This window comes from Nipponia nippon, unplaced genomic scaffold, assembly GCF_047370975.1.
Source record: "Nipponia nippon isolate SJK-2023a ecotype South Korea unplaced genomic scaffold, ASM4737097v1 scaffold_3, whole genome shotgun sequence".
NCBI lineage: Eukaryota > Metazoa > Chordata > Aves > Pelecaniformes > Threskiornithidae > Nipponia > Nipponia nippon.
This window is the reverse complement of record NW_028262347.1, coordinates 62,347,308-62,418,877: the sequence shown is the minus strand read 5'-3', so window position 1 is coordinate 62,418,877 and position 71,570 is coordinate 62,347,308. Positions and strand designations below refer to the sequence as shown.

Below are 71,570 nucleotides of genomic sequence, written 5' to 3'. Positions count from 1 at the left end.
TTCAATACCGTACATTTGACACATACCATAAGCTCCCCATAAGACGAAAGCAATCCTGCCCCGTAAGCTTTGATCGATCCGTTTTGCTTGCAGAGACCAAACTCCACAGTGAACCAATAAAGCTGGTGATAAGAACAATTTGTGTAAAACAGCCTCATCAGGCAGTTTCTCATTTTCCCTTTAATTTTCTTTTATCCTTATTCCTTAATGTCTTTATATCTTCAAATTTTATAGTTGTATATTTTAAGAAAATTATTTTTTCTCTCAACATATATAGCACACACAAATTATAACATATATTTTTTCAAAACTTGCCATCCTTCCCATTCTCACTCCAAAAAAAAAAAAAAGAAAAAAATTTGCTAATGATAATTACATGGGTAAGTAAAGTCATAAAGTCCTATCTCCTTCTTTCTTTGGAAGATGTTACAAATTACCCTGCAACCTCTTAGCCCTGAGCTTCATTATAGTCGGTGGAAGCTGACAGATTTCAACCCATAGTCCCCAGAAGAACAAGTAGACCCCCATAGAGGGTTCAAGATCCTAGGAAAGGTACTTGAAAGGACAGTTTCCCTCCTCCTTTTTCTGTGTGACAGCATTCAGAAGAATTGAAGAATGACTTATCCCTTAGCAGCAATGTACCCTTTAAGATTATGCCAATTACATCTTTATCATGCTTCAGTAGAAAATAAAGATACACCTCACTAGGCTTTTCTTGCAATAAAGCATGCTTAGGACCTTTCTTCCTTTACCTGATGGACAGTAGTGGGATAAAAGCAACTCTTGGCTCTGCCGACCTGTTAGCCCTTCCCTTATTATAGTGTCTAAGGAAATGGACAGGGAAGGACCAGTTCTGGACACAAGCCTGATCCCTGAGCAGCTGGATAGGTATTGTGCAAAAGAAAAACATGGAAAACATGAGGCATTTTAAGAATATGGCTTTGTGTCACAACTCTTCAAGGTTCCTTTAGGGACACATAGCTCTTTGCTGCCTCATACACAGGGCTGGACCTTGGCTTCAGCTTAGCCATAAGTATTGAATTCTCAGCACCCTTCTCAAAGAACTGCAGGCAGTTTGTAAAATAACGTGAAACTCTGTGTTATTCTGTCTATTCTGCCTCTTACTTTCTTTCTCTTTCTTTCTCCCACCCTCTTTCACATGTCTTATAATTTTGACGACTTGGTTTTAGCCTGCAAATTTACCACTAAAGAAACAGCATGCCAGGATCTTTCTTTCTGCAGAATCCTGAGCTGCTTTCTCTACAGTTCAGCTAGTAATTCTGCATTCTTATTGTGTTAATAATCTTGATTCTTATTATTTCACAGTGAAAAGTCTTTTGATTATCTCCTCATTTTGCAGAAGGTTCTTTTTGACTGGAGAATGAGACATGGGAGGAGGAGGAATTCTTTTTAGTGTTTCATTAGAAATCCTGTATTTGGCTTTTAGTTAGTGAGGTTCTTTCAGCTCTCACTGTTTTAACAGGGTACAAAACATGCTACTAGTGGCACTATGTGGATAACATGAACACTGTCAATTTCCCATCTCTTGTGCATGGATCCACCTGCTTAGAGAAGTCCAGGGACTGAATGAAATAATGGCATTTCAAAGTTTGTCTTACAAATGTTATAGACCATAGCAACAAGCAAAGTTGAGATTCTTTAAATAAACTTCTAGTTAGCCTAATGTTGTCATATTATCTAAGCTAGTTACATACATTCTCTTTATAATGAACAGACAATGACAGGGACTTCCAGAGAGAAAAAAGAATTTATGTTAGACATCTATGTCAGGATAGTAAATATGTTACAGGTTCATCTCTATGTTCACTTTCTAGTGAAGGAACCTAAACAATAAGCCTAGACTAGATGTCTAACTTTTAAACAATTGAAGACTGAGATGTTAATCCAGAATATGTTTACTGTTCAGAGTACTTGAATGGTACTTACAAAATTGTATTCTCACAGATCCTGAACTGCAGGTAGCCCTTTCAAAAAGGTGCCCTTATTCTACGTCCCCAAACCCTAGATGATAGTATGACAATTTCAGATAGGAGACCCATCATTCTTCTAACCTTAACCCTATCTCTAATCTAGTCCTAGCCAGTCCGGGGGGTGGGGGAGTGATTGCAGAGGAATGCTATGTAAGCCACTGGCCTTCACCCAATCTCACCAAGACCTGGGTAAAGATGCAAAATGGCTCTCTGGGACCCAAAATTCTTTTAACCCTAGCAAAGGCATGGATCTTAATCTTGCTCTAGCCTCTCTAGACCCAGAGAGGGGAAATTGCAGAGGAAATGTGGACATGTCGCTGCCTTTTGCCGCATAGTCCCCTCACATCACCAGCCCAGGACCTGGATGATGCTATGAAAAATTCAGCACTAGTACCTTTTGCTCTCCAAACTCTAAAAATACTGCTAGTCTTACTGAGTCCTAACCCAAGGACGAATATGTGCAGATAGATTTTAGGTGAACCATAATCTCCTTCACACAGTGCCTTGTTCCACTTCACCATGTGGACTGGGTGAGGAATTTCAGGAGTGACAGTCTCCTCTCATCCACCCCCTCTCCTGAATGAGCCTCACCCAGCTGGGTGAGGGTAAGACTCCTCTCCTAACCTGAAAAAATCATCGAGACTGGGAAATGGCTGTCATTATCAGAAAAAAAAATCATCTGGCCTCCAGCCCACTTTCAGAACAAGTTAAGATGGCAGCAAGAGGCTGCATGAGCTGTTTTGGCAGATATGTACAGCCTAGTGATTCAGAACCAAATGACAGTACTCTCAAATAGCTTTTAAGTGCTCACCTATTTTGTGAGATTAATGAACATAGAGAGAATCAAATTCTGATGGTTCCCTGCACTTTGTGTAGGAGAAAATGCAGGAATCACACTGGGTATCCAGTCTATTAGGTGAATCTGGAAAGTGAGTTGGGACTCTCCTGTGGCTGAAACTGTAGAAACTCAGCTTCAGCAGTATATTCTTATAGAAGCAAAAAGTATAAGCATTTCCTCAGGTGGAATCACATGCTTCTGGGCTCCCCCAGAAGGGCTCCAGCCCCTGCTCCAGCACCTCCCTAACCTGTGGATGAGGAGAAGACAGTCCTGCTGATGCTCTCATTTTTGTAGCTAATCTGAGACGCTGGAGAAGAGCCTTCCCTGCACAGTAAGGGATATGCACTGAATCGTTTGGGTTTTGCCTCTGATATTAAACTGCCATCTGTACTTACTGTGGCCAGTTTCTCAATCTCCGCTTCAGATGATCCAAGAGAAGCCAGTCCAATATCCTAAAGCAAGTAAGCAAGCAGGCAGTGTTACACTAGTGTGATTATTCAGCCCAAGGGAGAGAAAGAGGGGAAGGGGGAGGACCACATCATTTCTAGCATGAATAGCATGAACTATTCATTGTTTTTGTCACCCAAAATGACCTTCCATGGCTTCCAGGATGCCTACCTCTCCCTGGCCCCCAGCTACATACCACTGGGAGTCACATTAGATGAGTGTTTAATCCTCAGCATTCTCTGTGTAAAATTAACCATCTCTTGGCTTAATGCTGGACTATCCCTGGCAGAGATTTATAGGGAGGCATGAGAAGGAAGGGCAGCAGGGTGGGTTTTATCTTTGCGATTACCTTTTTGTCTCTCGCTCTCTTTCTGACAGCCCTTATGAGTGGGTCAGATCTGTGCAGGAAGGATTCTGTTTACTCTCATCTGTGCTCCCTGTTAATTGTTATTCTCATAATAGGAATCTGTAGATGTCTGTTCTTAGCTATCCTGGGAGCCATATCATGCAGCAAACAAACAAAATTAGGGCATTTTCACCACTCATCGTCTCATGTTGAATGGAACAAAAAAGAATTTTCATGGAGTGAATTTCAACTATGAAAATACTTGTGAAAAAAAAAAAGTGAAATGTGAAAATTCATTTAATATGATCCCCTGTTGTATAGTTTGTGTTACAGATGGGAAAAGAGGAAAGCTGGAAGTTTTGAAATTGTTATAATCTCTTATTTCTAATGTGTCTTCAGTTCTGGTATTGAACTGAACTGAAGAGGTTTCTTCCAGAATAAATTATAGACCACTAGGATATTTTAAGTACTACTCATCTGAATCTGATAATAACCAACATTTATGACCAAAATGGAAACTGGCATGTATCCAAGTTGATACAACTGGAAAGCACATTATATGAGGTGAACTGGCTTTCTTTTTAAGATATTCTGACAGGGACCTACATCATGTAACTCCTCTGCTTTTATTGCCAGTTTCCACACTGGCCACTGCAGGATAAGCCTAGAACATGAGTTATCTTCTTCCCTCTGCTATGGTTTTGACGCACATTCATAGTTCTGAAGTCTTTAATTATACGAGGTCATTGAGTTCACTTGGGTCTGACACTGACTGCTTGTACTAAATAACCCCTTATTGTACAAAGAAGCCCTGTTTGCTTTTTGGAGCCTCCTCACCAGTGTGAGCAATGCTGTGAGAATCTGGTGAGTTGTAAAAGGAAAAACAACTCTAATGAATGACATGCTGATGGACACAATTAAAGTATCATGTGAGATAAAAATGTACATCCAGAGACAAAACCAGCCTGGGGGCTCGATGGCTGTTGCTGGTTAGGTTCATGTGGTGTAGGACAGGAAACCAGGGGAACAGCATAGTCAGTACAACTCAAACATGCAGCACCGCAGAGGCTCCACTGGCATCCTGCAGACTGACACGGCCCTCCCACAGAGAAGTCCCACAAGCACTGCCTACCCTTCCTTTTACACGATGTCCATAGGGAGCGGTGCTACCACTCCCTTGGAGTAAATGTCTCCCGGGGCATTGCTAGCCCACCATCCCTGGAGGTTGCGACTCAGACACAATCCAGTCTTAAAATAGCATTTCAAGCACAGTGTGCTGCATGCCTTTGAGGCACATCAGGCCTGCTATCCAGAGCAGTTGGTTAAACAGCCAGCAGAACAAGCTTCTTACCTGTGAGAACTGGGCAAACTCCTTGTCAGCTAGCATGGGAACATGACCCAACAACTCATGGCAGCAGTCTCTGGAAAACAAGCGACCTTCATGTTCAGTAAAGGTTTCTTTTCCTGCCCTGCATGAACTTCCCATGAAGGACTTTAGCCAAAAGACCAGCAAAGGGAGCTAGTGTGAGGGCTGGTTCACAGCAGCTGCCTCCATACCTGGCCTGGCAGGGAGTGTGACAGAGCATTCCCTTCTGCCATGGGGAGCCAGCTGCCCCCCACTAATTTGGCTATTGTCTCACTTGGGATGGCACAGGCACTAGTCTCCTATGTCACAACATCTTTGAAAGGCCCCTGTTTTGTCCCAGCGTACAACAAAAGCATCTGTGCGAACTTGTAATTTCTCATGAAATGTAATTGCTGTTGTCTGGCCAGCACTTACTGGGAGAGTTTCACAGCAGGAAATCAAACCCCAACAGATGGTAACTGAAGGCAGGATGAAAAGATTAAACCAGATATTCTCCAGTCTTTTCCTTCCCCAGACAACTTTGCAAGAGAGACAGAGACTCACACCCTCTCATGCATGACTTCCCCTTCTAACTCTCCAGCTACCAGTTTCTCAAATTGTTTCATTCTGTGGACTACTGGATAGAGTTCCAGAGCCATTCCCAAGAGAATCATCCCCAACACATTCAGAAGGACAGGATTGTGCCAGGGCATCAAACTTACGGTTCCGGGGAATGCATAGGAGAAGAGAAATGCCTCATGTACTGTGTGGTCTGGAAGACACGAAATGCCAGGCTGGCAAGGAAGTCACGAGCCGACAGCAGTCCTGCAGCTGGTCTCAGCTGGAAACCTGTTCTCTCTGCAAGGGGAATTGAGGCTGAATTTAGGCATTTCTAGGGTTAACTACATGGCACACTTACTTCAGGTAAGCAGTTTCAGAGGACTTTCATGCTCTGTTGCAGTAGCTCCCTTGACCTAAGCATAGTAGGAAGATCCTGGCTTGTCATTATCTATGTGCCCCTGTACTGTTATGTGTCCAATTACTACAACATCAAATCACCTAGCCATCCATCCTACACATATTCACACAGCAATGATATGAGGTATAGGAGTACTGCCTACCCCAGTTTACATTTTTAGCTCATTTACACACATTTATCTACTGTGTCCCACATGTCAGTGATGTGTCTGAGGTCCTATGATCCTTATGATCAAGCAGGAGACAGAACCTGCATTTTCAGTCCTGGCTATTCTATTAATTCTTGGATTCTCTCTCTCATTTCCTGTATAGCATATGTAAAACAGGATTTCGATAAGGGACACACCCCACCCCTACCCTTGTGTGAGAGCACCTGGGTCTTCCCTGATGCTAGGTTACTGTTTAGTCCTTCCTGAAGACTTTTTTATTCCCTGCACTGAAACCCCTGGTACCTTGCACTGTTGAAGATAGAAGTAGGTGGACCATGGGTCTGCTCCAGTCTGGGCAATTCTTCTGTTCCTCAGTGGGCCTAGTTCAACATACCCCAGAGGTAGAATTGGAGCATACTATTCAGTTTCATTTCCCTCTGTCAGTGCATGCTGCTCATGTATAAACTAGCTCAGCACTGGCAAAACTTTCTATCAATTTTATCTTTCTGCCTGGTCTTTGTTAGAATAGGAACATGCAGGAGAAAGAGCAAACAGGTCCTCATCAGAGATAAGGGTGCTGGAATTTGGCCCTTAACCATTTAACATCAGTTTCCATCAGTGCTCTCATCTATTTTTCCCCTCTGGTTTTTTTCACCATTATGTTTGTCTAGAACTAACTACACAGCCTCCCAGTGATGTGATCATATGTGTTTTGTTTTGCATGTGACCATAGAAGAGGACAGAAGAATGCAATATTTTTGCACCGTGATTTCAGCTTGTGCTATCAGTGTTACTCCAGGACACCCTGCAGTACTACCAAAGGTCTGTGAGAGACGACTAACAAAATAACCAGTCCTATGGTCAAAAGAACACAGAATCTACATTTCCATGGGAAACATGTTGGTGGTCTGCAAAGCTTAGAAAATTGAAAATCACTGCTTTAAAAGAGAGCCAATGATAATCTTTTTGAAGTCCTATACTCAAAATCTGTGTTGCATTCTCAGCTCCCATAAATGACATTTCATCTTCTTTAAAGCATAAAACTACACTTAACAAAAATTCAGAAATGGCTTTATTCTTCCTTCTCTATCCATATCCTATTGTGTCATGAAGCCTGGAACCTAATTTATTTTATGTAAACAAACAAAAAAAATCCCACCCAGAAACCAAGCCACTTACAAGATTTGTTTTGGTTTGGTTTTTAATGTTTCTTCCAGCATTTCTTGTCTTGCTCCGTCTGGCTATTAGCACTTTTCTCATTTAAAAAAAAAAAAAAAGAGAGAAAAGAAAACGGGGGAAAAAAGGAAAAAAAAAAAAAAAGGCTTCACTGGAAGAATTAGAAGTAACAAAACATCTGAAGCTATACAGGACAAAAAAAAGAGTGGGCAGCAAGGAATGTTTTACCTGACAATGTGAGGGACTACGTGGTTAGCATTTGCCATGGTTATCTTCTATTGCTCCACTGAATTCAAAGGTAATGGGTACAGAACTGCCTCACAGCTGAACAACAGCAAAAAAAAAACCAATGGAGATTATTTCTTTATCTTTGTCTATATGCTGAGCAAAGCCATTAGTGTTAACCAGGGAATCAGAAGTGGTTGTAAAGCAGCTTACTATTCTCCCTCCTCCCCAATTAAGAAAGCAGGGTGTTTGGGGGAATAGACAGACCATCAGCTATCTCTCCTTAGGCACCAGCGAGGAGCTGGCACAAGAAGGGTACTTCCTTGCTGCTGATGCCATACTAAGCAAATCCAGAGGAATGTGAAAATCTTAGCATCTGGTCATCTTTGGTCTAAATTCTGAGTCTGAGTGAAGTGAAAACTGCACCAGCTGAAAAATATATCAGATGAGAACCAAGCCCTAAGTAATTCAGTTTTGGAATCGACTATGAAAGAGTCTAGGGAAATTTATATTGCTTTAGCATCCATGTTGGAGGAGCAGGAGGGAAAATGAAAATTACAGCTTATGTTCCCTGAGATGCCCTTTTAAATATAGGCCAGTGAATCAGACAGTCTGCTGATGGAACAGACTTGGCCAGTTGCCTTGAAAAGCCATAGGAAAAAGTTATCTGCTGAAGGTAATATCTGCAAAATCTGAACTTCTATTTCATTATTGCACAATAAAAGCAGCAATCAGTAGAGAATTGGGGGTGTGGCTGATTGGACCTGCTGCCCAAAGATCTCTGAAATGAAAATGAGTTGAAGAGAAGGTCTTGCGCAGTTGACCTAAAGTGATCTGTAAGGCTTAATTCTTGGCCTAAAAAACTCATGTATACAGGCCTGCGTGTTGTAGTGTGAGCCTGCTTGAGTTCACTGGCTGTAATTTCTTCCAGCTGTGGAGGACAATGAATGCGTAAATCCAAACATCTTTCCTAGAAAGAAAGATGTGCTTAGGTTCATCTAGTTAACCCTTTAGAAAAACACTTGCCATGTTAAATGGTCATATGGTTAACCATTTAAATTCCCTTTAAGTAATTATGAAATACTTGGGATGTAGACTTCATTTCTATTCAAACCAGCCTCACTAGCAGGCCAGGTAACACCAGACAGATCTTGTAGTTTGACTTGTATTAAAGACAAAACGAATTGCTTGCTTGAGTTCACAGATACTGCTGAGTAAAAGAGAAGGTAGAAGTTTATCTGGCTGTGTGGGCTAGTTATAAGATGATCACTTTCTCTCCAGGATAACCCTCTCTCTCTCTCTCTGCATCCCTATAGTTTATTATATTCAAAGCTGTGCCGGGGAGGTTTTTCAAAGCTGCGCCAGGGGAGGTTTAGACCGGACATTAGGAAGCATTTCTTTACTGAGAGGATGGTCAAACACTGGAACAGGCTTCCTAGAAAGGTGGTCGATGCCACAAGCCTGTCAGTGTTTAAGAGGCATTTGGACAATGCCCTTAACAACATGCTTTAACTTTTGGTCAGCCCTGAAGTGGGCTGAAGTCCCTTTCAACTGAAATAGCCTGGTCTGTTCTATTCTATTCTATATAAAGTCTTATTATTACATATGCTAAAGAACGGTCCAGTCCTTAGAGGCAGTATTTAGCAAAGATATGTGCTGGTATTTATGTCCTAAATGGGAGAGTGGGACAGTTTGGGGCTCACCCAGAGCTAACCAGTGACAGGAGGAACTGCACTATGCATCTCCACATAGGCTGTGCTTGAAATGCAGCCACTGTATGCCAAGGAATTTTGGGAGACACATCACAGCTTATAGTTTGGTTAAGGCTTCGTTGGTTGAGCACTGCACACCTGTAACACAGGGAAGAGCCTAAGCACACAGTTGATCGATGAGTTATAAGGAGCAAAAATTCTGGCCTTGCTGACGCTGGTGGTAAAAGCCGCCCAAATTAGTAATAAATCAGAAGAACTCCATATAAATCATACCCCTCACCCAGTGGCTGCTTGACATAAGCCTCTCTTTAACACAGATTTTACAGACCTTGCAGATGCTTCTGACTGAGTTTGTTACCAAGGGACCTTACAACAATGTCAATCTTCATGCTATTCTAGAACATATTCTGCATAGTGCAATGACCTTATTAGAGGGAATCATTGAAGTAAGATATCAGTTCAAAGCTCCATATAATGGGACTAAAATAGCTTACTCACTCTTAATTGTGTCTAGCTGTAAACACATTTCTTTTGAACAAACTTTGTTCGATTTATAATCTTTTACAAAGCCTGTAGGCTAAACTAATCCAGATTTTATCTACGGTTTAAGGAGGGTAGGAGCAGCACTCCCAAGAGCCATTCTTTCTATTTTCCTTAGACACTCATTCCAGGATGGAATAAAATGCCTCTGAAGTGCCTGATTCTCATTCCCAGTCAGAATAGTTTGGACAATTAGCTTACACGACACATCCCATGTTTATAGTAGATTAGTTGAAACTCACTGTGAACATCTTCCCAACCGTTATTAGCAGAATTTTCAGAATTACTATTTTTACTGCTTTTTTTTTTTTTGCTTAGGGCAATTTGTATGGCATAGAGAAAATTTAGAAACAGAGCCTACAAAAGACGTGAGCAGGCCCAGACTCCAGGCAATCAAATCCTGTCAACCAACACAAGCAATACAAATAGTATTATGACAGGATATTCTTACATTATCCTAAATTCTCCCACTTTGAAATCACCTGATTCACGTAAAGAATATGAATACCTGTGGTAATCAAATCAGCATCATATGATTTCTAGAGCTCCCTGCTGTCAGCTACTGCGTAAATGAGATAAGGTGAGATCAACTGCTTCATGAGAAGAAATATTTATCAGCCCAATTACTATAAGAGGGAAGTAAGATGGATAGTTGAATAGAAGGGAAGGTACATGAGAAAATACATTATGCATACACAGAAAGATTTCTACAGCTGGATGAGAGATGCTTTTCATATGCTAACCCTCCATTCCCTTACACTAAAGGTGCAATAAAAACTTTGTCATCGAACAGCTTAAACTTCCCTGAAAATGGCAATGTCTTAGAAAACTCTTCAGCAACAGAAAGCTTATCTAAGCTTACTAGCATCACCTACTGATACATGGAGTAGGTAATTTGATTTCCTGAACATTGTATTTAAATTGATTTTATTTAAAGTTAAGCCATATTTTTAATTATTTATTTCATCATAGTGATCAGCTGTCCTCCTCTCTCTAGCACATCTCCTTCTCACTGAGAAAAAGCAAGGAGGCTTTAAAGACCACCTTTCTTTAGTCATTCTTAATGATGGTAGGAAATCAGCTGGTTGACACAAAGCACCTGGCCTTGGGAACCCATGCAGCCTGTGGCCTCATAAAAATAATGCAGGCTCCCCTCCTCTCTGTCCTCTTGCTAGTCAGCTCCCAGCTAACAGCAGGTAGGTCAGTTTAGCAATCTTATGTGTCCTTTCATCTTCATGCATTTACAGACTAGTACCACAGCCTTTCTGCTCTCCTGTCAACCACACAGTAGGTATCAACAAGTTTAGTGTGGCAACCGGGGCCACAGAGACAGAAAGAAGCAGTGTTGTTTCAAGGCAGCTGCTGACTGACTAGCAGAACCTCCTGGAAATAATTTTCTCTAGCATACATTGCCATCCTGTGTCATGCATTAGAAAAAAATGGACTTGAGAGGTATGTACCTGTGCTTGTGTTCGGGTCTTACTAGTAGCATAGCTATAGAAGCATAAAATGCAGTCAAACCCATAGAAAACCTCTGTGTGGAAGTGATGCTGAGCAGTCTGCTGCTGTGGCTGCACTGCTGCCAGTACTGGAATCAGCTGCTTGGTGCTACACCAACTGCAGCCGCTCACAGAGCAAACACAAACTTACTTACAGCTTGGTTCCTAGATATGCCTGGTATTAATGCCTTGTGCTACAGCTCATCTTGCATGAGGGAACTCTACAGCTAGTTAGCTCTGCTCACCAGCTTACATTCTACGAGATGGTTTGTGTGTGTTTGTGGTGTACAAACATATCCAGGAAACCCTAGAATAAACCACAGTTCATAATGACTGACCTTTCAAAAATCTGGAGACATCCTGAAGTTGAGGTATGTTATCCTCTTGGTAGCCACAGTATTTCTCCAGCTGCTGGAAAGCATCCAGGTACTGCATACAGGCATGAGTAGGGTAAAGGCTGCTCAGCTTCCTGTAGACCTCTCTCCTGAAAAGCAAAGGCCATATAACATGACCCACCTCAATGAAGCAGTACTTATCTGCCCTATCTACAGATCCACAGAGAGGCATAAACCCACAGCATAGGCAATGGTCTGAAAATCTGAACTCAGGACACCTGGTGCTTGGAAGCTGATGCCTGGGTGGATGTAGCAAAGCATAAGGGTCTTCTGTTTCACTTTTCCTTCAGAAGGTGGGTTCTGTTCAGCTAATCTGTTTTATCCCTTCCTACACCCTCCTTTAGTGTAACAGGACTATAATCCTGATTCAGAAGTGTTTCTTGCTTAGGTATAAGTGTGTTGGAGGTACCAGGGAAATCCCAGGGAGAAAGCTGAGGCTATGGCCCTCTCTATGTTGTACAGTTTAGGGATGGAATGAGTCAGGTATTCCCTCTCTCTCTCTACGTTGGGGTACAACCTGAAATGCCAGTCCCTCCGTCTCCATACTGAAGCCTAGCCTATATTTGACTTTTACAAACCTTCTCCTAAAAAAGCATATTTTCTGATACTGAAGAGTAACATCTGGACGGGCAAAGAGGTTCATACTTTTGCAGTTCAAAATGCCTGGCATGGGTTATGTATCTGAAAGACATGCCAACTTCTTGAAGTATTTAGCCCATTATACAAAAAAACGCCAGCTGAAGAAAAAAAATATATATAACCAGATTTGGGCACAGGCTTCAAGCTTCTCCCAAACTTCATGGTGCTTGGATTTAGAGCTGTGGTTTGGAATATATTTAGCTGTTGCAAAATAAACAAATAGTAATAGGATGGAAAAGAACCTTATAGAAACGGTTATTTTTGTTCAGACATGGCCCTAGGGTGTTAACAATTTTATAAACATTGTTTTATGAAAATTGAGATCATTCTTGGAAATGCTGGCTACGGAAAATGACCTTTTGTTGGTTTTGTATTGTATTTTTTTTTGTGATGCTATTGTTGCTATGGACGTGATAGCCAGTCCCTGGTAATGGCTCTCTTCATTTGTACAAATGTCTTACACAGTGTGGGAGTAATGAACCAGAATGAAGGGGGGAGGAAAACCTTAGGAGGAAAAAAAATTAAAAGAACAGAGGGAAACAGTGGCTGCTGTCACTATTGCAAAAGCCACAGGAGGCTGGGCCATTTCCATAGCAGAATTAGGAAAAAATGAGGAGGACTAGAGTTCAAGTGTTGCCCTGGCTTATTTCCCCATAGAATACTATTGACTTCAGTGGGATTGCATAGGATCTGAAGCAGTACACAGTTCATCCCCAGACTGGAGTCTAGAGAGAGCAGGCTTGTTTACACTTCTGCACGTATGGTCTCTTTTATCAAAGTATCATTCTACTGTGTGTCCAAACATTGACTACCACAGAAATGTAGGCAGTCTCAGAGACTAGTGACGAATTATCTAAAGCTAAGTGTCCCTCCTCTCTAAGTACCTCTAAGGCGCTCATCTAAGTTCACTCCAAAGTCAATGGAGGAGCAGATATTTCCAGACAACAATTTAGCTTGCCCTAATGTAGTGTCTCAAATAGGTGTAATGCCTCACTGTATGGAGGTGCTATCACTCAAAGGACCATTAAGCTGTTATGTGATGGTACTTCAGTCCAGAGAAAGAAAGAGAAACTGCTGAAAGCACAGTCTATTAAATACTCTAGAAAGGAACCTCATAACGAAGGATGGAGCCAGCCACTTGAAAGACTTTAAAGGCAATGACCTTATTTTACATAAATTTCAGTATTATTTTAGAAAAAAGTGGCACTATGCAGCTTTATTATGAAGATGTGACAGGTGCATCCCTACAATTTTGCCCTAGATTATCCCTTTTCCTTATATAGCTTTTACCCATAAGACATCTTTTATGACTACTTAGTTTCAGGGCCTTCCAAGAAGCGTGCTTGAAAACAGAAACACAGATCATCTCTACCCTCTGTTTTCTGAAAGTCATATTTCTTCACTTGATTAATTTTCATTTTTATAACCATGTTGCTACAAACTGAAGGCGTCCAACTACTCTTCAGAGTGAACACCGAGGGAATTTAGTCTGTGCTAAAAATTTCCCATTCAATTGCACAGTGCTCGATTAAGTTGTTCTGTAATGCAGCTGACCTCAGGGCACAGCCCCAGGGGGCTGTGATAACCATTGGGAGGTCTAATTTTGGAAACAGCTTTACACAACAAGACAACCTGGGTTGCTGGGGATGGCTGCTTGGGGAAATGGGCAGATACTCCTTTAAAGGTCTATCCTGTTACCACAGTGGGACTAATTCTAGGTGGAGAAGGGCTGGAATGACGGAGGTTGGCAACAAAAGGGAAAAACAGGAAAGAACACAAAATTAAATTTTCTCAAATATGACATTCCCACACACCATCCTATGCCAAGATTGTTGGCTGGTGGTAGCAATCATGAGCATGACACCAACCATCAATCTTTGACAATTGAAAGATGCTATAAAAACCTATTTGAGCTTAATAAAAATGTGACCGCCTGGATGAGTTGGATGCAAGCTTTCTATGTGATTGTGGGCAACACCCCTCAAGCTTTCTACGGCACAGTAGATTTTATTTAAAATAAAATAATCACTGAAAAAGATGGGATGGCCCTGTGGTTGAGGTTCTGGCATGAGACATCTAGTGTATGGATTTAATTCCTGGCATTGACATAAACTTTGTGTATAATTTTGGGCAAATCACTTAAGCTCTAGCTTTTTCAGTTCCACAGTTATAAAATGTGGTCATCATTCTGCCTTTTTCCCACCTTTAGGCTGTCTTTCCATTTAAATTGTAAACTTTTCAGAACAAAGACTCTCTCTTATTATGTGCACGTGTGGCACCTTGCACAATCCTGGGACTCTGCTCTTAGTTGGGACATGTGGACATATTTATGTTTGTGCTATCTTACAAATGTGTAATTATTGCTGCTTACTGAGATTTGTTAAAGTTAGTGGGAGAAAGTGGAAACAGAGGTATATGAAATAAGAACTCTGCTTTCTTTCAAATCTTTCTTTCAAATCTTTCAAATACTTCACATAAAGTCTGCAAACATACTTTGAATTGAATTAATTTTGTTTGCTTGCTTGTTTGTTTGTTTTTTGGGGGTTTTTTGAGTGGCAAATCTTCAGGATAAACAAAGAACCAGTGAAGAAATGCTGCACCCATGTAAAAGTAACTTGCCATCATTTCATATGACATCAAGGGCCTTTTTACAATGTAAATAATGTATCCTGGAAGGGCACTCCAAAATTTCTTTTACATTCAGTTTGAGAGAATGATATCTGTTCATGTTAACAGCGATGAGTATTTGCAGGAGAACAAGGAAGGGTTGTCTGTCCTATGAACTTTGGATTAGCCACATCCTATGAGTGAACTTCCATCCTGCAGCTGGGCATTTTCTTCTGGTAACAGATTTGGAAAGGTGACATTTCTGTCACCACCATAGCTATGGTTAATTAGAGGTCAGTTAGAAGTTATGCTGTAGACTCCAGGTGTTTTCTGGCTTCTGATATATTGATGGGATTGGCAGGCAGGGAGATGGTCAGGAAAATACATTTTGCTCTAGAAACTGAATAGTTAAGACCAGCCCTGAGAATGGCTTTCTGCAAAACAAATTACCAAAAGGTGACACAACCAAGGAGTAAAATTTGAGATGGATAAATACAGTTTTAAAATGTTATCACTGTCTCACATTGACAGTCTTTCCTGGGACTGCAGTGGAATGGCCCAGGAGTCGGAGTACAAGTACCAAACTCACCAAGTTGCAGTCTCCTGTGCCGTGTACTCAATGCGAGGCAAAGGGTCTCCTCTGTAATGAAGAAAGGAAATAATGCATGTGTCTAAAGCAGGTTTCAAGTTCAGTTTCCAAGTATTATTTTCTTTGCCTGCACCATGAATATTTGCTGTAATGAGGACGGAAACAGCAAAATGGTACATAATTAACAACTTCTTTGTCTTGGTAGGCTCTAATGTGTGCATTTTCTCCTCTGTCCCAGTGTGGGAAGGAAACAGAGGGATATGGTAAGAAAAGGAGACATGTTCTGCTTTACAGAAGAAAAAAGAGGCCTTCAGGCTTACCCTTATCTCTGCTGAAGGCAATCTAACAATCAAAACGCAGTGTGCGCCTGGAGGGTCCATCCCTGGAGGATGTGATCAGCGCAGTATCATCGCAGAGACGCATTCATAAACCCATCAGCAGAGAGCTGCCCGGGCATACACTGCATAGTTATCACTAACTTCTCTGATGGGCAGTCTTCTCTCCTCTTCCTCTCTGTTGCTTCTTCAGTAGCTCTGGTTCAATTCAGTGTGTGCTTTTGTGCTCTTCTGTGCTGCACTAGCTGTGATATATGGTGGCGGTGAGAAAACTGTACTCAACTAGAAGTCTCTCAAGGCTTTGGAGATTTCACCAGTTCTTGGACACCATGAGGCTGATAATCCACTACCAGTTCTACCTATACATCTGATTAACTCTATCAGCTGATTCTGGTGAAGTTTTACACATAAAAGCAGGAGCATTTTCAATCACCCACACGAGACCTGAGAGGTTTTGAGGTTTTGAAGTAGCTAATGTACATGGCTAGAGACATTTTGTCAAAAACATAACAAGAACAGCAAATTGCTTTTCTTTGTCAAAAATATATTCCTAAACATTGTTCCTTATAGTTCCTTGAAAAAGACTAGCCTCAGCTCAGGAGCTAGTCCTAAAAGTAACTGCAAAATTGAAATGAAAGAGTCATATTGAGAAATCATCTCTGCTAAGACAAAATACAGCACTGAAGGAGATGTGAATGCAATCCTAAGATTTTTATCTTAAGGTATATTTGCTGTGTTGTGGGAAAAAGTCTGCTTCGTATGGAGTGAAAGATTCTGTGGCTGAATTCTGTTTTCTAAAGATAGCCCTGTTGATACATTGACAAAAGATTAAGTTTCTGGTATTTCTTGCACACGAAGATGTCTGAAAGTGCATGTGGACTGCTGAAGTCTCTCTTCAGCAGCCTTGTACTTACTCTGTGTAATTAAAGGCAAGGTCAGCAAAGAATGCCCTCCGTTTCTTATACTCCAGGTCAGCGTATCCCTGAGTTAGAAAATAATTTGAAAAAGGTTTTACATTAAGAGAGATTTGTGGGCATAAATAAATTTGCTAACAGAAGTATTCAGAAAACCTAGGCATCAGATAGGTTGTTTTCTCTGAGGCAATGAATCTTGAGCCTTATGAACAGGGTAAACCAAAGTCTGTGATCAGTTACATGCGTGACATTTTGATGAAAATCTGGGGCCTGTGACCAGAAAGGAAAGTAACATTGGTGGGAAGGTTTTGGAGTTGTTCATAAGCACTACATCACAGGCCATTACACTTGCAGTCAAATTTAAATGCAAATCACATTAAAACTGGAATTGAAATAGGGGTGTCACTTCTGCTGTGGAAGAGCTGAATCTCTGAGTCATTTCTTTCCTGCGCTAAGCACGAAGGTTGCAGTATAGGGCTGTGATGGACATGACGGTACCAAGCCTAGTACCACCTCACCAGAGAAAGTATACTGTGCCTGCACAATACTCTGCGCTTTGGGTGAAGAAGGGGTTCTCACTGGCTAGAAATCTTTAGAGCTGCCACTGAACCTGTAGAAAGACTTTCAGCTCAATCCCCCCTTGCCCATTTATTACCATGTTATCATAAAGACAGATTCAGTGGTATCTGTTTAAAGGGGCAGTTTACTTTTTAAATACTGGAGTTTTCTTTTTGCTCCCTCTGTGTTTACTAGAAATTGAGTTTCAAGCAGGCTTTTCCAGCTATTAAATATGCATAGAGATGTGGAATCAAATTCCTTTGAATTTTACATCATTCATAATAGGAATAAAATCTGAAATCTGGCACTGTGTTACTAATATAACTCATAAAGCAGCGTTGATCAGCATCACTGTACAAATATTTATTATTCTAAAATATTCAGAATTTACTGGAACCACTTTGCATACTACAAGCCAAATTTCTCCCTTAGGTTTATTCACATAATTTTCAGTGTAGCAATAATACCAGTAATACTGCAGTTAATGAGAATTGTGTGCATGAATCTGAGGAAGGAACTGGATCCCGAGAGCATGTTTATTTTTGTCATGTGTTATGGATAATGTGTTCATTCAGATGCCACCCTTGCTTGTCAGTAACTGTAACAAGTCCATGCAAAACGCGTGGAAAAGCCATTGGGCCGGACTAGTGTTGATGCTGTGACCTCTCAGCTTTGTCCCTGCTGTTTCCAGGGCTCTGCACCCACCCTCTGAGCAGCAGAAGCCTCCCTGGGGGACCGCTACAGCCAGTGTCAGGGTGCCCCAGAGACTGGTGTCACAGTGTCATCAGTTTGCTTTTCTGACTATTAAAAAGACAGTAAAGAACAAAGTGAAGCTGTTAACATGGACAGCCCAAATTGCCTATTTGGTAGGAAATGTATATGCAAAATCTCTGCTGAGCCATCTGTACATCACCGTATTTGGTACTTTCCTCCAACCTGTCCACTTTTGAGCCATGTTTGGCAGCACAGTAAATGAGCCCACGTTGTGCTCCCTCCTGCCACAAAGGATTTTCAGTGCCTGAGCTAACTTTAGCTAGTTTAGGTATTTCTATATTGCACTGCATTCTGCAGTGTAGATTTATCCCTACTCAATACTTCAGTAACTCTGCACCATTGGTGCTTTCTCTCATCCTCTTCAGTGTTCATACCTCCTATTTGGCAAAGTAGGAGGCGAACTCAGTCCTATTTGAATGAATGAGTTCCCAATGTGCATTCATTTATCCCATGAGAAAGAGCCTCAGAGCTAGCTCAGGAAAATGACAAATACTTGGATAGTTTCTATCAAAAAGATGTGAGGAAGAATGAAAGATGTCCTGGTTAAGGAGGCTATGAATCTCTCCTAGAGCATTATAGTTTAATAAGTGATTCTCAAATGTAGAAGATAGATTTGGAAAGTTTTTTGTACCACATAGAACTGTACATAGCTAACAACATTAACATTGTGTAGGTTAATAAAAGGATCTAAAAAGAATTCAGACATTTAGAAAAGGGAACAACAATCTTATAGATTCTGTTGACATCCATGTAAAACTTCCTTGCATTTTTCGGTACGAAGTCTGTGCTTTTTTTCCTTTTCATGCATCACTTCTATGTGATGTTTGGCAGAACAGTTCACAGTAATTCTGTGACCTACCTTGGCAATCAGCAAATGGCTCTTTGGAGTCCCATATTTGTCTGTACCTAACTCGTATCTCATCTGTACTAAAGTTGGAAAACTTTGATGAGAAACGAGTGTTGGTTTGTTTGTTCCCAATACTTTGCCTTGCTATTATCATCATTAGAGCAGGAGTCTACAGTGCATTTTTCCTCTTCCATTTCTTAGAGTTTCTGTTTGTGGCAAGGCTAAGAGTATACACACAAAACTGTTATGAGTAAAGCCCTTTCTGCAGCCCACTCATATCCAAGACCTACTGCCTGCATCTGAGAGAAAGCCCATCACAAAAATTCTAACAATATTTTGCAGAGTAATATCAATAAATACTGCCAAAATCCTGGCTCCAAAGACCTTGTGAAAAGTCAGATGTAAATTAAGATTATGATCTTTCCAATTTGCTTCCTATTTAAACTTTAGATGTTTACCTCAACTGAAACTAGACCTTTTGCGCTTCTCCAGTCACATTTAAATCTCCATTCAGGTATTATATCCACTAATCAGTGCTGCCATGTATTTATCTTATTTTCTGTCTAGACGATTTCTGCAAGTTTAAGTGTAATACTCCCCTCTGTGCAATCTGAGGATCTGGTATTTATTAGTGACTAGCTCTTTGCTGCTTGTCCTCATTACCATCCTCTGTACATCTGCACTTGAATGAGATTCCTGGCATATGCAAAATTAAAAATGCAGATATGGAATATCTGAAAGGTCAAAACATAGAAAACACAAAAAGCAGAAGGCTGGGGAACTTGACTGTTATGTGGACCGGCTAGTACAAAGTGGACGTACTTCAAATATATCAGGGGTAAAATAATAAACAAGAGGTTTTTTTAAACTAAACAATGAAATGTGAACTCATGCTAAAGAATATGTTGAATAGAAATTACTTCAGCATGTGTCTGATGTTAATCATATGTACCTTGATGAATCAGGACCCATAAGCTTTTCTTATTATTGTTATTCATTCTATACTCCCTAATTCCACTGCAGATCAGCCTTCCTCTGATCCTTCTTTTTTTCTGTCCTTTCATGAGTATTTCTTTACTCCTGAAATTTTCCTTACAAAAATTTCCCTACAGAGTTTCTTTTTTAAAAATAAAATTACAGTAATGTCAAACTTACAGGGTGACCATGGTCCAAACTGGGATCATACTTAGTGATCAGATGATGACATATGTCCAGATCTTGGATTTTTCTGGGGAACCAGGGCACTGGAGAGAAAGCAGCAAGAGTTAAATGAGATAGGATCAAATCATTTTTAAAAGACACACAAAATAAAAATTGTGCTGAAGGTTACAAGCTTTCTTTTCATCAATATCTAAGAATATTCATATCTACATGTCACCATATGTCAGTAGTTGAATTTGTTTGCTGACTAAACTGTCAAACTGGATCAAAAATGATCTGAAACTAACTTGCAATGATAATCTCTTAGTTATAATTAGTAGAAACAATTTTTAAAGGCAAAATCATTTCCTTTTAAGCCAAATGAGGTGTTCTGTTTGACATAGGACACCAAATTTATTTCTGCAATTTGGATTTAAGAAAATGTTTTGATCATGTCTAAAAAATAGTCTTAAATTTTCATACCTTTAAAAGTGAAAACAATATTTTAAAAGGAAAACATGAAATTTCTAGAAATAAAACAGGCCAAGAAGTATCTTGACTTCAATTTTTTTCCTTCTGGCTCTTTTTTTTTTTTTTTTTTTTCAGCAAAATCATTCTAGCCATTAGCTGAATTTCCAAAAAGTTTCCTTCTCCTGAAGAAGGGGACCTTTGCTGGTGAAAGGAGGTTGTAGTGAAGTGGGTGTTGGTCTCTTCTCCCAAGTAACAAGCGACAGTACAAGAGGAAATGTCCTCAAGTTGCGCCAGGGAAGGTTTAGATTGGATATTAGGAAAAATTTCTTCACCGAAAGGGTAGTCAGGCACTGGAACAGGCTACCCAGGGAAGTGGTGGAGTCCCCATCCCTGGAGGTATTTAAAAGACGTGTAGATGTGGTGCTTAGGGACGTGGTTTAGTGCTGGACTTGGCAGTGTTAGTTTAAAGGTTGGACTGGATGATCTTAAAGGTCTTTTCCAACCTAAACAATTCTATGATTCTATGACTAAAATTAAATGTTGTCATTTTAATTTAAGTGCATTTTTATTTTAATTTTATTGGCATTTATAACCAATGGATTAAAAAAATACTGAAAAAAGGCAAAGTTGATACTGCTTTTTGAGGTCAGACTGATGCTGTGATCAGACTTAGCGTGTTACAGCTCAAAAAAGGTCCATTTGGGGTCACCTTAATCTCATACTTGACCAGGCATCTCTGTACTGAATGGCAAATTTAGCTTTAGCCCTATTATATTATATCCAGGCATAGCCAGTTTACAAAGGTGCAAGGCTACAAATGCACACCAATGTTGGGAAATTCCAGTTCTTTCATGCAGTTATGGCTAATTCTGCAATAAGAAGAAATACTAGTCTGACAGATGTCTTTCATCACCCCAGAATTTTTTTGCTGAGCCTTTATCTTTGGCTGTACCAATGGTTCTGCATGCAAGATGCTTGTTCTGCATGCAAGATGCTTGTCCTGCCATCTATGGCCATATCTCCTCAAAACCTGTGCCTGATCATAAGTCCTCCAGTGTATTTCCCCAGACACACCTTGCCTGTCCCTTACTGAGTTCTGGGAGAGGGCAGACAGGCTAAAGGAGAGGGGAGAAAGGACCACGGCAGAAGCCTTGGCCTGGTCACAGAAATGGACACAGCCAATAAAAAAGATAGTGCTGACATACACCAGTTTGGCTGCATCTGTCTCTGCTTCATGGAAGCAGAGATAACCGCTGCTTTTCTCAACTGAGTACCAAATTAATTTGGGTTAAAGCCACTACGGGCAGGGCATTGTCTCATCACTGTCCTTCAGCAAACTTCCTTGGAAGGCCTGTCTGGCTTACCTAAAAACTCCAAAGAAAAGAATAAAAAGTCCCTGTGGGAAAAAAATAGATTAATCCAGGAGCTGGAGCCTCAGGTGATGGGGGCAGCCAGAATGCACATATTTGCATCTTGCCAGTGAAATAATTTCTGACCAGTAAGCATGTTTATACACCTTAGATATCTCCTAGTTACCAATATGCTTTCACAGGCATCTGCACACCCAGCTAGAAAGTGAAGCTGCAGCTAGCCTCTTTCAATAAGATGCACCACCACTTTCAATAAGATATACCAGTAAAATAGGCCACTATCCAATCTTAGACCTAGGGGCTAGCTCAGCCAAAAGTCCTCTGACACTTTAGCACCCCCAAATTCACCTCAATAGGACCAAACACATGAAGAGCTTTAAGGCCAAAACCTCCAAATCCCCAGTTCTTGCTGATGCCCACACCTGAGGTGTCTCTGTGGGCCATGAATACCAAACCTCTGACATTTTCATCTTGAAATCAAATGAACTGCTTAGGGCACTACTGAATTCTGGGGCCTAAAACACCCAGAAAAGACTCTACAAACTAAGGAGTGCTGTGTGTAAGTCTGAGCTAACTTAGAAACAGAAAGACTCTGGCTATTTGCATGCCAAATATATGAATTCTAGCATCATTAAATCCATAATAAAACTGCTTACTTTTATGATTGCTCTTCAAAACCATAAGAAAAAGGAAAATGTGAAGAAAATTATGTCCCTAATATTCTGCTTTAACCATAAACACACCCTCTTTTAACAGTCCCCTTTTTTTTTTTGTAGATCCCAGTCCCAGCACACCTGAAACTGCTACTTCTGAGCACAAATCTCTCAACTCCCAAGGAAATGCTAAAAAAATGCTTCTTCAGGTCCAAAACCCTCTTTGGCTCTCCAGTTTCCCTGATGACAGTAATACCCCTTTGATATCCCCACAGAGAGAATAGCTTGGCATGGACTGCCTCTCATCACTAGCCTGAAGGTGAATTTCAAGCAACACCCAAAGGTGTCCAAACAGGACTGTATTAGCTAAAAGGGCCCTGGGGATTTCTGTCTGGTCTTGTTAAGGGTGGGAAACCTCATGGCAATTCTGTATTCAGAGAACTCAACCTATGAGCTGGACACCTCAGCCTTCTCATCTGTCGGGGCACCTCTGGTATCCTCAGGATTGTATTAAAAGTCTCTAACAGCTTGTTGTACTCACTGATCCCCTACCTGCCTGTAAACAGGAAAAATATTGGTCTACCTCTGGCAAACTCACTTTCCATCCTGATGACTGGTAAGGCTGGTGACTCAAATACAGCACAGGCAGTGGAGTAGGCACTTGCAGCACTTTGCCAGGTGAAATATTATTCCTAAAGTGCAACCTTTGAAGCTGCACAACCTTCAAACAAGCTCTTCAGGTGCCTGGGAAAATGCCTGATGCTCTGTTACTCCAGGTTTGGCAGAGGGTCTGTTCTCTACAAAAAGCTCATCCCCTGATTCTCCCAGCCTGCCCTGCAGGCTTTCTGCTGACCCTCTCTCCCTCTTGCACTCTGGAAGCTTCCTCGAGCTGGTTGCATTTAGCTCTTTTCAGTGAAGGAGCAATCTACCTACAGACAATACTACTGGACCCAGACGGCAGTGGACACCATAAACAGACAGCTACTGCTTCTTTTAACAAAACTGACACAATACACTACAAGCAAATGAAACATTCAGACCCTCTGCCGTACCATTGCATTCCCATCAAGTGTCTGTGTTTGCCTCAGAGCGGTCAGTTCTCTGCACAACTCAGCTCTCAGCCCACAATCTTCCTGTCATTGAGGAGTTTTCAGTTTCTCCTCAGCTACTTTTTTTGCTGCTCTATTCTTCTCATCTCCCTTTTTACTGGAATGCTTTTCTCACTTCAGTTCCACTGGCTATGACAAAGTGCCTCCCTTTCCACACCAATGGGAATGGTCCCAATTCAGGGAATACAGTCATGCAGTGAAGAAAAATGAATGCACGCTCACCTGCTTTCCAGATTAATTAAATTACTATTATGAAGCTCATGCTAAAAAAGTTACTCCAAAAAGAAACAAAACAGCGCTAACAGATGCATGCATTTCTTACCTTTGTCTTCTCTGCTAGTTTTCACATCCTCTGCTACTCTCTTTAAGGAGGTGATAAGGATACTAACATCAGCACTGTGAACTTCACATTCAACAAAAATGTCAAGATCATCAGCAGAGTTCTTGGGCTTTTTGGCTCGTCTGGTTTCAAAGTGATGGATCTGAGTTTCAAACATCTGCAAGAGCCAGATGTTCATATGATGAAGCCTCTCCAAAAACTGAAAATCCAGGTAAGTCTAGATACACTTCTACAATGTCTTTAAAAGGTGACTCAAAGAGGTCTTAACAAGAAGTGCATGTTAAGCAATGAAGCCTAATAATGCCCAGTTTAGAAGGAGCTAAAATACAGGCAGAGCTGAAGATTAAACACTGTAGAATTAGGTAGGGATAGGTGGAGATGAAAGATGAGATACTGTTGACTGTAGCATTTCATCTGTGCAGAAATAACAAATGAGTGGCTGGGTAACTCTTAAGACCCTGGCAGAATGAAAGCAGATCTATTGATGTATAATAACACCATATTAATTAAATAATTGCAAACGATTAAAAATAAGTAACAAATGTAATACTTTTCTTTTGAGTTATTCATTTTCACAGATGAGAGCGAGCACCTGGTAGGGATACGTCAAGTGCCCAGAATATATAATACCTGTATGGCTTACAGCTCTTGTATTCTCTGTGTCTTCTGCCAAATATGCAGAGAACGTTCATTGGCTTCTAACATCCCCACAATCTGAGTGCCTGAAATGCTGGCCTGTTGCTTAGTTGTGGCTGGCCACCACAACTGCTAGAAAGAAATAATGGATTGGTATCTGCTCTAAACAACGCTTACATAAAATGATGATTCTTCTAAATGACTGTGTCCAGCTGCTCCCTCCCTCCAGACTACTCTCCTTCTTCACCTGGAGAGGCCAGCAAACCTCTCTGAGCAGCTGTAGCAAAACAGGGACAATGAGAAAGGGGGAAGGCAGGTGGAGGCATAAGTCAGGCAGGGAGCAGGAGAAGGGTGAGAGAGGGAGAGATGCAGAGTGGGAGAGGTGAAGGCAATAGGGCCAGAAGAGATGGCTCAGTAGAGGAAGGGAATGGTGAGGTCTGTACCTCAAAGACCTTGGCTGCCTTAGAGAGCTCAGTCTTCCTCACATTGCAGAGGGTGAGGGTCAGGATGAGAGTGGCTCTGCCATCCTCCCTGTTGGAGTCCAGGCTGCCTTGCCTCTTTAATGACTCTATGCCATGCATTTCCTTCTCCTTGCTGGCCTCTTCCTTTTGGCCTGAGATCCCCACCAAGTCAGTCTTCATTGGGAGACAGGGGAGTGGATTGCAATTGCCAGATGTTGAGTGGAAATTGCCTGAGGATGTGAGTGCTTCTCCCGGAGTAATGGCCAGGAGATGTAGTGGGACTGGAGATGCAGTGCGTATTTGTGGGTAGTGAGATCAGAGCTGCCAGACAGCAGCAAAGCAAGCTAGTTGCTACTGTGTTAGGTGTAGGGACATTTATGTTGGCCATTCCAGACACATCAAGGGAAACCGCCTGCGTAGGATATGCGCAAGAGCCCAAGATAACTCCTCCTTTGGGTAGCTTCAAAGCGCGGCCCTCCTGCTCTTTTTGAGGGTGTCTGCAAGCCGTTCAACCCTGGAGACGGACTCCTTTGTGGAGACGCAATTAGCCTGACCCCCATTTACATCTCCCAGTCTGGACTGCCCTGCACAATGTCTGAGATTGCCCTTCCTCCCCACCCTCTCTTACCTCACTGGGGCCCTCTCTGCACTGACCATGCCCCCAGGGAACCAAACAGTCTCTTCCCCCAAACCCTAGCCTAATCCAAGTGGTGTCCCCTCTGCACAGACACAATTGTGGGAGTGCCAGAGAGGCCTGAGCCAGAGCCAAAGTTCATCGCATACTTCTGAGCTTTTCTAGCCCACAGGATCTCACCTGTCCTACCCTAGCCCTACAAGGGCTGAGTGCTGCCTCCAGGCTAAGTTCCTCTGTTGGAACTTGTTTCTGTCATGATTTTGTCTCCAGTGAAGTAGACTCTCAAAAATCCCAGGGTCACATCTTTCTCACAGCTGGAAGGGCAAGCTCAGGGGGGATTCAGCTCTGTGTCTACCAGGGCATGGCATCCCTTGACATCCACAACCATGTTTCTGAGGATGAGCACCCACGTCTTCATACCCCAGGCTACAGTGTGCTGAAACCCCTGTGAAAGTCATCTTGCAGGCCCACAGAGAAGACCACCTCTCTGTCCTCCCCTTGCAGATGGAGCCATTTCTGATGTGCCCCTTAGCTGATCCTGGCTGGGTCACACACCCCAGTGCTGTATTGCTCTTGCCTCCTCCCCAGCCAAGGAAGACAAAGACAGTGCAACCAAATTTTGTTCTCCAGAGACCATGAAAGCACTGTGTCTCCCCTTGGCCCAAGACAGAGCACTGGGAAGGTCTTCATTTCCCCATCTATTGCCTGGTTGAGACAGAAAACTCAAGGTGAACTTTGGAGCACCGTGCCTAGGAGGCAGGTCCCAGCGTCCTGAGGAACAGCAGTCCATCCAGACCTCGGGCACTGCGGGCTTTGCAGAGTGTGGTAAGCGCCAGCCCGGGAAGAGGTGTGTGTCCCCGGCCGTGCCCCGCCCGGGCCAGGGCGCCGCGGGAGCCGGCGCCGCCCGGGGGCAGGGCAGGGCAGGCCGCTGTCCGCGGTGCTGAACCCGCCCCAGCGCCGGACTGCGGCACCCTCCGCTCCCCGGGCTGCCCCGGGCCCCCCAACCCCGGCCCGGCTCATGTCCCAGGGGGCTCCGGGAGGGCAAGGGGGCACTTCAGAGGCGGCTGAATTGCAGCTGCAAACTGAACAGGGAGGAGGGAGAGGAAGCAGGCTTTAAAGGGGAAAAAGGCTCTTCCCACTCCCATGTTCCCCCAGCAGCATTGGCAAGGCTGGGCACAGGAGGACAAGCTGAGCTGAGTCTGACTATCTGAGTCCAAACTGGGCTTTTCCCACGAAGGGTGGGTGCATGCATCCCCACATCTGGGCCACAGGCATGGCACAAACAACAAATGGCACAAGGTCTCCTACTCCAGCTACAGGTGGACATGTAGGTTAAAGCCCTAGGGCTCAAGATGCATGTTTAAGGCAGTGGTCACAAATATTGGCAGAGCAGGGACATCAGGCTTCTATGGGTCTCTTTATGCTCTAGTGTCAGAGTCCCATCTCTATATGTTTGTACATCACTGACCATGGTTCTGCATATGAATTGAGGACTGGACTCATCAGCCAACGTGATAGTTGAAGCAGCACAGGCAGAACTTACCGCACAGCTTTGCAGCCCACTGCAAAACCAGCACAGAGAGCCCTGGCTCTCCAGGCGGTTAAATGTCCTTGCCCAGCCAGTGGACACCCTAATACCACCTTGAATCCATGGTTGGGGCAGGCCCAGGAAGGCCTCACCCATGGTGTCATGGTATAAGTCAGCTCTGCTGAGATATTCCAGAGTCCTGCTTCCAGCACTTTTGGGGATCTCTAGGAGCGCAGGAGGAGAGGTCTCAGGCTGGGTGCTGCAGCTTAAAGGGCTGTGTAAGGGCTGGAATACAGTGTGTCATGCTTTCCCATGGGGACAGGCAGCTTCTCCCTGCAGAAGGTGGGGATCTCCCACCCCAAGAGTAGGCTCACCCCATCTCGTGCAGCCCCTGGGGTGGGTGCTTTAAAAGGCCATGGCTGATCATCACAAACAACCTGCCCATTTTTTATCTGTTCCCATTGCAAATATCTCCACCCTATACAAGCACAGTGCTATTCATTTGAGATGGATGTGACATCAATTCTGTTTATTTAGGTTAGTTTAAATGGTTACATTTGAACATGAAAAAAGTCTTCTCTGCCAACTGCCAGAATGGTTTGAAGCAGCAAAGAGACAGGCTTTAAAAGAATGCACTCCTGTGGGGTCCTCTTGTGCTTAATCCCTCTTTTGGCAATTTCTGCATCCTTTGGGGAATAAAACAACCCTACTCCAAGGCTGCTGTCATATCTAGGCATCTTAAGACACCCAGAGGAGACCACCTCTCTGTGTAACCTGTGCTGACAACTCCCCCCTCCATCACCATCACTGACCTTGGCCAAGGTCACTGCAAAAGGAAGAGGGCCTCATGAGAGGGCTTCTTTGGTCATCTGAAACAGAGCTGGAGGTGGGGACATCAAAAAATGTGATCACAGTGGGATAGAAGAGAGGAAGGTTGCTTAAAGGGATAGGTTGGGATAGGTTAGTCAGAGTAGCATACAGAGATGTACAGAGTGTGCAAAGGCAGAGCAATCAAGGCTTTGCTGCACATTTCTAGTTAATTATACACATCAAGAGTTTTTTTTTTAAATATCAGTTTCATTCTTGTCTGGATGAGCGATACTCAACCAGTGCAAGACAGCCTTTTTTGAGTTGGAACCCACCTCAAATGGGCATTCCCCCCTACCTGGGTATTTAATTCTGATCAACCTGTGTCATTACCTTGCAAAGAGGAGTTACAGTGGCCAGATAACTGGCCAGTTTGCTACATAACTTTAATTTTCTTTAGCATGGAAATAAGAAGTCACCCATTAAGAAGTACTATTTAAAATGCAACTTATTTGTACTATTTAAAGCACACATGCACAAGCTAATTTGTTCTGCAAGAAAATCTACTTCCAGTATATTTCCTCTGCTTTTAGATTACTGAGCATTTAACTTTTTCTCATCTCAGTCTTGCTGAACAGCTATGCTATACTGTTTTGGCTGGAGTTATTGCTCATTTAAACCCACATTAAGGGACACAGAATCAGATGTGTGGCATCAATACTCTTTAACTATTCCACTTGCACATAAAAGACAACCACGAATCCTGGTTCTCAATATCACTATAGATTTACTGCTGTTGTCACTCATAACAACAGCCAGAAGCAGAGGAGCTTGGAAAGCTGTCTGAGCATTAGTTTGAAAGACTTTACCCTTGAGATGAAATTGTCTCTTCATGGTACACAGTTACCTTATGGGTCCTATTAAATTAAGAGAGAAAAATATGGGCTACTTTCACAATGAAAATACATGCCAAGCAGGACTGAAAGATCTACACAGACATTGTCATGAGAAGAAAAGGAAGAAAAAAGATACAGAGATAAAAAAGCTTACTTCAAAGCACCAAAATGATACCATTTTGCATAAGTATATGTCTATTGAAAAGGGTTCCAGCTGGTATGCTTAGATTAATGTTATTACCCACTGTAAATATAATGGAAACAGCTGTACTTTCTATCTTCCTAACGGATGATGCTTACATTAAAGCTCTATTGATTTTCAAACTACAAATACAAGAGTAGTACAATAGTAGGTATGAGACTTGTGGACTTTCAAATCCCTCTCCATCTTTGGATCTTCTAACAGAAATGTGGCTCCTGAATCATGTTAATATCATGATGCAGAATTGTTTCAAGCTGGAAATAGTTTTATGCTTTGGTTTGCTCCTTTCTGTTCCAATGTACAAGTGCTGATCTCCTTCCTCCTTCAACTAGGGAGCTACAGGCAGGTATTATACAATGTGGACCAGTCCAGGAGGGCATTTAGCTGCTGTGAGTGAAAGTTATTGGATAAAATACAGAAACCACTTTCTGAACAGCCACGTTCTTCTCTCTCCATGGCTCAGCCGTTGAGTTAAGCTGGGTTCACTCTTGCTTCCATTTGCTGCCTCAGTCAAGCTATACTCCAGGAAGAATAAAACTGCTTTAACCAAAAAAGGGAGATTAAAGCTCAAGTGGGAGAAGGAAGGTGACTCCAAAAAGTATCATGACTTAGGATCTGTCTTGAAAGATATCTTGTTTGGGTTTGAACGCACTCAGACTGGGACACAGCTAACCCAGGTCTTCCACAGCTTTGGTGGGAACTCCAGCCACAGATACAGCGAATTAGGAGTTGGAAGGCTCTGATGTCTTCAGCTGCATTGTAAGAACCACTTCTCCTCCATTTCCAAGGTGTTGGTATCCACCTCCTGGATTGTGAGCCCAGAAAGTTACGAGACACCTTGTAGCAGTGCTGAATAAAGCACTCTCAGGGAAGGATACATGTAAGACAAGGTAGCCTTCACACATCAGCCTTCCACAGTGATTATGTCTGTTAAGAGAGGTGTCCCCTTTCTAATAAGGCGTTGATGCCCTGTTAAAACATCTGCATGGTTTCTTGCTTGCACGAAGTATTGACAAACTGACCTTACATCCAACTGCAAAAACCCACACAGATTTGCCTTTAGGTAACTCTCCTCTGAAGGGGCTTTTTTGTGGGTACTGTATCGAGGCACAGACTCCATGCACTGGACAGGCAGTCTCAGTGCCTTGCTTAGGGACTCTGCTCTGCAAACCAATGACACATCACAGCATACAGTGTTCTTGACTTGCAAAAACCTTTTTGGGATTGGTGCTTGTGCAAATACAGTATACTTGTACACGATGATAAAGCTTTGTTAATGAGGCTGCAGCATACTTGCTGTCTTTTCTGCTAGCATCTGTGCTTTGGATCAACGGCAATGTCACATTTTTTGGAAAAAAAAAAAAATCAAGATAAAGGTGCTTGTGTGTAAAAGTAGAGGTATAGAGGGTCAAGCCGTATATGTATACCCCCTGAAAGGCATAGAGTATGGGACTACATGGGAACCTTGCAGAAATGTGAGGGACTGAGGGGAGAATGACTGTAAGAGAAAGCAAGGTGGATTAGTCTGTTAGTCATTACCACCCTGTCTCTGGGCCTAGGGTGGTAATGAAACCTCACAGCTGCAGCAGACTATAGCTCTGCATGGTGGAGATCTCCTCCTTCTGCTAATCTTTGGCACAAGAGATATGAAGGCTTTCCTCAGATTCCCAGAACTAAGGTGATTTTTTGCATTAGTGAGAAAAAATGGATTAGTGTCTGAAGGCCAAAAGAGTCAAGGGTCACCTGTAGGTGTCTCTTTCTCTGCTAATCTATAGTAACTAGGATATATAACATAAGCATTCATGCAATACACGGGAAGATAATAGATGGAGACTAGATGAAGACTGGTATTTGCACATGGCAGCTTCTAGTCAGTAGCCAGCGATTAGCAAGTTATAGCAAATCTTCATTTTATCTTCTGGAGGGCATTGCAAAGGATCCCCATCTCACCTGCAAAGGAAAGACTCAGAGCAGTTAATCCTACAGCTAGTCCATTTCTAACACTCCTGTACATGTTTACCTTTTATATCCATTCCCTGAAAGAATAAGGTGAACAAAGTGCTGAATTGGACACATTTATTAGGGTGTTACCGGAGTAAGGTTTGCAGAGTCAGCCCTTTGCCTTTATCAGCCATACAAGGATGGCTCACAGGATCAAGGGTGCTGGCTTTTAGCAGGCTAGCCAGTGTTAGAGGGAAAATGTATCAGGAAAAAGGCTAGAATGGCAAAAGGAAATATGATTAAAGCCAAGCTTTCCTTTTCTTCCTTACTGAGAACAGCTAGAGCCACACATCAGAATCCAACACAAGGCCCTCTGGCCTTTCCTAGCACCTCCACTAAAACTGGATATTTCAGATGTAACAAACTACAGTCAAGTGGAAATGTTATTTTGAAGCTTGGCTAGAATTAGGAAGCAATTTTTGCACCAGAAAAAGAGATGCGTGCTGTTTGAACTTGGTCAGGCTCAGAGCATTAAAAGCAACCAGACAAAATCTGCTTTGTGGTTGCTATTTCTGATCCAAGTTTTGAGGAATTCAAGGTAACAAATCTGTAGTTCCTTACTATTGATAGTGTCGGCTAAGTTCTTCAGCTGCTTTGCATTGTCCAAGACTTCAATCCGCTGGGTGTAAGGATTGTACCGAACAGAGAAAGGACGAGGGATCGTCTGAGCAAATTTCCTGAGGCAAAAATACAAAAACACATACAAACTTGAAAAGCTCCTTTTTTCAGTAACTCACTCTTTTCTTGGTGTGTGCATTTGATGAGGGGAATAAGAAAATCTGTGGAAGTAAATAACTGAAATTCCTGACGAGTGATCTGAGAACAACAGCATTCTGTAACATGCTTGAATCTCCATTTGTCCTTACCACCTTTGTTTTTTTCCAAACAGGACTAATTATTTTATTGGCATGGCAACACTGCTCCTCGTATAGGCCAACTATGTAGCTATTGGGATTTATCAAACTTGAAAACCTCATTTTCCTTTCAGTAATGCAAAATATAGGAATCCTGATCCAAGTCTGCAGTTTTGTGGTAAGTAAGGTCAAGTACCTATGCCATCCTGGCATACCAAGGAGCAAGCAGAGTGCTAACTTCTGTCATGGTTGGTAGTGGCTTCCAGGTCATTGCAAAGATAGGAGATAGTCAATGGAGTGAAACAGTATTCTTGCTACCCCTTATTTGCAGACTTCCCTTCTGCAAAATAGTTAATTCCATGGCAGAAACAGTAAGATTTTGGTATCTTGGGAAAACGTTAATTTGCATAACCACAGAACTGTGGAAAGGAGGACTCTGAATGGGATGAGATGGTCAGATCTATTGTTCCAGGCTCCTTGTAGACCCCAGCAGGATACTGGGTTATATATCTGCTTCAGATTACTGAAGTTATTGCTGAAAGAGGAAGGAAAGCACGCAGGAGTTGATTATGGAGCCCCACTATACAGACTGTGACTCAGCATGGTAAATCCCATATGCCCAGAACAGTGGAATATGCTGGATGCCACCTCCACATTGCTCCTTTAGTTTAGTCCTAATTATTATCAGCTATGGCCATTGTCTCAAATAGAGTTCAGTTTGAGCAGGCATGACAGTGGAAAAAAATTATGTTGGCTAGGATGAAAGTGTTTAGTGGCATCAGTCCAGGTTTTCTAAGAAGAGACTTCCATGTTAGAAGATGTCTTCCTAAATCTCAGCTGAAGGTAATATCCTAATTAGAAGATGAATGCCTTAGGCCGAAATATTTTAGATCAGCCTCAGAATAATTTTTCAGGGAGGTTTTCCATTACACGCAAACACACGTGTCCAGGTGTAAGCCCCGAACACTGGACCAACCCCCAGACCTCTATTTCAATTTAACCAGTTTTCCAATTTGGTCACTGAAACAATTAAAAGAAGCTCCAAGATCATTTTTATAGAGTAAGGCAGCGTCTTCCCTTTTCTCAAGGAACTTGCTACTCAGTTAGAGAAGTATACAGAGACGATAGAAACTGTGTGCAGGATATTAATAGCACAAACGAGAAGAGAAGGCCATCTTTCTCAGGTATTACCCCAGAGAAAAGGGCAGAAGAAGAGGCTGCAGGCTTATGATGACCGAGGAAGCAGCAGAGGAGGTAGCTAGGAAGACTTTGGAGCTGGGGAGCCTGGGGCAGCACAATATCTTGGGTCTTGGTATGTGTTTATCTATGAATGGGAGAGAGAGAGAGAAGAGACTGCAGGTCTGGGATAAGTCTCTGTGTGGCATCTCCAAGTGAAAAATTTCTTGAGTGTGAACCAAGGCTAACCCCTAGTGGCTTGGCTAACATCCAGAAATACAGTGGTGGTTTTTTTAAACAGAAATAGAAGTATTGCTGTAAGGTGGAACCCAAGCTGAACCCCAAACACAGTCTGAGCCATTCTTGTTTCAAGAACCAGAACTGAACTTGGACCATTATTTCAAAGTCTTGTTGAACTGGAACTGAATCTGTATTTCAGTCACAGATGACTGAAAGATTTACTGTGTAGCCCTGTAGTCTTGTAAACACACTGCTGGTAACAAGCTGGAGGCTCTGTAGTAAGCTAACCACACAGGCCTCAGGATTGGGTTTATTAGTCTTGCTTGCAGTTTTGTTTAGCTGTAATAGCAATTGTCTAATGACCATGCAGCTGTTACCTAATTTGTTTTAGTTTTGCTTAATTCTGAATAACTGTGTGCTATAATGCCTATCGTTAATAATTTTTATGTAGGCAGGAATAGCAAGTAGTTATGCTGTACAGGGTGAACTAAGTCTGACCCTAAAGTAATGATGCAGCATAAAGGAGTACCAGCATGGGCTGATAACAGAGGCTTTAAAGGTGTGAGCATAGGATGATGCTGGTTATCCCTGGGCTATCAACAACTCCCCACTGGTCAGTTATTCACAGTAAAGCAAACTTAGGAGCTGAGGAAAAAAAACAGTTTTAGAGGAAACAAAAGGGACAAAGAAATATTTATTATATTTAACATAAATTGTAAAGTCAGAAGTAACATAGATTTGCAGACCAATGTAGAAAGAGCAAGATGTAAAGCATGTTAAAAAACATAAAAATGGCCTTGAGGAAATCTTGGGCTGAGGAGGAAGAAAGGAAACATCAACACCATCCAGCTCCTCACAGAAGAGAGGAAGAAGCTCCATTCATTAACATCACACATCGCAGCCCTGCTCTGAAGACCTCAAGATGCTGATTACTTGACAACTCCAGCCCCCACCACCAGACTGAAACTGTTGACTTAAGACACAAAAGAAAGTGTAAGGGTGAGCACAACTTCAGAGGAAAAGGACTAGATACTAGGAGATTTTTTGTGCAAGAACTTATAACTATAGTATTGTTAAAGAGACTTGTTTTGCATTAATTAGCTAACTTTGACCCTAAGTGTTAGTCTCATTGCAGTTTGACTAATAATAATTTTTTGTTGTGTTTTGGTTATACAGATGAAACTCTTAATTAGACTAACCACAAATTCTTGGCTTCATGTATAAGGTATGTTCCCCTTATTGCCCATAACAAGATTTTGAGTATAACAACTGCTTAGTCTCTTTAAGCATTGCAGAACTTTTTTTAATGCCTCTCAAAACATTACTGTCAACCTAAGACTTGTTATGGCAATGGGATCCATTGTATTGGCAGTGGACAAGAAATTGGATCTTATATGGAATGACTGGATTACCTTAGCTTTTCTTTTGCATCTTTAAAACTTTCAGCAACATAGTAAACAGGTTGGAACTCAGTAACAGGGTACTTCTGCACAGCAGTCTTCTCCAGGACAAGAGGCTGAATCTCAGGCTTACTTGATAAACAATACTATGAACAAAAGGATAAAAAATTTATTTCAGTTAAAAAGTGCTTGAATTTTCTGTGAAAGAAAGATAGAGCTGGTGAATGCCACACAGTTTCAGACAGGAAAGAGTTGTTCCTGTGGAATACAATGACAATATCACTTACTAGGAAAGAAGCGGGTATGAGTCCCCTGTGTTTGTATACACTGACACATTTATTAGAGCTCTTCAATGAAGTACAACATTTCATGCTACTTCTATGCACAAGTATGAAGCAAAATAAGGATCTGAAGACATTGAGAAGAGAAATTGGAGTGATTATAAACACCTTTGAAATGTTATTTTATAGAACACACCTGCAGCTCCCCAAATGAAGACAGCAGCCCTGCACCATATGCCTTGAGTGAATCACCTTCCTTACATAGTCCAAACTCCACCGTAAACCAATAAACCTAGCGAGAAAATTAGACAGAAACATATGATTCCTTGATCAAAAAGAGCAGGCGCACATCATTGATTTGAATATATTTGGAGTTTGCGTTTCTGTTTAATATGTTGCCATGTGTCATATATCAACTGTGTAAATACAATAAATGTCCCCACAGACTGAAATTCTTCACCTGGAAGGGGCACAGTTCTAGACTCAATGTGTCTGCAAATTAGTTCAGTTCCCTGACAAACACAGCTGTGTTTTACTGTGCTTACATTTTTCAGCAGAGCAAAGACAATGAAACTATAGCAATAAAATTTCATTTTGGATGGCCAACCCATTTGAAGTTTGAACCTTAGCTGACAGAAGTTTGTGTCCCGTTTCATACAGAGGGCATCTAGCTGCAGCAACAAGAAAGGGAATGGTCTGTTAGTGCAATATTGAAGGAAGACAGTGTATGGCCTGGCTTGACTTCTTGGTCTGTCATTTTGAAGGGATACCTGCTCTGGCTCAGAACAACTACCTCATCTATCAGAAACAGCAAAGATGGTGCAATGCTTTGCCCAGGTGAGTTGGCACTGGGGATACTAATCTCTCAGACGTATCCTTGTTTTTATTTGAAGTTTGCAATTCTGGGTCTCAGTAGTCTCAGAGTAGGATTCAGGTGAGCCGCACTGACTGCAGAGGACATCATCTGCCTGGCAGGGTGGAAGAGAAGGGACACTTGCAGGTAGAACAACTACAGAAGCTGCCTCCTGAAATTTCCTGTGGGGATATAGTAACATGTAATCTCTTCTTGCCCAATATGTTTGTGCTGGAGGAAATCTTGTCTGGGCTTCTGTGTTTAATCACAACTGTCACTTTGAATAAGGGGTGCCAAAGTTATTTTCCTTTAATGCAACTGTTTCAGGGTGGGGTTTTCCAATCATGGACTTCACCCTGTTCCCATTCAACTCTATGGGAGTTCTATCAGTGACTTCAGTGGCACCAGAATTAAGGCAACACAGGGTGCTTTGGAAAATTGAGCCCTCATTTATTAAATTACCGTAGCAAGTTTCTCGATGAAATCATCCGGAGCTCCCAGAGATGCCAGTCCAATTTCCTGTAACAATAAACCATTATTCTTCAAGCTGTTTATTACAAACATTCTTCCTGTCTCGTCTTATGTAATTTCTCACATTTTAAATGTTACCATCGCTTACTACCACACACAAATGTTTACAGGATATGTTCCTATCATGCAACATCAATTTTAAACCAGAAATCTCTCCAAAAATGAACAAAGGGTTCTGTCCAAATGTCATTTACAAGGCATGATCCTTTGTGCCTGGTATAAAGCCCACTGAGGTCAAATAAAATTTTCCTCTTGCTTTGACAGGCTTTTGATCAAGTCTACAATGAACACCCGTGAGAATGATATGGTCAAAAGGAGGTAAATTAGTCACACCCACACACCTTAAATATTTCTCTTTGTTTTGATGGGCCCTGATTGCAGGAGTTTTCCTGGAACCTTGAATGAGTTATTTTTTCTGACTGGCAGATCATGATTTGAAAGAGCTTAATCGTACCTTGGGAGCTAGTGGAGACTTTTCCAGAAGGCATGCAATAGCTGGATTCAGAAGACAGCCACACAAGCCTGTATATAATCAGGTACTTTTCTTGGTTTACTCCAGTGAGGACTGCACTGTGCAAAATCAGAGCCCCACACACACTCACAGCGAGACCATGGGAGCAGCCATCACCATGTCAAATCCTAATAAGCCAAGGTGCAGTAGGGCTTATCTTGAAGGAAACACCAGTTCTGGGAAAGGACAGAGCCTGAGGGCAATACTGAGTGCTTACTAACTACATCAAGTCAACTTTTCTTGTGAGCAGGATGTTACATCAAGTCCATTTTCCCTTCCTTCCTTCCTTCTGTCCTTCCACCCTTCTGTCCTCCATCCTTCTTTCCATCCTTCTTTGTCTCTCTCTTTTTCTTTCTCTTCTTGTCTTTTCTTTTCCTTCCTTCCTTCCTTTCTTTCTTTCTTTCTGTCTCTCTCTGTCTGTCTCTGTCTGTCTGTCTTTCTGACTTTCTCTCTTTCTGTCTTTTCATGTTTTCTGGTAAGATGCAGCCAAAAGTTTACTCCTTCACTGAGGTTTGGCGTCTTTTCCAGAGACATTAACGCTACCAAAGAGAAAGCTCCTCTCCAGCCTTCTCCCATGCTTGCAGCTGGGACAGTTCCCCACTTTACTCAGCCTCCTCTGTGGCTTCAATAGAAAATCTTCACTTTCCCTAGCATTTGGACTGCAGGGTGGGGCAATAATTCATCTGACTCATGAGCCATTTAACTTTGCTTAGAAGGATCAACATCTACAAAAAGGTTTCAGATGATAGTTTCACAAAGGGTTTGCCTGTAAAAAAACAACTCACACAAGACAAATGTTTGGAGTTTGGGTGTATGAGTTCACCTAAGTGATTTGTGTCAAGATTTCAAGCAATAAAGAAATCAGCCACTCTTAACCAATATGCTAATAAACACCCCACCCCTCATAGCTCTTGATTCATCCTCTGAGTTATCTAGTCTCTGGTGTGTTCAATTATAAAAACAGTAAAACCACTGAGCAACTTACCTGGGAAAACTGAGCAAAACTGGGATCAGCAAAAAGAGGCACATGTCCTAGCAGCTCATGGCAAATATCACTGCAGGAAAACATGACATCTGAACAACTTTAATTTAGGAAAAGTCCATCAGTGCTGGATGAATGCCCCAGAGTCAGCACATAGTCAGGAGTGCCATGCATTTGCTCCTACCAGCAAATATTGCTCAAGACTCACAGGAAAATGTTGTGCTCTAAAATTAATCTTGTGATGGAAAAGCTTGCACACTCCAGGGTTTTCAGTGCTTTTACCGTCATACATCCCTCAGAGGAAGGATGATACATTATTTGTTTTTCCTTATGGAAGAAAACCATCCGTTCATCTGCCCACCCAGCTCAGGAAAGCCCAGAAAGAAATCACCCCACCAAAAGAAACATGGACTTTTCAGTGTCAAGGACAAGAAACCTTTTTAGATGAAGCTCAGGTTACTAAGACAATTCACCATAGTGTCAATATGCACTTCAAGAGCTCAACTCCAGTCCATGTTCATGCCCACAGCCTCCCACTGAGAGGTGGAAGCTTGCCCTTCCTCAGGTGGGACTATTTTCATCACAAGTTGAAGTTGGCAGCTGGACAGGCATGTTTGGGGAAGAGCTCACCTAGGGACTGCTAGATTTTTCAGAGACAGAGAAGTCATTCGGTGAGAAGGAAAAGGGAGAGGGATAAGATGCTCCCAGGAGGGCAAGGTCTGTGGAAGATATTTCAGCCTGGGTTTGTGCAGAATAAGAATGGGGTGAGGAGAAGCAGAGAGGAAAATCAGAAGAATGAGGGATAGAAAAATGGAGGGGAAAAGGAGGCTGTGTGAAGAAGTAGGAAGCAAAGAAATGGTAAGGGACAGGAGAAAGAACTGCAAACATATGAACCAGAGGAAGAAAACTGTTTTGAAAGCAGCAAGTGGAAAAGGACAATGGACAGGGACAGAGAGAAACATTACAATATAAAACTGAAAAAGAGAAGGGACCAATGATCTGGGCTTCCTCTATCTTGCTGCCAGAAGCTTGCTTGCAACATGTTGAGTCATTCCTGCACTAGATTTCACACCACTGTTTGGGTGCTAATAGCTAAGCTAAATGCCTTTGTACACTGCTCTCTCGCCTCCCAGCCACCACGCAAGCATGCCTTCAGTAGCAAAACTGTCTGATCAGTCCCATAAGAAATGGCAGAAGAGGATGCAGCTTGTTAAAAAGACTAGAAATCTTCCAAAAATGTTTTCAGAAGAGAGCAGTCGCTTGGCCACTCTCCATTAGCTCTGTTCCCAGGAGTGCCCCAGAGTCCCACATGGTTATTATCAGTTGGCTGACCCCACTGTTAGTCTGCTGCAACTTTACACACTTTCTGTGCCAAAGTACTTACGGCTCTGGTGTGTACATGGGCTTGGATGCATGGCGAATATACTGCGTAGAGTGAAATACTCGGAACGCCAGCCCAGCCAAGAAATCCCGAGAGGAGAGCAAGCCTGCAACAGGACGCAGGCGAAATCCAGTGCAGGCTGAAGGGACAAAAAAATGGCATCTTAAAAACAGCTAGCATGCTTGGTTTATCCTTATCCAGACTCCTCACAGTGGAAAAAGTTTGTTAATTGTTTGCTTTGCTCTCCTTATGTTAAACAGAGTTTAGTTGTGAAAAAGCAGGGAATTTTCTACCCGTGTGTACCACCATCACAGTATCTGAGCATCTGTACCATCATACCCCTGGAAGTTTTAGAGAGGGACCTGGGACACAGGGTAAGTGATATGCCCAAAGGGGCCTGTGATAAAGCAGGGACTGCTTTTCCGTCTCTAGAAGCACCGCCTCCACTGACAGCCGAGGCTTTTCATTTGATTTGATTCTTTTATATGCTTCAAACTTACTCTGCAAGAATTTTGAAATATCTTCAAGCTGGGGAATATTGTCCTCCCGGTAGCCACAGTACTTCTCCAGCAGTGGGAACACGTGGTTGTGTTCATAACAAGCATGAGTTGGATAGAGACTCTTCAGCTCCCTGAATACAGTGCCCCATGTTTTCCTTTCTTCTTCCGTGTAGGTGACTCGAGGAATAGGTTGGCCACTGGAAAGAAAATGGATACCCTCCATAAGAGTGACACAGAAAATGTCCTATGCCACCAGCGTCATACTCAGGAGCTTTACATGGGCTGGCCAGGAGCTGCTGGTGCAGAAGGGAAGATGCCTTTGGCATGACATGCAGGTGCAAAAGATGCCTCCTTTACCCCTAGGCACAGGCTGAGAAGGACTTTACTGACCTCAGCTGAGATACTGGCCTTTAGAAAACTCCTTGCATTATTGTGGCAAAAATAAATTAATGCTTATTTGTCTTATCAAGATGTTCTAAAAATATTTGCTGGCTGTCTGTTTCAATTTATTTGCATTTCTAGATTTGGAGCAGCTGTTGTATTTCTCACTCTAATACACATTATTTTAATTGTTTTGGTTACAACAGGGAAACCATCAGCTCTAGAAAACTCTGTTTCTTGGAGGAGCAGAGAAATTCTGATCTGTGCTTTATGCTGTAACAGATGCCGACTCCAGCCAGTTGACTTTTTATGATTGTAATGAGTAATTTTGAATCAAATCCCACCCTCAGGCCTCCATGTGCTTAGCTCATGTTGAAGCTAGCAGGAATAAGATAATCACAAGCAATGTAGTTTGGCCTCCTGTGAATAGTCAATTCCTTAGCAATAATGATAGGGCCATAGGTGAATCCAGCAGCTTTGAAAAATCAAAGGGTTTTAAGTAACTTAATAGGGTTAACATCACTGCTGGAATAATACTGGAGCTTTCCAAGCCCCAGAGACCCATTGTTAAACTCTTGATGACACTCCACTATCTCCCACTCCCTCATTTTCTCCTTGAGCCTCAGGGCAGCTCCTCTGGAGCATCATCATTTTCTGTCTCTCTCTATCAGCCCTCCTTGATCTGTGGAGCTTTAAACATCATGTTGCATTATGAGGATTTTTCGGGGATTGTTGTTCCTATAGCACTCCTAAGTAATCCTCAATCACCTTCCAGGGCTACAGGAGGAAGCTATGACTTAAAAACCTTTCAAATTTCAATTAAAAAATGTCAGGAATCAACAGGGCCAGAAGCAAAGAAGGCAGAGAGAAAAGGCAAGCTAAAAGCAAAGAGAAGTCAGGGAACTTCAACATTCAACAAAAACAATGGGTAAATGTATCAGGAAAGAAGGCAAAAGAGCAAAGGCAGAGTAGAGAGGCAAACAGCAGGAGGAAAGAGGACAAAATAGGTGCAAAAGAAGGGACATAGAAGAGGATTAAATTGATGGCGGGAAGAAGAATACAAGACAAGCAACCACAGATCCACCTCACGTTTGTAGTTGGGTAGCACCTTCACAAGCTAAGCACATTTGCCTTTTCAGATAATTCCCATGAAGCCTGATAACTTGGTTGTCCCTCTCCTCCTACCTGGTTGTCTGCATCTCTGTCCCCCCATGCTGGAGACACGCCCTTGACCTCTCCTCCCCACTGTAGACCCTGCAAGGCATGTCCGCCAGGAGTAGCATCCAGGGCAAAGACATCACAGATCCATCTAGGCTTTCCCGAATCAACACCCAAAGTCACAAAAAAAACACGCCTTCTTTCCACAAGCCCCAGAAGCCCAGACATGTCTTTCACACCCTACTTACTGCTCTGTTACTAAAAGACCTAATTCGAAAGTCCAAGAACTTCACATAAAAGGTGTTTTTCAGACATAGGTCCAGGTCTGTATAGGCTCTGTTTCCAATGTGTCTGAGGATCTGGATAAACAGACTAAATATTAATTAGTTCCATCTTGGAATATAATGGTTTCATTTTCCTAAGCCGGTTTCAGTTTGAATCTTGAGGGGAGGGGATGGTTAACGTTTTTTGTTTGATTTCTATGTAGGATTTGGTGAAAGCCTGCAAACTAGAGACCAGAAATTGTTATCCATTACGCAGGAAAGGCAAATCTTCTGTGGGAAACCTATAAATGGGCATTAGATCCATCCACATCTGGCCACAAAGTCTTATCCAAATTTTCTAGCTATAAACTGGGCTCCTGACTTTTTTCACCCAACTTTTTTCATTTTCCATCAATGAGTCCAATTTTGTCTCTTAGTCTGTGATTAGATTATTAGCTCTTTGGCTCAGGGACTATCTTTTCATCACAGTCTTGTGCAAAGTGGAGCCCTAAATGTACAACATATGTTACTTTATCCTTTGCAATCACAATTTTTACCAGTCTCAGCAAGAATCAGGCCCAGTAGTACTGATGTAAATGTGTGAGTGGCTCTGGGAACAGAATTTTATCTCCTCCAGATTTGATCACTGAAAGCAATCAAGCAAGCCTGTTCTAACTGAATTTATCATCTCTATTCATTTATTTTTCTTGGGAAATGAGAGCCCAAATTGCTGATTGCAGCTGGGTCAGACATGATAAAAGTAGAGTATCAGGCACTGGATTAGCATCAGAACCATAAGTTATTCATTATTTTAATAGACTATGCAGCTCCTGCTTTAATGTAAATGATAGGCACTCCTCCCCCAGCCCTGGTTTAATGGGGAGAATACCAGAAGCAGCTTTATTCAATGCTCAGGTCTTTGTAGTAGCAACGGAGTCTGCTGCTCAATTAGACAACAAAGCCAGGGAAGAGGGGTGCTGTGGGGAAAGAAGGGAGGCGATGTTCTCTTCTGAACGTGTGCCTGGAACAATTTACTTTTGTTTTACTGTGATTTGGGGATAAATGCGTGAACAGGAAGATTTAAACACATGGCAGAGAAAAGCCAACAGCAGGAGGATGATTGTGGAAAAATAGGGATTGCCAGCAGGGTGAGAGCCCCAGGAGAGGGCAGGAGATGTGGGCTTGCTTTCTGCCCACACACTGAGCACTCACTGTCTGTAGTTGTAGGCAATATCTGCAAACTCCTTCCTCCGGGCCCGGTACACAGGATCTTTGAACCCCTAAAGAAAAACAGCAGTGGTCAGTCCCTGTGTAAGTGCAGGTGGTGAGCCGCCTTCCTCTCACCGAATGCCCTTGGGCATGGCTGGTGCAGTCCAAGAAGTGCAGGAGGGTGAGTGGGGAAGCTGTCTCCGTCCTGCCTGGCTCTGCTCACACAGGGCACTGCTCCTTCCCGGTCTGCAGGGCCGCCAGAGCAGCCATTCAGCCACAACCTCCCAACACCTCTCACCCCCCAAGTCCTTTCATCTTCTCATCTACACTTGCTACAAAAAGAGGAAACATGCTCCTTTACAGTGCCAGCAAGGTGCTCTGGTGAGAGCAATACACCTCCTTAACGGCACTCAGATAACCAGGTCCTTCTAGTTTCTTATGAAGCTTGTTGCAGTTCGCAACAGAGCTGGGCTGGTCTAACGGAGCAAGGTTAAACCACATTAGAAACACACTCATCAACTCAGTCAGGCTTTTTAGGTGGATTTTCAGCATGAGCCACATTTAAAGGTGCTCATTTTCAAACTGTTTGAAGAGTAGGCACTTAGCAGGCCAAAAAGCCCTATTTGCACTATGAATTCAATCATTTGAAGGGATTTAATTGCTACAGAGAATGTCTAATAGACCTTGCAGCTGGGAGCTTGACCTTTGCAGCTTATTACCAATAAAACCTGGGATAAGAAATATAATCTCTAAATCTTCATCTAGGATAACCATTCTCCTATCCCAGTGTGCCTGCTATTTAGACTAAAAGTTCCTCAGGGCTAGGAGTCTCTTCACCAGCTAAAGCAGAGAAACATCCTTCCAAGCTAGGACACACTTCTGCAGGGCAAATAGCAACAACTCACTGGGCACTGTGGCAGTTCATGAATGCATCTCTTAGTGGTGCACAGCACAACTGGACTGAGGGGCCAGGAGACACTACCAGGTACAGGATAGAGTGGAGATCTAAGAATGAGTCAAAAAGAGGCAGGCAATGGCCTAAAAAAATGCCCTGTCCAAGATTAACCTGGCATAGAGGTATTTGTGATTACCTCCCATATCATTTAACTGCTAAAAACACAGGCTTTTTCTGCACTCTATGTACTGTCACACCTATTTACCACAGCAGCTGGGTTTCCTTCTTAAGGCATAAACTGCTCACTAACTAATTCTAGGAACTGGAGCAAAGATGCTTTATTCCTTTTAATATCTTTTTTTTTTGTGTGTGTCTTTTTTTCAAATATAATCTTGGTCTATTCCTGCATGACACACAAGGGGGCCATTGACTCAGTGTATCTCCTTTCATTCTGCCTTTCATATGACCACACTGAACATCATGAATCATTGTACATGATACATAACACATCTCAAATTAAGCAATAGGTAGTGAATGACTAATCACCCCATCTCAATTAAACTAATAGCAGCAATTTTTGTTGCGCTGCGTGTAATTTATTTATAATCACCCTATCTCAATTAAACTAATAGCAGCAATTTCTGTTGCACTGCATGGAACTCAGTGTGTTTTGACAAATGAAAATAAGTTGTTGTTTGCTTGGAGATGGAATAGAGGCAGAAAGTATTCTTGTAGAAGAATATTCTTGTAGGAAGAGCTGAAAAAACGCTGAATAAATTTTTTTTATCAGCTAAGCCAATGAACAAAACTTTCTGACTCGACCATTTAAACCACACACTTTTGGAATCAAAGACCTTTTCTTTCGTTCCGTCTCACCATACAAGAATCATGTCAGATTTAACAACCACATAACAAGGCACTAAGTTCAACCGTGTGTATGTGATCAAGTATCAAAAAAAACCAGTCTTCCTACCTCTGGGCTGTGATATGCTGCTTCTGAAGTTTTTCTTGCTAGTGATTCACAAAATGAGTCTGAAGTCACCATATCAGAGCCACTTGGGAAAGCCAGAGGTGTCCCTGTGTTGGCTCTGTGCTCTGATGACCTCTGTGATTTTTAAGGTCTCCTAGTATTTGTTCAAATAAAAGCAACCTTTGGTCTGATTTATTTCATACTAGGGATTGGGCTGATTCTAACCCTATAAATGTGGTACCCTTCTTGTCCTAAACCATGTGAAACTTAGTCTACTAGATTTTTCTTAAAGCAGAGCAAATGTAAATGAGAGAAACATCTGCCCCAATAACTAGAAACATGTTAAAAAAATAAAGCTCTATTTCTTACAGGATGGTCGGCATCCAGTTCTGCTCCATAGCTTAGGATCTGATTGGCAAACCTGTCCAGCTCCTGGATACTTCTTGGGAACCATGGCACTGCAAAACAGAAAAGAAATAGAGACTGGTATGCTTCTTCGTTACTTTGTTTGGGGCCTTCTTCTGGTCTTTCCATCTTTTCATCATAAAAATAAAAAAAACATACACAAGGGGCTAAATTCTTTGGGCAGCAATGGTCTCTCCCTGTAGCAGGAGGCAAGAGCAAATCTTGCAAGTTGTCTTGAATTTGCGGCTGTTTTGCACTGTTGGAAGAATACAGAGCATCAGGAATGTCTAGCCCTTGGCACAGAGCTGGCTTGTAATGTTTATGATTTTCTGTTTATTATTCTGGTTTCTTGGCTTACCAAAATGTAGGAATTTTTCCAGACTATCCTTCCTTTCACAGTAGCTAGCATCAGCCATTTCAAAGGAACAGCAAGAAACTCCACAGCAAGAAGGATACAGGATTATTTGACCCTCTGAAAATCTCTTTCTAAGACCTACTTGGTGGCCTCACTTAAGCTAGGATGCTGAAATAAGATGATAAATGACACCCTAATACCTCAGACTAGCATTGTATTACTGCAGTTACTATACAATAATGCATTCATTTAATTAACATTCTGGGCCTGGTTCTCTATTCCCTTGTAACTCACATACTATACACACTGCCTACGGCGCAGCCAGAATATGAAATGGGACCACACTGACTACACAGCATGTAATGCCCATGTGGCCCTCCCTTTACAGAAGGACATAAGGTGGAGGGCAAGGAAGAATCACAGGGCTTTCCAGATGCAATGTGTTCAGATACAGGAAAGCGGAAAGCAAGTGTCTTCAAGGCAATTGCACTACAAGGAGAGGCTCTTTGCAGCTTGTGAGGTACATGGAACAGTCGTCCCAGGTCGGACCTCCTTCCTGGAGCCACGAGTGTATTCACCCAGTGGTCCAGGCAGTCCCCTGCCAAGTGTCCCCTTGCCAGCAAAAGGCCTGGCACACATGTGCAGTGGCTGTACGAGGCTGCAGCCCCCTCTTCCACCTCCTCTGGAAGGATGCGGCTGCACACCAAGCAAGGGACCTCCTTGTCAGCTACCACTGGGCCTGGCCACCCCAGCCCTCTGAAACACTGAGACAGGGAAGGTCAATGGAGAGAGTGCAGGGATCATGGGTCCATTTCTCTCCCTTGTCCTGTCATCGCTTCGGAAGTGCATCTGTAGGTACCACCACTAGGTACCACTGGCAGCTGGGCACATCCTGGGCGCTGCCAGTGCTGCTGGGTTTGGCTTGTTTGGCTTTCCCTTCTGCTGCCCCATTCTTACACTTTTGGCCCTTTGACCCTAGCTGCCTGCCTCTTTTCTTTTCCCTTGCCTTCCCTTCTGCCTGAGTCAGAGGCTACAGCCATGCCTGAATTTAAAAGCCTGTGATGAACTTCTCACAAATACAAGTAACTGCTCTTTGAACCCATGTACACATCTGTCTCCAGGAAACTCTGCAGAACTGAGCTCTATCATTTCTTTACATATGATATGAAAAATTACTCCCTTTTTTTTAAACTTGATCATTTCATTTGATGTTAACTAGTTCCTGCATACAAATGTCATTTCTTTTTATTCACCTTCTCCAGGCCACCTAGAATTTTACCGCTCCCTGTCAGATCCTCCATCTACCATCCATCATCCTGGCTGAGACTTTGCCTCTGTATTTCAGGCACAAGAACCATGAGCTATCTTTGAGTACTCATATCACTTTTCTCTGCACTACTTCCAGTTCTACCATGTTTTTTCTGAGGAAAGGGCACAAGACCTCCATCTAAGGATGTACCCCATGCTTAGGCCCTGCAATCACATCCTATATGCTCCCCACACTGAGTACAAGTCAGCTCCATGGACTCCAAGGCTACTATCACCCAAAGGTCTGCTGGTCCAAGCCCAGGGGCTCTGAGCAGTCTCTCTATCAATAAAAGTTCATTAAGTGACTTTCTTGCATGAATGGGTGTCGCTTGTTCAGTCAGTGCTTGGAAAACAGCTCATTCCCCTGCGTGGCTCTCTGCTCGGCTGGGAGCACTGCTGCTCAGCCATACCTCCCCATTTGATTTTGGGCTTTGTGCCAAGTGAACCTTATCCCCAGCCGGCAGCTGCTGCATGAGCTCCCTGCAGCGCGTCACTGATGGGGCTCATCCTGGACCTGGATGGACCACCTACGGGATAAGAGGATCACTCTGTTTCCAGGACTATTCAGCCTTGCTTTCTGCTGAGCCTAACAACACAGAGGGCACTTGTGGCACTGGGTTTCTGCAAGGCACCTGCACAGAGGGGCTGGCACAACAACAGCTGATTTATGGGGCACACTTTGGGCGATGCGGCTCAGCCCCACGCAGAGTGCTCGCTCCCCCTGACCTGCTGTCCCACGACCAGCCTGGCTCCATCCAACGCTCCCACTGGGAGCCCTCAGATTTGTTCCAGGTAGGCCAGGGAAAGCAGGCAGCTGGTGACTGCCAGTCGGGGGAGGTCCCGGGCTCCCCGGGCTGCAGAGACCCGGCCCGGCGGCTCGGCGTGCTCCCGGCCGTGCCTCCCCTTCTCCCGCCCAGCAAAGTGGGGTTTGGTCCCCTCCTTTCCGAGCTGCACACCCTTCTGCTTTGCCCTAAAAAACAGACCTGAACTAGTCACTAGATGGCAGCAGCAGTCCCAAGAAGATCTTCCCAAAATTGCTACTTGCTGGTGTACCACTAGCTCTCTAATTTCGCCAGAAATATTCTCTCACCTTGCTGTTAGCAACCTTCCTGCACCTCCAGCCCCTTGAGTTAAACCAGTCAGAGGGGGTGAGCAGAAGAAGGTGTGTTTGAGTCCTAGAAAGGAATCGCTACTCACTTACACCATGTGAAGCATGAGCACACCCAGCCATCCTGCCCCTATTTTCTATATGGGCAGCCAGGCAACGGGTTTATCTCCTAGCTCTGCCACTGAGCTTTGTGTGATGGTGGGGGAATCGCTTCACTGTTTTGTGCTTCAGACTCCCTACTATCAGGTTGGGGTGAGGCACGCTAATAAATGTTTTGGGATTAGGCACCGGAAAAAAAAAAGCTGTCCGGCAGCCCCACAGCAAAGGATTTGTCAGCATTAGAGTGAATAACCGCTATTCTCAGGGATGCACCATGACCTGAAGGGTCCGGGCTGTGCAGACAGACTGGTGGGGGCTGAAGTCTGCAGTGGATTTCAGCGGTGATGTCTGTAGGATTTTGCTGCCCTGAATCAGAAAGGTCTGGGTGGTCAGGGTTTGAATCATTGCAACTTCAAGAAGGAATAAAATGGATATATAATAGTAACTTACTTTCATTAAATACATTTTATTCTCAAGATCCCCAAAGTACTTGGTGCAGAGCTCATGATAAACTCTGGGACAGACTGACTCCTGGGCTGATGCGGTGTCAGTGCCCAGCATGGGGATGGGTGTCTTGTTTTTCCCCTGCACAGAAGCAGCACCTTATCTTTTAGGCATGCAGCCCCTATAGGTACCTAACCTATTTTCAGCAGAGCTCTGCCCTCCACCCAGATTGCCCCAGGCACCCAGTGGTAGCTGAGAGAGAGCAGCTCTGAGCTTGCAGAGCTGGATGAAAGGGGCAGGCTGTGAAAGGGAAATCCTGAGGACACTTAGTGCTATTTGCACCAGCATAGCTGATGCTAAGTCAGGTCCTGGAAAGTCCTGAGCCTTCTTAGCTCTCGTGGAAACAAGAATTGAAGGTGCTGAGCACAGCCTCAGGGCAGGCACTGCGCCAAGTCCATACAACCCTCGCATCAGGGACCAGGGTGCAAAAGGGCTTCTGGATCTTTTGCCTAGCTGTGGTGTGCCAGGATGCTGTCCTCAGCCCTCCCAGCAACTATTTAAATGATCAAATCAAATTACCCCCGGCTGAATCTAACCCATATTTTGTTTGTGACATCCTTTTCCAGCCCCATTTGCCAGACTTGCTGTCTGTCTGCACGGCCATTAATGAATTGCCAGGGCAAGCTGTTGCAACACTGGGCCTCTGTGAAGGTCTGAGGAGCAAACGTGGGCTGATCAGTAATAAATATTGATTTGTCTGTAAGTGAATCAGCAGCATTTATGGGATTGTGCTGGACACCCAAGTGGTGACCAAATTACCATGGGGTCAAATGCTTAGCAGAATGCTAATAAGCCATTTATATAAGGGGCAGCAAAGCAGGGGCAGCGAGGACTTCTGCAGAACTCCTCCATTCGGACCATTGTGAGGAGGGTCAAAGACAGGTCTATGCAATTTATAGCAGTTCGAGGCCCAGGTTTAGCCCTTTTTTAAACAGTCCCAAATGCTTTGACCAGCCTCAGGGTTTAGCAAACAAGGCCCCTACAGAACCTCAGCCTCCAGCTTGTCTCAGAAATGCAATAAATTGTCTGCATTTCCCTAATGCTGCAACAGAATAATATTTAATTCTTTTTATTCATGGGCTCCGAGTGGTCTGCAGATACCAAGCTTGTTTCCAAAAAGAGCCATGAAGAGATGCACTGTGTTTTCACAACAAATCTTTCCATCTCTACAAAGGGGTTTTGGTCCAGTGACTGCTAGCCCATCTCATCTCAAGCTCTAAAACTACCTTTGGATTTAGTGCATTTTCCTGGACTGCTCTCAGCTACAATTACACTGTTGATCCAAACCTGGTATTCGTAACTATTTTGGTGTGTAAATGGGAAACCAAAATTACATTTTGCGTTTAAGAGAAGGAAGACCCTAAAAACAGTTAGAGTGCTCAGACAGACAAAAAGCACTGTTCATTTATGCCTTGCCCAAGAAAGCACATACACACATGTTTAATGCTAAACCGTAGAGAAGAGGCAAGGCAAGAAATTTTTTCTGGCTGTCCACAGAACACTGTCCCAAGAATGGCACTGTGTGCTTCCTGCAGGAAGCTGAGTAAAATAGGGATTTTTTTGCTCAAATCATGAACATAAGCAAAGTGAAGCCTTAGCAAAGAAGGGCTGAGAGCATCTTCAGGCAGTGGTGAAAGAATCAGTCCCATGGAAGCTCAGACTGCTTTCAAGAGAAAACCTTCCCAGCCTTTACCTGCCAACTGAGAAGAGCGTGACAATGTCCCCATAAGCCATATTCCTGAAATTTTGCTCTGTAGAGGCATATTGCTCTCGTTCTGTGTTTTAGGAATAAAATATCACAAAATTGTATCTGTGGATTACAACCAGATTTGCTGAGGCTCTGCCCTTGTAGCTGCCTCAGCCCAGAATTTGCCACCCACAGTTCATACCCTAAGCAGGGCTTGTTTGACCTTTCAAAATATGGCTCTTTGGGGATTTCAGTTTGACTGGACCCTTGCTACTCATGAGAGAAGTCAAAATTGGAAAAAAAAAAAAAAAAAAAAAAAAGACAAAGGGAAAGGGCAAAAAGAAATGTGTTCCTCTCTTTCCTTGCAATAAATTGCTCCCACTTTATACTATTTCTGAATTACTGAAACTAACAAACACAAGATATCCTCTCAGACAGAAGGGGATCAAGTCCCTTTCTGCAGCACTGACAGGATAATCTAGCTCAAAAAATCCTTTGATCAACACAGTGACATGCAGTGAAATCCTAATCCTACAGCTGACCACAGGAGTTTTGACTTCTGTGAGGTCAGAATTTCACTCACAAGCCTTTCTTGGCTGATATTTAGAGCTATATCTCTATCCGACTCTGGCCTATGTTTATACACAACTTTATTATTTAATAAATTTTATTATTAACTTCTTAATAATAATTCGAAAAACAAAAGTAATGGCAAGCCCTGCTAGGCACTGTAGCTTTCTTCTGGAAATAAAAAAGCCCCCCAAAGAGAACATCTTTGATTTGATGTGATCATAAATCACCTAATCAACCTTTTGTCCCTCCATCTCATGAATGGAGAGAACTGACTCCAAAGAGTATCTGACTTCTTCTTTTTCATCTTCAAATGTAATGTCATGGGTAGGACACAAAGAAAACGGTAAAAGGATTACCAGCACTGATCTCAAGAAGGTATTAATGTTCTTTCATGTTGTTTCTAGGAAGGAAGAGGAAGATCCAGACCTAAAGTATTTAAAGTCTAAAATCCTATTAAAATCACATCTGTTATCTGAAGAAGCATTTAAGTATGTCTCAGACTGGATGCCAGGCAGCCACCACTGTACTGAGCAGCCTCAACTCCAGCAAAAATCTCTGAGAATTAGGAGCATGGACAACTCACAAAATCTTTCCTTATTTCCCTCCAAAGGCAGAATTGCAACTGACCTCCCTGGGATTTCTTCCAGGAACCACCAAAGCGGGTGGCAGAGCCTCCCCAGTTTCAATAGGAGTGAGGGGCACCCACAAGCCCAAAAAGTAGAGAGGCAGATGGATGGTGTTCGACTCACGTGTACCTGTGTGAGGGACAGTGGAAAGCAGGGGGGATGGTCACTCCAGGGGACTGTTCCTCCCCTCCTCTCATCTCAGCCCAGAGGCGCAAGGATCCTGCAAGGATGGGGCTGCAGCAGCCAGCAGCCAGGGTCCATGAGACCAAAATCAGAAAGTAAATCCAGGTATTCTGAGGGGCATGCCAGCCCAGGAGCACAGGAGGGCAATTCCTCCTCCTGCCCCATGAAGATGCCACCACTTCGTACCAGGCTCTTGGCACATCTGCTACACCACAAAGCTTGTGCCAGGTTGATTTGTGAGGTCTCAGAGGTATTTGGCAAGGGGCAAGGCACTGCAACAGCACTTCACTGTCACTTTTTGTTTTGTTATGCTGCCCTTTACCAGCAGTTCCTACCTGAATAAGGAGAATCCGGAAGGCAGCTGAACTTTGTGTGAAGGATGCATTGAATAAACAGTATATAAAGAGTCAGCAAATGAGCAACAACTGGTTTAATAAGTAGTTAATTAATTGCTCACCGGAGCAATAGAATCCTTATAGCCTATAGTTACACCTAGGTTTTATGTAATCTACTGGAGACACTCCAGAAAAGAGCAACAAGACTGGCCACAAACCCAGAAACCAGGTGCCCTGAGAAGAAGAGGCTGAGGTTGGACAGGATACATCACCAGACACCAAAAAGGCTAGTCTAGAGAGGAAGAGTAACTTCTGTTCCTAGTGTCAAAGGCAGGCAGGAGCAGAAGTCATCAGCTCTCAGTGCAGCAAGTGAGACTGGGTCAGAGCAGGGCAGCCCCGCAGTGCGCAGCTGTGGAGCCTGGGAAATCTCCACCACTCAGGACAGATGGTGATTTAGCTAGTCCTGCCTTTTGCCAGGGGACAGACCACATAACCCCTTGCAGGACTTCCATCGCTGTCTTCTGATTTAAAATTTTACATCTTTTTTTAGCATGGTCTATCATAGTTGCAATGTACTCACCTGTCAGTGCTGGCTCTGTACGGCCTGACTCTGAACAGACTCGCTGTACAAGATGGCAAAGTCTGACTGGGTTCACAGGGTCTGTGCATCACTTAAAAGCTAAAAAACAGCTTCTTTTCACCTGAGTGCCCTCTGAGAGAAGTGTTCAAGCTAGGGCAGTGCTCCAGCTGGGACACACAATGCGCTGGCATTGTAGATATCTCCAGGACACCCTCTTGGTGACCTCCCTTGGGACTCCAGGGAGCTATCCTTCCTTAGGAAGACAAAAGGCAGTCTTCAGTAGGTGACATTTTTCCACAAAATGGCACTGTAGAGGCTTGACTCTGCTGGGTACTGAACAGGTATAGATTTTTTTATGGGGATGGGTTGGGGGGGTGAAAGGAGGAAGATCAAGGCCTGGATTTCTCAGCTGAATTGATCTGCAAGTCCATGCATGCACGTGCAGATTTTGCTGAAACTGTTTGCCCTTTTAAATTTTGATTGACTTTATGTGGGTTTTTTGACTCAGGGCAGACAGTAACTAGACGGATGTAGTGCATCCCACTTGGAGATCCTTATTGTCTCTCTTCTTCTAAGTTCTCATGTGGGCAGAGAACGTAGGAAAAGGCTAAAAGTGTACAGGCCCTGCAGTGGCTCTTAGTGCTCAGTGGTCCAAAAGCTATGGGATGGTAGTGACAGATTCAGGTGATATGTCATTGGGCTTGATAAGCTATCATATCTGCGTTAAACATGGCAGTTTGGGTCCCACTTGCACCCCTGTTATTCTTTCATGTTACAGGTGCATGTTAAGAATAAAAGTTGCCGCACTGCATGACTTACCAAAAGCTGTGTATATAAATGCTGCCTGTTTTAAAACAGGGCAGAGACTGGGAGCAAAAAATAGATGTACCTACAACTTCCTGCACCATTGCTTAGGGATTTACAGGCTGAGCCCTTAGCCTGTAACGCCAATCATCCTTTGATCCCTGTTAATGTCTGCAGGTAGTGTAACAAGCTACTGCAACAAGGCTATCTTTAACAGACTGTGAGTGCTGCCAACCAACCGGACAGATGACAACATAACACCATAACACCAGTTCTCAGGAGACCTAGTCAGAAGCACAGCAAAAGATGGAGCATGGAAGTTTACACTGAGAGAAAATCTTCATCTGAAAAAGCTTACAACATAGGCAAAATAGGCAGAGGGAGGGAAATGCAGATGTACGGATCCAAAAGGAACTCCTTTGCTACTGGAAAAAGAAGTCATTTAAGTATGTGATGTAAATATTCCTTGTCAATATCATTATTGTCAGTGTATCCTTACCAGTGTCCTTCTTCTTTGTTCGTGAAAGCTCGTGGACCGTTGCTCCAATATCATTTCTCAAGGACTTGATGATCTTGTCCAGTGCTGGGACATTTGTACCTTCCAAGTTAATGAAGAATTCGTACTCGTCTTTGTTGAGACGGGAAGGTCGAGACTCAATGTGGGTCAGGTTTATACCTTTTTCCTATGAGAAAGAGTGATTTTGGTCACACAGGGTTTGGGGGAAGAAATACGACATAAAGCCTAGCTAAAATTCATGTGGTAGTCAACAACCCATACTACACAATCCAAATAACTCAAAAGTAGAGACTTGCCTCTGGTGGCCACTGGACTGAGGACTTTCACAACAGGGAGAGAGACAAAAAGGAAGAATGAGAAGGATGTGGGATTCATCCTTCTGCAGAGCACCAACATAAAGACTATGCACTACATAAACTTTTGAAAAAGTTGGAAGCAGGATACAAGTTGTAAACAGGCTTTGTACTGTAAATGGTGACTCCAGTACCGCAAGTACTTAATGGGAGCTTGTCTGGGTGGACAAGAACATTCCCCCAGGATCAACATGGAAAGTAGGCATTCCACCTGTAGAGAACCCTCTCATGAGAAAGCGAACGCTGTATTTATAAGCATCTTGAAAGGAGGTTGGAAAAGCAAGCAGCTGGGCACCCTGTGAGATAAGCTTCTGCAAAGCCACTGCACAGTCACCTGCAAAGCCACCTGCACAGTTTCCAGGGCTGTGAGCAGGTGTTGGGCAGAGATCCAATGGGAAACATGGATCTGTACCAAAAAGGTAGCCCAGGTTTGTGCAAATAGAAACATGGGTGTTTTAAATCACAGAATCACAAAATCACAGAATCGCAGAGTTGTTGAGGCTGAATGGGGCCTCTGGAGATCGTCTAGTCCAGCAGTCTGCTCAGGCAGGGTCCGCTAGAGCAGATTGCTCAGGACTGCATCCAGTCAGGTTTTGACTACCTCCACAGATGAAGACTCCACAACCTCTCTGGGAAACCTACTCCAGAGTCTGATCACTCTCACAGCAAAGTCTTTTCTTTAGCATGGAAATTCAAATTCCGTTTCACCAAATGTCTTCACTGACCAGCAGCAGTGCCTCCTAGCTCTGAAGAAAGGGTTTATTGGCAACTGTAGTCTTGATGACCATGGCCGGTGGGTACCTGACCTCAGACATGCCACCATGTCAATGTGTAAAGCAACAAGTAGCTAAAAATCCTCTTTTTCCAGTCACTTAAACACAAGTCCAGAAAAATCTCCCTCAGTTTAGCTGAACTCAAATGTTTTCCTGAGCACTGTAATTTGAATACGAAAATATTACTTTCTTTTTTTTGAGAAAAACCTTTTAAACAGATTTCAGTTGGTGCTGACTTTACCACCTGACCTTCTTCTTGGGCTCACACTGGAGTCACAGCCACGGCACACCTAAGCCAGGTCTGGGCTTCTGTCCCCTGGGAGGAACAGACAAACCCCTGGAGGAAATTTGGGCCTGAAGATCAACTGCAGAAGAGTCAGAGGAGCTGACACACAGTGCTCAGCAGCCCTGGAGAAGCTGCTGGTTTGCTGTTTTCAGGCTTAAGAAGACCCCAGACTACGTGGGGTGAAATGATGGTCCAGCTGGTGTCAGTGTCAAACCCCCTGCTGCAGTGGGGTCAGGATTTCATCCATGAAGAAACACTGTGAGGATTTGCTTTGACCTACAGGGAAGAAAGCGGGAAGCTTTTTTCCTGTACCTCCCTCTAGTTTGAGCTTCTCAAGCCCTTTAAGGTTTTCTTTGCTCCTCTCAGTGCTTGCACAGCACAGGGGGGCATCTGGCCATCAGTGGCAAAAGCCTCATTCACTCCACCACAAAAGGCAGTTTATTACTTGGTAAGAAACAGCACGCATGTCATTCCTCTGTTTCCTGAGTGTCGCACGCTACAGATGAACTTAAATTGTTTGGCTAGATACCAATACAATAAGTTGAAAAGGTCAAAAGCACATTCGCCAACTGCTGCTCTTGAGAGCTGCTGTCCTTGTGGGGCCGTCTGGGGGAGAGAATGGCCGCCACTGTCCTGGGCCCCAAGGACAATTTGTTTTAGGCCTCCAAAGCCTCGTTTCACAAACAGACCGCACATTGTACCCTGCACTTGGTGAGGCGCGGGGAGGTGGGGCGGCTGAGATCTGGCAGTTCAGATGACTCAGGGCTGGAAAGCTTTTGACAGAGAGCAGGCACAGAGGGCTGCCGGCCCCTTCGCCATGGCCGTGCCATGGAGAGCGGTGCAGCAACGTGGAGCCCGGGGCAGTTTGGCTGCTCTGTGGAGCCACTCACAAAGGTGGAGAGTGGGTGTAAAACCTCCCCCTGTGCAAAGGCTCAGCTCAGGCACACTGGGGCGCTGCTTTATTTTTGCCTTGCACTGATGCATCACAGTGTTGTATTCCATCTCTGTGTACATTCACAGAGGAATGGGGTCCTGGACCCTGTTTGGGCTTTCTACGTCTTGCAGAGGCTGTGATAACATGGACAACTCTTCGGTGGCCGTTATGCCCTGCTTCCCTCCCCCACCCAAAAATGTTCATCCCTGCCTCAGCATCCCTTCCCTGGAGACAGCAGAGCTGTTTGAGAGATCACATAGGTACCTCAACTATATCTTTTTTTTTGGTGAGGTGACTTTTCCGCTGTACCAGCTCTCCAACCTGGCTCAGTGAGCAGCTGCACAAACAGCGGTACCCACAAAACGGAGGGAATGATGCAGGGGTTGGGAATGAAGAAACAAGCTGCAGGGTGGGCACAAGGCATGCTTAAGGCAGCAGGAGCATCAATGCCTCCCAAAGTATTGCCACAACCTAAGAGAGTGGGAAAAAGGAAAAAAAAAAAGAAGACAGGGAGGAAGGAGCTCATGGAGAGAGTCACCTCCTTTCTTACTCCTGGGATAAGCAAAACAGCTTCCCACAGAGCGTCAAACTGGTTTGCTGTTTATTTGAGGGGTGCCTGCAGTGCAGCAATGTGCAAAGCCAACCCGTTACCTCCTTGTGCCAAGACTCAGGACCTCATGGCTGAAGGGAGAACCCTTCTGGTCACTGTTTTCAAAGCAAGAATTCAGCAGCATACATCCAACTCCCTGAAATGGTGCTCCTGTAGAAACATGCTCTCATATTCTCTGCCTTGCTACTAAGCTCCTGATTTCAAAATATTTACAATGGCTCTGTTACTAGAATTGCTTTACAAATCACGGTTTCATTCTAGTCCAACTACTCCATCTAGTGTTTAATCTTCATAGTTTTACATCGTTCAAAACTTTTTTGTATCCTCAGTATTGCCAAACCTTGCAATTGCATCAGGTTTCTCACAGTAGTTGATGCTTTATTTAATGCTCCAACTTCTGGAGACAAATGGTTACCTGAGAAAGGAGAATGGGGGCATTTTTGGGTTTGGTTGTTTATTCTGAGCAGTTTTCAATCTCTCTGTGTTTTTTAGTAGAGCCTGAAATCTTGACAATGTGTGCCCTCAAAAGACAGCTAATAAAAATTCTGGTTTTATTTTATGGGACTTCATGATTTCTGAGCTATTTTTTGTTGATGGAACCTAGCTCCTAACTGGTGTTGGAAGATCTGGGATGCCACATGTTTGAGGCTGGATTCACACCTCAACTATTAACGCTGGTCTCTTCTGCCTTTCCTATTTTAGAGCTGGTAGGAATCAAATGAACCCATGGCTTGAGATTAGCTTTGCCTTTGCTGAAGTCTCCCCATTGTTGCAGCTCCAAAGAACTTGCAGCAGGTTAGTGCTTCCCTACTTCTCCTCAGGTTTATGACCGGCATAGAGGTTGAGTTTCTCCTACATGGACACATCCTATCATACAACACCATACCTGCTGGAGTGCTTCTGTGTTGACAGAGGAGGGGTAGCTGTTCACCGTCCATTTATTTCAAAGCAGTGTACTAGGCCATTTCTGATGTACTTTTTAGCAAGTATTAACAATTCAGAACAGATTTTGCCTTGAGGACTGAGGGTGGCATTAGTTGGAACACCTAATGGAGATCACAGGGGTACAGTATTGCCAGATCCCTTGAAGTTAGAAGAAGTCACTCCAAATTTCTTGCTCTTTTTCTTAAAACCTCCGCTTCTGGGGATGAAAGATCTCAGCTTGCTTTATTTGAATATCCAACTTAACTGTATCTATCACTCCCCATTAGAGAAAGAAGTCTCAAGACATTGTCAGAGCTCAGAAATCAAATTAGAACAAAGTCCATTTTGTGTAAGTCATGATTTTTGAATGACAGGGGTTAGCAATACAGATATCAATTTACGACAGTGGCAATGGTGGACAGAGGAGGATATGGCCCATCTCCCTGCCTGCCTTACCCCACAGTGCTGGATCTCAGCTTTGGCTCCCTCTCAGAGGCTGTGAATCAGCTCCAGCCTCTTCCCTGGGTTATGCCATCCTGACCGAGCATCTCCTGCGCTGCAGCTGCCCCACACCAGCGGGATCAAACCAGCCTGGTGTTATGCTACATCAGCAGTCTTGCAGAGGCCACTGCCAAGAGAATTTAGTCCCACTTTCAGGTAGTTTAATGGCCTAATCATTGGAAAAGAAAAGTTGTGTTTTCATAGCTATATGGGGAAACTTGCATTGGGGACGGATACTTTCTGGGAATGTTATGGGCTACTGCTTCCCATGGCATTCCTATGTCTTTCTGTTTACACATTACTAAATGCTCCTGCATATGGTTGCTAAAACTAAGTACAGCTGTGATATCCATGTGCAACTTGTTTTCATGACTGTTGTCATTAAGTAAGTTTGGCTTCATCAGGAGACCCCACATCGTTACCAGTTGAAGAACCGATGACAATGCTACGGTGCCGCTAATCAACATTCAGTGAGAACTTGGGTGAAATCTCCCAAAACAAGGATTTATTTGCACTTTCCTGATACAAAAAAAAAAAAAAAAAAAAAAAAAAAAAAGTGACATGTTCTTTTAACTCTTGTCACGGGCTAGTTCAGGGTTTCCTGAAGGAGGACACTTTCAGAAGCACGAGTAGAAACTCAGTGCCTAATTTTCACAGGAGATCAGGGGAGTTAGTTAGGAAGTTACAGTGATGCCTTCAGCCATGGTTTCCCAAAGTGAAGGCAAAGGCAGCCATCTGGTTCAGCTTTACTATCCAACAGCCTGCTTCTCAGCTGAAGACAGTGCTTCCCCATCTTCTCCTTCACATCTGCTAGGGTCTTCCTTGCATGACAAGCTCACAGAGGCAAAGGGACCCAGCCAGCAAACAGCTCCAAAGGGCAGCCGGCCCTGGAACAGCTCCTGGTGTTCATCACTTGGCACTTCTTCTCCAACCCTAAAGTTTGGTATGAGGCATTCAGCACAATCTATCCACAACACACGTGGAGCAGGACAAACCAAAAAGCATATGTGACAGCATGTGGCACTGCACAAGCACCTAGCAAGAGGGCACTCCTCTATTTAAACTCATGTTGGTTTACTAGATCAAGGAGTCCTGGTCTCCTGGCCCTGGAAAGAGGAGAGCTCAGACTGAGGACATGGATTTGGAGCAGTGAGTTCAGGTGTAATAAAATGATTGTAGCTGTGCATATGCATACTGTGATGAAAAAACAAGTCTCTTGGAAGAGGCATGCCTGGCCTGTTCACCTATCACTGCAGACACCTCCAACACACCCCTTGGCCAAAGTGACTGCTTGCTTCTGATTTGGAAACAACCCAAAACACTGCAGAGCCAATACCTTCCTGAGGGGCAGAGAGATAACAGTCACTTTGGACTATCTGTTGAATAAAGCTCCTAAACAGAAAAAGTGGACAGTTATCTTTACTGGCTCTGAAAGCACAGGGTCTCATTTAGTGCAGCCCATTACTCTCATCCAGTCCTCCCACGGAGCAGTAACTTACTCCAGGAGCAGGAGTACTACTCAGTGCAAATCAATGGGGCTGCTTTTGAGCTAGAGCCCTACCCACTGTAAGTAACACAACTGATGGTTGGAATTTGTACTGAAGTCCTGCTCTGTATTTGGGAAGGTCACATCAGTGAAAAGAAGATGGAAGGCTCCTCTCCAAGAATGGGTTGAGCAAACTTGTAATATATTCCAATCCAATGTTTGCCACATACTACGGCTGACATGTCTTCTACTACTTCTAAGTCCATCAGGAAAAGGACTTCGGAGGAGATTAATGTATTCACAAATTCATGTAGGAAAATTTCAATTAAAACTGAGGGCAATCCTTTTTGCATATTGAAATGTTTAGTTCTGATATTTTTTAATGATTAATTTAACTTTGGAAATGCCAGTCTTTGAGGGGGAACAAGTTTTTTTTTCACATTTTTCCTTTCAGAATGGACCTTCTTGTTGTTTAAAAAAAATGATCTCAGTTTCAATAGGCTTTGATCACTACAAAGAAAAATAAACATTTCCATCAAGTGTAACATTTAGCTTAACCCAAAATGCTCTGCTTTGCTTTTTCAGTTTTGATAAGAAACCTGGAAGATTTCTGCCTTTTTCTGACCTGGGCTTACTTGCTGTAACTTTTTGATTTGTCCAGTGAATCAAAAAAGAAACATAACTACACAATAACTGTTCTGTCTTCCTGATTTTAAGCATGATATTTTGCTTATGTATGATGTTCTGTTTCAGACTAAGGTATTTATTCAAGTTTTGGTTTCCTAGCTATCATCTTCTGTAATAGCATGAGACAAATAAACAACATATGGCTGCACCAAGCAGTGCCTTAGTGTACAGCAGGTCCTATTAAAATGAAGTTGGTGTAAAGACTCTGCTGGTGGGTTTATCCTGTCTCTACGGCCACCCTCAAGCCTGCAATGAGGACAGAGGTATTGCCCAAGCAGAACCCATAAGGAAGCTGTATGCACACTAGGGCAGATAAAGATTATCGACAAATAAACTTTTCAAGTGCAAAATAATTGTGTTTGCTAAGCAGAAAGTGAATCTTTACCACATCCCAATATACACACAGAGCACCTAGTGTGGAAGCAAAGTGGATTCAGTTTTAACAATCTGCTTCTTCCTGGGCATGATTGAGCTGCTATTACATTACAGCACATGTCAGAGGGCGAGTCTGGCCCTGTGGAGGCTGCCTCTCCACAGGGACAGTGGAGAAGGGACTGCAGGGACTCTACTGTCAACAGTGGCATAGGGCACCCTGGGTACAGAGCAGTCCAGGAGGAGCAGATTCATACAGCCAAGCAAGGATTTGCAAAACAGAGGGGAGACAAGAGCCAGGGGTCAGAAGACCTTAGAAGCCTGCTGAGGTCTGGTGTTTGGGGGGAGTTTCTTCCGGAGTGCTGCTTATTTTTGTGTGTGAGACTGAGAAAGGACTCTCCTCCCACTTGAAGTGGATGTTGAGCCCTTCCATAGACATTTGTAAGTCCTGGACCTCCTGTGACCCAGGTGCAGGGCCAGGCTGGAGCACAGCGCAGCTCCCTTTGGGCTCTTGCTCCCCATGGAGATCAAGCTGTGGTGGGGGCTAATGCCTGGCCAAGTTTCACCCCAGCACAGAAGAAGAACTTGGGCAGGATGTGAACCTGGGAGCAAGGAGCTGCTCCTGCATCCCAGGCAGGGACACAAGAGTGACTGAACAGCATCTCCCAGAGTAACAGAAATTTTTTCTCCAGCTCTTAAACCAAGGAGAGGATGAACCTCCCCAGGTCCACACAGATACCTCCTGTACAGAAAGGCAGCCTGGCTGCTGACGGCATCACGAGATCTCTCCTTTCTTTAGGTATCCCCTCAGTTGCCTGTGTCTTAGTCTGGATCTTGCTTCCACACTTTCTTCCCTGTCTTGAGGAGTATTTATTTTCAAGACTTTCATATTTACAGCTCCCTTAATCCTCTTCCTCCCCTCTTCGTGTCCCAGAGTAGTTTTATAAATTGGCTAGAGAAGAGGGAAAAATCCTCAAAGCCAGTACTGGAGGCACTGTCCCTTAATCACTCCCAAGTGTGAGCTGGGAGGAGGAGAGGGTTGAGCTGTGCTCTCCGCCTGCATTCCCATGCGCAAGTGCCCAGAGAGACCCCTGCAGCCTGGGCAACCCCCGAGCCTCAGCAAGGATCAGAGGGGCTCCATTCATGGCCATCAGCACAAGCAGCCGCGCAAGGTCTGGCCCTCTGTGGGGGCCAGCCCCACGTCTGCTCCAGGCAACAGTCTGATCATATTTTGTGGCTTTTGTGTTTTCCTTTTTCCTACTTCATGTGGTTGTGTGAGGCAGTGACAGCCAGAGCAGCCGTCCCCACATCTCCTCCCCGTGCTGTCCCTCTTAGACAAACCCGCTGTGTTTCCCCAGGCCTGCACCGAGCTGGTGACAGAAACCCTGGGGACGAGGTGAGGGGTCTCCCTGCCCAGAGGAGCCCACCAACAGAGGGTTTGGACCAACTGCTGTGGCTACCCTGCATCACAGTGGATTTAATCAAGCAGGGAAGGGGTACCAGAGGAAAAAACCCTTCCTCCTTGTCCCCACCCTTCACCTGTGTATGACCACCTCCCCCATCTCTGCTGCAGATGTCACTGAGCACAAAGCCTGTGTCTCTGAGGCACCGTGATTATGGCCTGGGTGGGAAAGAGTGGGGGGTTGTCTCAGCTGTGCATGTCCATGAATCTTATCCAGCTGTACACAGGGTAAGGTCCTTTGCGTTGAGTTGGAACAGCCCAAAGGCTGCTCTGGTTTACAGACCCCAGTGCTCATGAACTCATTAATGACAGCCCTGAGGAGCTGAAGCTGCAGGTCAGGCTTGTACCATTAAATCACTTCCCTCCACCCCTGCTACATTGCCAACAGCAGGCAAAACTGGCATAAGAGCTCCTATGCCCGGTCTCTTGTCAAACCTTGGTGCTGGGGGAGACTGCACAGAAAGAGCCAGCCTCATTGGGATGGGAAACCACCACAGTGCAGACATCTTTAGCTGAGTCCCATCCCCTCAGTTGCTGTCAGGGTCACTTGGGAAAACCATGATTCAGCCCATCTAGTTTAGGTAGCTGCTTTGGGGCAAGAAGAATCATATGCAAGGAGTGGCTAGTTCTCTCCTTCCTATAGCTCCTCTGCAGATTTTCCTTTAAGGCTGATGATAGCAATTTGGTTAGTAGACAGCAATGCATTTAACAAGTGAATATCAACAGGCCTCCTTAGTTCACCTACAGACATGCACGCTGCCAACATATGGACATTTTTCAGGACTATTACAATGATCAGTTCACAGATTTAGACTAGCTCTGCTGTTGTTGGTATGAATTTCCCTTTATCTTAATGAATCAAATATGTCCTATAACTCATAATTATTTTTCATTTGTACTAATGCCACACAAACCTTTCATTCCTTAGTCAATTCAGTTTACAAATGGAAAGTATGCAGGCCACAACTTTTTACAATGCTCTATCGAAGGAGCTGCTTTCAGGCACAACTATTACATGATGATGTTCTTAAAAAAAAAGTCACAAAACCAATATAACAGAGTGTATTTGCTTGGGAGCACAGAGTACACAGCTGTGTGTGTTGCAACACAGTGATCCTGAATTGCAAGGATTTCATGCTTTTTAAACAGCATGCATGACATCTGGGAAATATTCTGGAAGAATAAATAGGCACACAATGTCCTGAAAGGTAAATGGCTCATTGTTTCCCCAAAAGCTTTCCAAATCAGTCAGTACAAGATGCTGAGTTCATCTGGAGTGAACAAAGAGCAAAATGCTGCCATTTTTATGCTGTTTTCTAGGTACCATCTACCCTCTCTGTAGAAGTACCAACAGTGGGAGATGGTGGGCTTATTTATATCAGATTTACTGAGGTAAACAAGGGCTAAGAGGATGGTAGCTGCCCCCAGTAGAAATACTTCATGCAGCACGTGCACTATGCATCACATGACTTGCATTCAGGTTATATTTGCCTTTCTATACATAATATAAATATAAATATAAATATACATCATATACATATATATATACACATACACACACACATACACATACACATACTCAGACATCAATCTCAGATTATGGCCCAATTCACTTCCACTTCTTACTCAAGCAGTTACAGTGGAATATCTCCTTAAATGGAAAAAATGCATTTTTTCCACCCTCATATCAGTTAAAAGTAGAGGTTTTAATTTAAAAGTTTGAAGTCAAATTTTAACTTAAAAGGGCCACTTCTGCTCCAGGACTTTAAGTTATTTTAATCCCAGGAAAGAAACGCATGCTGGTTTCCCCCATTATGGTAATGAAATGGAATTACAAACATGACCACAAATACTCTGAGCAAATGTTGCTGCAATGCAAAAATGTAAAGACCTGGTCAGGTCTCCTGAAGGAAAATATTTACCTCAAATGTGCGCAGAACTTTAGCCAATGCCCCAACTTCTTCTTTCAGAGAGAAAATCAAAGAAATCACACCATTTTTATTTGAGGACTCTTCAATGTACATAGATTCCTGAAAGAAAAGAAAACAAACAAACAAACAAATGTACGTTCACCTTAGGAGTCACTTTTGCTTTGCTCCATTTCCCTTTTGCACAGCATCAGCAATGTAAAGAGGGTATAAAGTTGCTTTAAGTGGGAATCAAAGCCACTGTTGCTGCCAGAAGTAGAGCAGCTCTGGGGCTGCTCTGATTTATGATGGCACAGACACAGATCCCTTCTCTCAAACTAAGGTCCATGTGGGAGCAAGGTAGCCAAAAAGGACATGAAAATAGCCTAATATCATCTCTGTCTTGCTTCACCTCTCAAGTGTATCAAGCTCAGGGATGACTGGAAACATTACTGCACTTTGGTTTCAGCTACAGTGCAAAGACCTTACCTTAGGCTTTCTTTTCATTAGTGCTCAGGATTAAGCAGAGCAATGTAGATGAGCTCTGTGCAGAGATGCAGGCCATGATCTATGTTTCCCTTCAGTTCTGCTTGTACCTTCCAGGTAGCTCCAGGAGAGGTGGTATTCACAAGAGGGATATGGAAGTTGTTTTAAAGACAAAATAACAACAACCAAAAAAAGAGGGAAAATGTTGGAGCAAATGTTTAGATCTTCCCTAAATCCCACAGTGAGTAAAGACTCAGTTAGGGCAAGAAGTGTTTTCATTCATGTTTGTTCCCTTTCTCTTATTGATTTTCTGCTCTGCAAATTCCAAAAGGCAATTTCCAGTATTCCCAAGCAAGGAGAATGTTTATTTTAATTCTTTTCATGGTCCTCATTACCAGAATGTCTTAGTATGTCTCAGTACATATGTTTCTTTTCACAAAACCCCTGTTAAGTAGGGAAGAGCTATTTCACCACTTCATAAACAGGAAACCAAGTCCTGGAGTGGGGCCAGATTTTCAAAATTATCTGGTACCTGACATGGCAGGTAAGCACCTGCTGAGATTTCCAGAATAGCTTATTTTTTCTGATGTCAGAGTAAGTTTGATGTACAACCATCACAAACTTTTGGAAGTCACATTAATGCCTCATTAGTTGGTTTGGTTTTTTTTAACACCCACTGGCCTTGGGCACATTGCCCCTGGCTGGTATTTCAAAGATCACACCAGACATCTGCAACACAGATGGATACTGATGTAAAAAGTCCTGGGCCAAAACTTGACTCAAGGTATCCATTCGATTTTTCTTTATGAAGATCTGTATTCTCAGTCAGAACTTATCCTCATTATAGCTGCTGCTTAATTTAGCATGTAAATCAGAGTATAAACAGTCTCAGTTCCCAAATATTGTCCTTAGAAAATATAGTCTTTGTAGCAGACAAATTAACAATCAAATCCAGCTACCCTGAAGCCATAAAGCTCTTGGTGGGACTATATTTTCTGAGGCAGTGTTATAAGGAACTGCCTTCTTTTGTGAAGTAAATAATTGCTGATTCTTCAGGCTTCTCTGAGGCTGCTGCTAACTTGAGAATTCATTGCCAGAGACTGGGCAACAGATTTTTTGATCTGGCTTTATTTCCAGAAGTTGCAAAGGTTATCCAAATGTTTTCCACCTTCATGGGGAACCTCTAGTGGGAACTGTAGTATAAGCACTGGTTTTATGCACCAGAGGGAAGATTGTCACCTGTTCAACTGTGACACTTCCCACAGCAGCTCTGTGTCTCCTGGGTCCTCACCCAGCCAGGGAGCTGGCCCAGCTCTTACCTGGTGGGGACCAAGACGAAAAGCAGTCAGGAGTGATGTGGCAGCTGGCTAATGAAACTCATTTACACCTGAAGCAACCACAAGGGAAAACAATGGCAGGAGTCTGTCAAAAGGCAAATCAAACATCAGTAGTCTGGAAGTTTTATGATAGTGTAACCAAAACCATCATCTGAACTACTATCCATGCATTGCTTTGCCGTTTTGGTTTCCCCCACCACAACCAAAACTGATCTTAAGGACAGAACTATGCTACACCAGTGCCTGCCCAATGGACCGAGAATTTGGTTTTCATGGTCTGCACTGGAACTGTTTTAAAAGCAGTGCTGTTAAATATTAAAATACTCTGGCCAAGGCATGCCTTGAGGACCAACTTTTATGGCAGGTTGACTTGACAAAAGAAGAATTTGTGGTTTGGACACCTGCAGGGGATCTAATGCAAGGTTCAAGTCCTGCAAGGTAATTCTGATGTTAATCAATCTCTTTATACCATGAGATTACCCAAAAATGCCTTAAAAACCTTCTTTCCAACCCAGATAGGTTCTCATTGGTCACTAGCCTTAACGTGTTGTGATTAGCCACTTTCAGTCTGTCCTCACTCCTTTTCCCACTCTTGTAAATTGATTTATGTTGGTGCTTAAAAGTAAGAACACACACTGCAGTAGGCAGTAGGCACTAACCCTGCAAACAGTGATGCTTGCTTAACTTCCTGCACATCTGCATATGCACTCAGGTCACTGGAAGATCTTCGTACAAATGTTAGTTCACGCCTTAGTCTGTCCACAGAGATAACAGCTTTCATTGCAAGGGGAAAGAAGAGTAAAATGACTGTTTTCCTGGTATTCAGTTCTTATCAATATATATGGAGGCAATATTCATCAATACACACTGGAGACAATATACAGCAACATATACACTGGAAGTGATCTACATCAATATACACACAGGCACATTTATTGCTGAGCTTTTTGTAGTACCTATGCATAGTTTTAACTGTTGATCACAGTTTATGCATTCTCAATTCTAATTCTAATTTCTTGGTTTTCAACCTGTTACATAGAGAGGAATTGCAACTTTGGGCAGTTCTACTGTTCTGTTACTACTGTGATTATGATTAAGAGTTGAACAGATTGTTTCATTGTAATTGAAATATTGCCTATATGGCACGTATATGTGATTTATAAATGTAGTGTGGGATAAATTAAGCTCTAATTTTCTTCCAGCTGTTTTGTTTGTTTGTTTGTTTTTTTCAAGAAGTAAAATAAGAACTAGTTGACAAAATGAACATCCACTCCTGGATGTACTACAATCTCAAAGATAGGTGATGTGTAGCTGCAAGGAGGGATTTACCGGAGTGCAATGCAAACACACATTTTTAGTTAACCACTTGACACAGAGATTGATATTGCCTTCCTGACACATGTGGCAGTATTGGAGATCAGTAACACAAACCTATCAGCCTTCTAACTTTTTTCTGAGCAGGTTAGATAAAGCCCTTCAGAGTGAATCCCAACACTGTTAAAGTGAGGGGAAGTTTGGCTTGCTGTTTCAGTGAGAGAAACATTTCACCTTTGTGTTGCAAATTCCAGACATACTAAATATATAAAATAATAGGGAAAATTCAGGAAAAAAGTATTTCAAAGGAAATAAGATTCCTAAGTTACTTCTGAAGATGGAACTAGTTTCCAAGTCAGATTTCTTAAGGCATTTAGATGCTCAGCTCCCACAGATCTCATTGGGACCAAGCAATTACACAACTTGGAAAAGTAGCAAGATGAGACCCTGGAGAATTATTGTGGGAGTTCAGCCTCATACACAAAGCAGTAGGAAACCAGGCTTCCTTGGCTGCTCCACTCTTAAAACAGCTTATAGAAACTGAAGCCCTTTTTTTTCCCCCCTCACATCTTCCACAGCTTGTCTCTGGCTTCAGCAGCATTGCATAGGACACATACATGCAGAATTTGGTCCAATAATTAACCATGCTGGCCTCAAGCTACGTTGCTTGCCCCTGCAGTAACTATAGTGCCTGTAATTGGAAAGGCATGAGCTTCAGGACTTCCCTGTATTTTGGAAAGCAAAGGGTTCAAAGTAAGTCAGTAAACGTTAGAAAAGGGGGATGTCAGAGTCCCAAAATTTAACAAATAGCTCCACCAGAAGAGCACCTAACTTCAGCTGCTTTGCTTTAACAGAAGATGACAACTTTCTTTTCATCACACAGGTTTAAGACCCCTAATTAGCTGCTGGTCTTTTCTGATGATTCTTCTATTTGCCATATATGCAAGGATACTGTTGCGATGTTCATTTTCATTCTCACTGTGCTTTTGTGAGCACAATTAACAACAGACAAGTATGCCGGCTGCCGAAAGGGAGAACAGTGGCAAGCAGGCACCGCAAAGCATCAAGACAGGCGCGTCGGTTCCTCCCATCTTGGGATCACACTGCCTCTCAGAGAGTGGGAGACAAGATTTGCAAGCATGGGGGGGCGGGAGGGAGGCAGCCACAGCCCCCCCTGCAAAAAGCGGGCACACAGACCCCACCACTTACCTGGAAAGGGTCACCATTCATTTTGCAGTGCTGTGCGTCCATGTTGCAGCGGCAGCGATGCCCACGCAGGGAGGCCCCTTCGCGGCTGCAGGTGAAGCTTTCTGACCTTACTACAGTGGCCAGAGCTCTATGCAAAGGTATTTAAAGTGGAGCAAATGAGGCAAAGCCATCCCCTTCCCCCCCTTCCCCAGCTCCCTCCCCCGGACACCATGCCAAGGGGGCGTTCTCCCTACACGCCCCCCCCACACCCACCCCTGGCACATGGACAAGCCGCTCCACACCAGCCAGCCCCTGCAAGTCCCACCGCAGTGTGTAGTGGCTCTCCAGCATATTGTTTCTATCTGCACCCAATGTGGATGAGCAGCATGCTTTGAATTAACAGCCTTCCTCCTCCTGATCAACATCAGCTGCTGTTTTCATTTTTGCAAGTCAACACGTTGTCTTCGGTTCAGCCTCCCCTCCATCCATTCACACTGCTGCATGCGTGTTCAGCCTCAGGTGGGTTTCTCATCAGGGCTCATTCCACGTGACCAAAGATCAGATGTTCTCCAGGATCTGCTCTCTGGATGCCAGACACAAGCCAGGGAGGGCTGTGACACAGCACAGCAGCTGAGGGATTTGTCCTTTAGTAGGACCTTTTGGGCTGCATCCAAGAGGTCAGAGAGCAGGGGACATCGCTCCACACACCAGATATTGGAGAGAGAGACACGGTGTAAACAAAGTGTGAGACAGGAGTTAGCTGCATGAACCTCACACCTGGGATATGAGTCTGGACATGGAGAAAGGGAAGAAGGTAAAGGAAGAAAAGGAGCAATGAAGAGTAGGTCAGAGCTAGAGAGCAGGAGGATGCAGAAGAATTGAGGAAGATGTATGTGTGCTTGTATGTAGTGTCAGCCGTGGAGAGCTACAAGGGGAATGGGGGGGAGGGATGAATGATTTCAGAAAAGGCTGGCAAAGGTTTGGTATAAAAAAGGCCAGATTTGGTTTAGAAAGCGTCACCAAAGGTGTTGAGGGAATAATGGAAAGTTGTAGCCCAATACTGGAGGGCAGGTGAAAAAAAAAAACCAACAAACAAAACCACAAACTGGTCAAGTATCTATCTTGCTATTTGGAAGGATGAAGTCTGTACTGAGACAAGTTATGTCAAGGCAGGTTATCTTGCTATATTTTTGTGATGAAGGTAAATTCTGTGGAATAGAGAAATCATCCCTTTACAGTTATTTTAGTCTTGAGGGAAGCTCTACTGCATGCAGCAGTGCAAACTGAGATTGGTAAACCTAACAAAGATTTACCATGAATTATTGGTACTTACAAAATCCAATAGCTGCTAAACCCGATCAGCCTTATAGCAAGGAAACTGAGTGGAGCCACTTTCAGGGATCTCAGTCCGAACCCATGTTGAAAGCCATGACTGTGGAGTCAGAATCCAGCCCACTGAAATTATCGACTGTATAACGTGGAGCAGAAGTAACTCAGTGCTTTGGGCATGAACACATACCTTTTTCAGAAGAGCCGCTTGTTTGTGCATCCTGCAGCTGCACGCAGGGGTAGAAAGTTACTTTCTGAAGTGACCAGCAAACCTGTGGTATGGGCTGGCACGTCAAGGTAGGCAGCGAAATGCGATGCTCACATAACCCACTGGGCCCTGCCGACACCGTGGCAGCAGGTTGGGGCAAGGAGAGATGGGGCAGTAGGAGAAAAGGAGGTTAACCTTGGTAATTGCCAGCAGTATAAAAACTATTTTTTTTAACTGCTCAGCCAATAAGTTCACTACAGGAGGCAGTATTTTGTGTCCTGTGTTTGTGCAGCAACCAGCAGAGTCCTATGCATGATAGGAACATTGAAGGCCACCTTGCAAAAAAAAAAAAAGAAGCAGTGAGACAAGGGTGGTGATGACACTGATTATAGTAGTCCCTGTGCAGGATAGGACAGCCTGCAGCAACTGGTCTTGTTTACTTTCCCCATACACTGTGCCTCTCTACCTGGTGTAGTTTTCAACTAGATTTTAAAAAACTTAAATGCATGTCCTAAAGCTGGCCAAAACAACTGTGGCATTCAAAGTCATAAACTACTTTTTTCTGTCATTTGTTTGTGCCTTCCTTTTTCTTTCTTTTTCCTTCTCTTTTCACTAGCCTTTGATCTACCTTTTTTTCCTCCTCTGTGGCTTTTACATGCATTTAGTCTTTTTTTTTCCTTTCTTCTATCCCTTTTCTTATGTATTATACCCTCTGTTCACTCTACCCTGACAGTAATGGCAAGGCAAAGTGAAATATTGGATATGCAAAATACTGCTCATGCCAAATCCTTGTAATTATCTATTTTGACTCCTCCTACCCCCTGCTTTTTCTATTTATATTGCAAGTTATCTCTTAATCTTATTGCTACATAAGCATAATAATATCACCAGTGTACTGCCACCAGTTCACTGTTTAATCAGCCTGGACTGTCAGAGGTTGCATGGTAGCAGAAGGCACTGGCTGGTGGAAGCAAAGCTCCTTCTTGCCAGGAGGAATTCCCAAACTCTCTTGTTCTGGAGCAAAGGGGTAGGGGGGTGCGCGTGTGTGACTGTGTGTGTCCAGTGCCATTGCAGTATGAACACACAATTGCATCAGTACTGGTTACCTTGGACCATTTCAGAGTCCAAATTGCCTGAGCTTCCCTGTCCTCTTTGAAGTACTAGTGCAGCGGACGGGTTCATCCCCCTGCAGTGACATTGCTAACTTGGGTTTCAACTTGCCCTGTGTGTCTGGTTCCCCATACACTGGGTGAGAACCTAAGCTTTGGGTCCACACGTCCTGCTCTGGGCTTTTGCTGCAGCATTGTGCAACCCCACTCCTTTCAACCGTCTGCAGATATGCACTGATGTACCACATTGCCTCCATCTAAAAACCCCTTTTCACCCTCAGAAACACACAACTTCTTCTGGGGCACGCACACACACACACACCGTACACATCCATTCTTGGCTGTGCTGCTCAGCCACAGCTAAGAGGGCTCTTTGCACTGGAAGTTGGCTGGTTCCCCTGCCTGGCATGATGCAGGTTCAAAGGGCCATGGACTTTGGCTGCTTTTCAGACTGCTCTTTCCCGCCTCTGCCTTTAGCCAGTA

At 43.4% G+C, this 71,570-nt stretch overlaps 2 protein-coding genes across 2 annotated transcripts in view; both read right to left on the bottom strand.

The window, feature by feature from the left end:
* The window catches only part of LOC104013376 (tyrosine 3-monooxygenase), a 31,681-nt gene extending 6,417 nt beyond the window's left edge, over positions 1–25,264 (bottom strand). Inside the window, exons 1-10 of the mRNA XM_009465865.2 lie at positions 25,067–25,264; positions 23,970–24,144; positions 20,060–20,148; positions 16,726–16,793; positions 15,477–15,527; positions 11,585–11,730; positions 5,690–5,825; positions 4,974–5,043; positions 3,225–3,281; positions 27–122 (exon numbers count right to left, since the gene is read on the bottom strand). Coding sequence (XP_009464140.2) covers positions 27–122; positions 3,225–3,281; positions 4,974–5,043; positions 5,690–5,825; positions 11,585–11,730; positions 15,477–15,527; positions 16,726–16,793; positions 20,060–20,148; positions 23,970–24,144; positions 25,067–25,264 — 1,086 coding nt within the window. The remainder of the gene's footprint in view (positions 1–26; positions 123–3,224; positions 3,282–4,973; positions 5,044–5,689; positions 5,826–11,584; positions 11,731–15,476; positions 15,528–16,725; positions 16,794–20,059; positions 20,149–23,969; positions 24,145–25,066) is intronic.
* A 5,280-nt stretch (positions 25,265–30,544) lies between these two features.
* On the bottom strand, positions 30,545–68,587 carry PAH (phenylalanine hydroxylase). The gene is made up of 13 exons (XM_009465845.2): positions 68,463–68,587; positions 64,132–64,239; positions 53,804–53,987; positions 45,107–45,195; positions 42,876–42,943; positions 39,862–40,058; positions 39,365–39,500; positions 37,984–38,053; positions 36,419–36,475; positions 35,300–35,395; positions 34,835–34,968; positions 31,714–31,829; positions 30,545–31,101 (listed from the first exon to the last, which is right to left on the bottom strand). Exons 1-13 carry the CDS (start codon positions 68,502–68,504, stop codon positions 31,058–31,060), a joined length of 1,341 nt encoding a protein of 446 aa, XP_009464120.1. The 5' UTR covers positions 68,505–68,587; the 3' UTR covers positions 30,545–31,057.
* Positions 68,588–71,570: the final 2,983 nt, after the last annotated feature.

Excerpts from the sequence above, each read along its gene's own strand:
- PAH (XM_009465845.2), bottom strand. The coding sequence starts at position 68,504 with ATGGACGCACAGCACTGCAAAATGAATGGTGACCCTTTCCAG. Across the intron at positions 45,196-53,803 it reads AACAAAGAAGAAGGACACTG|TGCCATGGTTCCCAAGAAGT; the intron begins GTAAGGATACAC and ends TCTGTTTTGCAG. Across the intron at positions 40,059-42,875 it reads ATTGCCTACAACTACAGACA|TGGCCAACCTATTCCTCGAG; the intron begins GTGAGTGCTCAG and ends TTTTCTTTCCAG.